We start from the raw sequence: 72,089 nt of genomic DNA on the forward strand, positions 1-72,089 counted from the left end.
AAGAGCTAAATCTTAAATTCTAAGAAAAACAACAATCCGCTGCATTAAGAACTACAGTACTGAATAAATCCTTCCTTGATAATTTTAGTATTGTATGCAGAAACATCACTATACTCTGTAAAGAGAATATTAGATTAAGCAAAAGAAAAAGAGGAGAAAATATAGTGCATCTCCAAGAGTACTCTCTTCCACATATAGCATCTGCAAGACAGGCCTTTTCTCCACAGAGTATCTTTTTAACATAGAGAGACTCGCTAGGTGTAAACATTATTATGATGGGAAACCCCGTGTATGTCAAACAGTAATCAATATTACGTTACATATGGATATCAATAACACAATAAGAACATGTCTATACTCAAACCACAGAATCATACTTTAGCCCAGGGAGATGAGACATGTAAACTTGCACGCTCATCTTCTACAGGTTTACTGGACTGTTGTGCAATGCAATTAAATAAACTCAATTCTCAATGCATGCCTAAGAACATCTCATTTCAGTGAACGAACATAAAGACTTGAATTAATTAATCTACTTGTAAATTGGAATACTATGGCTCGGAATCCCTAAGAAATAACAAAGGAGTGACCAAATGTAGCTATAAAAGCTTGTGGGTGATCCATGATGTCAAATAGACAAATAAAGAAATCACGCCAGTAATAGATCTGAAAGATCTGTAATCAGTAATAGTAATAGGCTATCTTGTATACATATATTTAAGTATCTTATTGGTTTGTAAATATTTGCCAGTAAGCCTAGTTGCACAACATATTATACATATATATATATAACCCTTTTAGTTCTATGACCATGGCAACATCAAAGTAAAAAGGCCTCACCACTGTAAATAAAATCACGAAAAAGATATCCATAGCAAATCTTATATTTGGAAAGGAATATCAAGGACCACCTCATTTCATTGCAAAACCCACGAAGGAAAAGACAAACTATCCTGTAATGCAGTACGAAGCTGAACGACTGGTTATGCTACTAATATATGGTTCTTAAAGAAGCAAAGCCAACTGCAAGATGTCTCAACCACTCTCATTTTGAAAATCTGCCAATTCGGCCCATGAACATGCATTGCCATTGGTGTCTTCATCATCTTCCTGTCACTATCTTCTTCTCTCTTACTCTCAACAGAATCTGTGACATGGCGGGATTACAAAGACCTTCTGCCTGGCTAAAACTTAAAGTCTCCCAAGTTATTCTGCTGTTTTTTGTTCCACAATACATGGAAAACTTAATAGTATGTACTGATTTTGAAACTTTAGTTTGAACATATGTATCTCGAACCAAGAAGTATCTACAAAAGCAACATATAATGCTACTATTAGATTAGATTATTCACATAATACAGTAGTGAAACAACATTTTATATTAACAACAGTAACTGATTGAGCGCAAATCTGCATTTAATGTTATCTTTCAAATCAGGGTTGAACAATTTATATTGATATTTATCTGTAAAACTACTTGGTATGGTACTCTGTTTGATGAACTCAGTAAAATAACTAAGTTCTAACTCATAATTCAGAACTGTCCGCATTCGCAGCTATTTGGAACAATTTGTAGCTAATCAGATTATAAACTCAAGGCACTTTATGAGCTTCCTTGGTAGACTATCTTTGCTATTGGAATCCATTGATTATAAAATTAACGAAAGAGGTCGTCGTGAAGTTTTGTGTCCAATCTTTTCAATAAACATGTGTTGTATAGTACGAAACCATACTAATTACCTGCCTAGTCCGTAGAGGAAGCATTATACAGGTTTGAAAGCAACACGAACCTTGGACTTGCAAAACTATAGCTTGTCCAAATTGTCAGCTCAAGTTAAAAGGCAATCCACTAAATCCCATCACACGTATATATCTAGCTATTAGTTATAGCATTCACATAAAATAAATCTTAATTCAATAATGAATTACAAAGATTTCAAAAGAAAAAAATGATATTATTGCTTCAGATTTGATTGGCTGGTACATAAAAATTGAGCACCACAATGTAAATTTAGTCCAATTTAAATCTACAAAACCATTTAACCATAAGTTGCTATTTGATCCATTAACATTCCGTAGATTGTGGACTTACAGAACTTGATTTTAATAAGGTCCAGCCTTTAGTTAGAGCACGCCAGCCTTCTTCGTTAGCTTTTCCACAATGGGTACTCCTATTTATATTTATATACATGAACAAAAATTAAGTATTCAGTTGAAATCAGAAGACAAATATCAACATTAAACACCAGATCATACCATGAATGCTAAGATTATACGGGAAGATTATATGGATACACCAATTTAGAAAAAATGCACATGGAGTTTAAGGTGGGATCTAGCAATTCAACACCAAACCTGAGTCTAATAAATCTGCCAACACCAAATTAAAACCCAATCTAAATTTTTTCGGGGTTTTCACATGTTTACCTTGTTCTTCCGCTGCATCGCCACCCTCTGCATCCTAAATCAATGTTATAATTCCTACATCAAACACAAATCAGCATATATCAATATATAAATCAGATTCAAAATTTCTAGGGTTACCTTCTGCCTCTCATCTACATAAATCGCAGAATCGGATTAGTAAACCAATCGTGTATATAAAGTAGTAAAAACAAATAAATACAGATTTAAAATTTCTAGGGTTTCAACATGTGTATCTTCTTATTCATTACCTCTGCGTCGTCCTTTCGATTAAGAAAACCTTTCCTTTTAGTTTTTTTACGATACAATAGATCAACTGACCTCGGAAACAAAAACAGATTCTCAAAATTCTAAATTTCTTCGCGAGATAATAGAAGAACCGTAGCAGCAGAAAGGGATGAAAGGGTTTTATGTGAAACAACCAAGCATCACCCCACCCTATTTTTGTTGACCTACATACCCACCACGTAAGGTTAATGAAATTTCCTTGCCGTCCAAGCAAAAACCTAATCCGCACCTTCCCGACCATCTAATGACTCAAATAACTCTAGGAGTCGAACACCACCTTTTTTTATAACTACAGCATGATGGAAGCAGTAATTTTTTTTTGTTATGGTTTGATTTTGAAATAAGGGGTTTTGATCAATTTTTTTTATCATTAGATTTAGGGAATGGTGTATATTATTGACATGAAGAGTTTTCTAATTTCTTAATTGATGTTATCATGGATATTATGGAAAAAAAGTTAAGAATAAAGATGAATTTTTATATATTGAAATCTAAATACCATGGGTATAAAGTAACAGTGATTGAAGCCAAACAAGATGGCTTAATCTGAGAACGGGACATTGACTTTGGCCGGGCAATTTTGACCAACAATCAAGGGAATTAGGGTTTCGATTTCTACTGGTTTTTCTGGTTCTCCATCGTCATGGATAATGATGACGGATCTATGAAGGCTTCAGTTTCTACACCTCTATCTTCTTCCTCTCAGGGGATAGAGGGACCTGTTGCGGGAGGTTCTCAGGTTAAAAGTTTAGAGTTTGTTTCTTTTTGGTCAAATTTTTATGGGAAGAAGAAGGAAGCATCTTTAGAGTTTTCTCCACCTGGTTTAATTGGTGGTAAGAACATAGCTGACATTATTGAAGATGATGTGGTGGAAGATTTAAAGGATTGTGAGAAATTAGTTATCGGTAATGAAAATGCGGGGGTCTAACAACCCCACCCAATATTTCGATTAGCAATATGTATGAACTAACTCTAATATACTTTTAAGAGAATCAACTAAACAGTCAGACTCAATCTTAATAAAGAGTATATCAAGGAGTTAATATCTCGATCTCTTGATTTAATCTATACTCAAGTAAATAGAAATCTGCGAGTCTTTATTAAATACAAGAGATATAAACTTGGATGGTACCAAAGAACAATATCCAAGGATCAATCAATTTCCAATCAACAACCAAAGGTTGGATTTCACAATTGATCGATACAACGCACAACCTGTGATATTTCAATTATATAACAAAATATAATACGGAATAGAAATAACACAGACACCAAAAGTTTTGTTAACGAGGAAACCGCAAATGCAGAAAAACCCTGGGACCTAGTCCAGATTGAACACCACACTGTATTAAGCCGCTACAAACACTAGCCTACTACAAACTAGCTTCGGTCTGGACTGTAGTTGAACCCTAATCAATCTCACACTGATTCAAGGTACAGTTGCGCTCCTTACGTCTCTAATCCCAGAAGGATGCTGCGGACTTGATTCCCTTAGATAATCTCACCCACAACCAAGAGTTGCTACGACCCAAAGTCGAAGACTTGAATAAACAAATCTGTATCACACAGAAAAGTCTACGGTAATAGATAAATCTGTCTCCCACAGATAAACCTACAAGTTTCGTTCCGTCTTTTGATAAAATCAAGGTGATCATGAACTAATCGATAACCCGGAATTATATTCCCGAAGAACATCCTAGAATTATCAATCACCTCACAATAATCTTAATCGTATGATAGGGAAACAAGATATTGCGGAATCACAAACGATGAGACGAAGATGTTTGTGATTTCTATTTATCTTTCCCTATCGGAGATATAATCTCAAGTGAATTCTTTTAGTTGAACTTGTACGATAGAAAATGGCAAGATCAGATCACTCAACTACAAGAGAAGTAGTTTCGTATGCCTTCACAATCCCAATGAAGTCTTTAAGTCGTTAACCTACAGGGTCTCGAGAAGAAACCTAAGGTTAAAGGAGAATCGACTCTAGCTAAACCAACTAGTATCACACACGAGGTGTGGGGATTAGTTTTTCCAGTTGTTGGAGTTCTCTTTTATATAGTTTTCAAATCAGGGTATGCAATCAATGTTAGCTTAGTAACAAAGCATTCAATATTCACCGTTAGATGAAAACCTGATTAGATACAAGCTAATATCTTTCAACCGTTGGATTGAAACTTAGCTTGTCATACACAAATGAAATGTATTTCATTTAGGTTTGAGTAACCGTACCTAAACGTGTACACTTAGTTGGTTCACAAATAGTTAACCAATGGTTAGCCATATGAACACTTTCATATTGACTGTATTCATCTTCTTCATAACTAGTTCAAATGACTTCAAAAGAACTAGTTGAAGAGTTGTTCAATTGTTTAGGTCTTTATACATAGAGACAATTGAAACAAAATCGGTTTGATTCATTCGAATCAATTCATGAATAATATAGTCACGGTTTGCAAAGATTGTATTCCTTATAAATTATTGTTTAAGTTCATGAACTACCGATTTGATAAAATAACCAGCTTGGGTACACGTACGGGTATGCGTACCTTAGCAACCGGATTGAGTTGGTTTTGGTTTCCAAACTCAGCAGAAGTTTTCGGGTAGAAAAGTTCTGCCAGTACGCGTACCCAACCTGTCTCCTTTACCAATTCCGTATGCACACACTTGGTTTCCGGTACATGTATTTATGCACTAATGTGCGAACACACTATATATGCTTATATCCATAAATGGTTACATAATCTCAACTCTACATTTCAATCATTTAAACATTCTTCTATAATGTTATAATAGTCGTTATTCACAACTATCGTCATCAAAGCAATTTTCAAGAGATTGAAACGTCATCATGACTTTCGTCACGGGTAAAGATGAAAATGGTTAAAGCGAAAACTTACCAACACATATTTCGAGAAATAGATAGGCGAGAGAAACTCGGCTCGAAATAGCAAATGTGTATGTATGAAAACTATCATACTTATACGACTTTTGTCTCAAGAGTAGGAGATAGAGTAGATAGACTTTTGAGTGATAGATAAGTTCAAGTCTCCACATACCTTTTAGTAGGATGAAGTTCCACTGGTTCCTTGAGTAGTTCTTCGTCTTCGTAAGATGATCGCCAAGGAGTCTGGAGCTCAACTACACTTAACTATCCTAGTCCGAGACTTGGCTATAAGTAGACTAGAAATCAAGACATATACTTTTGACAACTAAATTTGACAAACAAACTTGAGATAGCGATGCTTGCGAGTTCGACCGAACAATGCTATAACAATCTCCCCCTTTGTGAATTTTAGTGATATAACTATCAATACATATGGATTACAAAATAAATAAAAACGTTGTAGCTTCTCGTCCACATGCTTGATCTCCTTGGTGCCTCAACATTACTTGAAAACTTCGTCTTTTCCAAGTACTCCCATGATTCCATATATGTTCAGTTCAGCATCATAGTTGTTAAAGATCCGTAGCCATAAAAATGAGAAAACAAAAGCTCTCGATCATTGTTATACAGTGTCATAGTATTATTACACAGTATCAAAGTTCAATTGTATCACAACTTTGACAACAATAATATTGTGATATGTATCATTCCCCCTTAGTCAATACTTTCATCTCAACATGAAAACCACTCCCCCTTACATAATGATCCGAAAACCATATGTATTTGTAGTGTCAACTACATATTAGTTCTCCTCCTTTTTATCAATAAAATTGGCAAAGGTACGAAAACGGGATCCTAATGAAATTTCCACGGAGATGCTTCAAGACCAAAGAAAAGTACATATCAACTTTGTTTAGATGCAATCATATAGCCGAAGCACAATGCATTCATCAAGGAGTTTATAAAGATACAAGATAACTCCTAAAATTTTCCACAGCCGCACTCCCCACAAAGATATGGAAATTAAGCGCAAGTTCAAAAGAACTCTCCCCCATTAAATGTCATTCCCGAAAGAACAACAAGAGCGACCTTACTTTTTACGAGAAAAGAAGGATTTCTTTGGACATCAAAAACCACAAAGGAAATGATTTTGTATCCAAAATTCTCAATTAAATTAATCACAAGAGAACCCGTGATTAATTTAATCGGAATACTCAACCAAGTCAACCACAAACGAATTCATGATTAGTTTAGTTGGAAATGATCACATAAGAAGATTTATGGAGCCGCACAGTATATACATAAAATATGGATCAGGGAAGATCAATATTGTGGAATGGATAAATATTCATTCTATTTTCATCACTATTTGCGTAACGACATATAATAGACATAATTTTTGTAGATAAAAATTCATCATATCTTCCATCAATTATTTGCATGATGACATAATAGGTTCAATTTTTGTTTGTCAAAAATTCATTCAATCTTTTATCAATACTTGCATGTCAACATATGAAAGAGATAACTTTTGACCACATATTGGACAATCATAGTTCACGGACGCAAACACACATATCCCATAACAAATTGCAATATATAAAACCAATAAAGATTAATACTGCAAAAACAATCTTTGCCCTTTGAAGGTAGAATCAATTTTTTTCGCACTGATTTACACCAAGAGTGGTTACCAAAGGTGTATAAAAAGATTTTCTTAACAAAGAAGAACATACAAAGTCATTAAAGACCATGCATCATAGTTCACATAAGATGATTGTGAACATTCAAGAATCCCATAGCAATGCGTACTACTGCCTAATCTTGAACTTCCTTCTTTGTGATTCACCAACATCATTCTTGTAAAAGCTACAAATGAGCTTATAAGATAATTACTCCGAGAATCCAAGTGCCCAAGTCCAACAGAAGTAGAACAAGTGCGACGAAACAGAGCAAATTACTCAAAAACAAGATACGTGACAAATACCAACCTCAACTCATTCAAATTTAGGATTTCTCATCACCATTTTGAAGAAAATTCAACGAGGAAGAGAATGCAAAAGAATGAGGTCATTCCGAGTTCGGACGAAGAAGTTACAGCCAAATTTTTTTTACCGAATATCGACGTCAAGTATGCATACGGGTTTGCGAACGAGTTTTCGTATCCTGGAGCAGTATGCAAACGGGTATGCATACTTAAACCCCAGGATTTTGATTTTGAATGATGTTATGCATACCTGGTATGTGTACCATGTAGTCCAAACATCCCGAACTATTATTTTCAAACCTAAACATTTAAGAACCTTAAACACATATCAAGTTAGGTAGAAATGAACGATAAGAAAGGTACGTGGATCATTATAAGTTCTCTAAGCAAATAAAAACACAAATCTTTCTCAAGTTTATAGACATACCTTTTTAGAAGAATCCAGTTGAATTCTACAGCCTTACCGAACATAATCTGTGCGTCCCAATTTTCGTGCTTCCCTCACCGTATACATAACAGGGCATTCCTTGGTGAGGATGCACTTACAACACACTCAAGTTGTGTTGAGGTGAACAATGTCTTGCTCACCACAAGTGACTTTTGGATTATCATGAAAGAGATAGCTTTTAGAACCTTTCACATCCAAATACATCTTTCTAAAGAACTTTTTAAGTTCCAACATCATGGATACTGCCTTCTCCATGGTCATGGAATTTTCTAGGAGATCGTTCCTTTTCACACTCAAAGCGTCATTGACTTTCTTTGGAACCCACTTATGAGTGCGTTTAGAAACAACCAGAACCTTCTTCCCGTTACTCTCTTCGAGATTTCTCGAAAGAGAATTGGATTGACTATTCTTTTGCAAGTTAATCTTTCTCCAATTGGGAACATCGGATCTTGTCTTTGTCTTTACGAAGTTATCCTTTTGATAACCATTACGATTGTGAAAGGGCTTCGTATGACGTTTATAGGCAAATCTAGGTTTATCACAGCAATGATTCCTTTGCCTAAAGGTTGGACACTTACAACCTGTAACGTTAAGAGGATTAGTCTTAACGTATGATCTTGGTTTCACAACTTCTTGTGATGCCCAAACAAGAACATCATGAAGTTTCTCATTCCTTATACGGAAACGACATCTCCTTTCCAGGTGACCTTTGTTTCCGCAATAGTGGCAAACATAAGGAATGTTCTTACCTCGATCTGTGTGTGCTGACTTTGGAGGTTGATATACATTGCTCTTTCGAACTTTAACTGCCAGTGAAGGTATTTCACTTTTGCCAGCAGTGGAAACTTTTTTTTGAGAAAAATCACTAGCCTTGACAAATTTTACCTCTTTGTTTATACTTGGAGCATCTATTCCCTTATAGCCTAATCCCCGTGTATCGTGATGATTTTTACTTGCTCCTAGCATAGTGGTTAATTTGCTTGAACTAGTATTGAACTTTTTCAAGTCATCTTACAGCATCTTGATTTTATCAAGAGCAACAGCTAAATCAGCCTCAAGGCGCTTTTCTCGAGCGAGATAAGCACTTTCTCTGTCATCAAAACTTGTTTGTTGAGAGTTAATCCTTACTTTAGATTCTGCAAGTTTCTCTTCCAACAAATAATACTTTTGATAAAGATTATCACATTCAAGTGACTGCATATGTAGGTTTTCCTCAGAATCCTTGAGGATCGATTTGTTTGAACGATTCGAAACAAAAACACCTGCGTAACATCTTCTCAATTTCTTGTTTATAAAACAGAGATTAGTCAGAAAAGGTGTGACATGAGAATTTGTCATCTTCTTCTTTTCCAACTAATTCAAAAGGTTAACATACTCTGAGACTTCCTCATCAACATCTCTATCAATATTTGAGTCACCATCTTCAGAAAGTTCATCCAACTGTTCTTCTAGGAGTGTTTCCCAGTTTTCACATGTTTAGATATTAACTTAGATGTGATAGTTCTCTCATGAGAATCCAAGTTTTTCAAATCATCTGGTAATTTCTGAACTAGTACGCTATCAGAGATGGACTCTGAAAAAGCGAGGGTCTAACAACACCACCCAATATTTCGATTAGCAATCTGTATGGACTAACTCCGAAATACTTTGCTATAGAATCAACTAGACAGTCAGACTCAATCTAGATAAAAAGTATCTCAAAGAGTTATTATCTCAATCTCTCGATTTGATCTTTACTCAAGCAAATAGAAATCTGCGAGTCTTTATCAAAGAGAGATAACTTGGATGGTACCAAAGACCAATGTCCAAGGATCAATCAACTACAATCAACAACCAAAGGTTGGATTATAGAAGTTGATGATCTTAACGCATAACCTGTAGGATTTCAATTATATAAAATATAATGCGAAAAAGAAATAACACAGACACCAGAAGTTTTGTTAACGAGGAAACCGCAAATGCAGAAAAACCCCGGGACCTAGTCCAGATTAAATACACACCGTATTAAGCCGCTACAGACACTAGCCTACTGAAAACTAACTTCGGACTGGACTATAGTTGAACCCCAATCAGTCTCCCACCGATCCAAGGTACAGTTATACTCCTACGCCTCTGATCCCAGCAGGATACTGCGCACTTGATTCCCTTAGCTGATCTCACCCACAACCAAGAGTTGCTGCAACCCAAAATCACAGACTTGATAATAAACAGACCCGTCTCACACAGAAAAGTCTATCAAAGGATAAATCTGTCTCCCACAGATAAACCCTAGGTTTTGTTCCGTCTTTTGATAAAAAAAAATCAAGGTGAATAGGAACCAATTGATAATCCGGTCTTATATTCCCATAGAACAGCCTAAATTAATCAATCACATCTCTACAATCCTTTCTGACTACACAAGCGGATTGTCGAGGAATCACAAACAGTGAGACGAAGATGTTTGTGACTTCTTTATCTTAACTATCATAGAACTCTCACGATCTCAAGCCAATCAATCGATTGTACTCGTACGATAGAAGATACAAGATCAGATCACACAACTACGATAAAGTAGTATCGGTCTGGCTTCAAAATCCCAATGAAGTCTTTAAGTCGTTAACCTGATTTTAGAGAAGAAAATCAAAGGTTAACGGAGATCAACTCTAGCGGGCGCACTAGTAGCACACAGACGTGTGGGGATTAGTTTTGCACAATGCTAGATGTCTCCTTTATATAACCTTCAAATCAGGGTTTTGCCTTAGGTACAAAGCAATCCTTATTCACCGTTAGATGAAAACATGATTTAGATTCAAGCTAATATTTCTCAACCGTTAGATCGAAAACTTAGCTTGTCACACACACTTGGGTAGACGTTTACTGGGTTCGTGAAAACCATGCCCAAACGTGTACGTGTATGTTGGTTCAACATAGTAACCCAAAAGGTTAACCATATGAGCATTTCATATTAACATTGTTCTTCTTCACCATAACTAGTTCAATTGACTCAAATGAACTAGTTAAAGAGTTGTTCAATTGCTATGAGATCTTATGTAACTACACAAGACACAATTGAAACAAAGAGTATTCGATTCAATTGAATCGACTCATGAACATTATAGCCACGGTTTGCATAAAGCATTCCTTAGTAATTTAATGTTCATGTTCAGAGCACATCTTTAGATCATAACCTCTTAAGTTCACAAACAAGTTCGCGGACCTAAGTTAATCGGTTGAGTTTTCCAAACTCAGCAGAAATTCTCGGAAAGAGAACTTCTGCCAGTTCGCGGACTTAGTACACAAACGAGTTTTGGAAAATCCAGCAGAAATTCTCAGTCGAGAACTTCCGACAGTTCGCGGACTGAGTCTGCGGACTGGGTTCGCGGACTTGGCAAGCCAATTCCACAATCCTCCCGATTTCTCTTGATCAACAAAGTTCGAAAACTTTGGTTCAAGGAATACATGGTTATGTAATCTAAACTCTCATTCAATCATTGATACATTCTTAGAGGATGCTATGTAGCCGTTATTCACAGACCGATTCACGTCAGTGCAATTCTCAAAGTGATTGAAACTTTTCATGACTTTCGTCACTAGGTGAAGATAAACTTGATTAAAGCGAAACGCTTTACCAACACACGATTTCGAGATAAAAGATAAGCAATGAATGCTCAACTCGAAATATCAAATGTGTATGATCTAGTCTATATAGCATACGACTTTTGTCTCATAAGAAGTAGGAGATAGAAGAGATAGACTTTTGAGTGATAGATAAGTTCAAGTCTCCACATACCTTTTTGTTGATGAAGTTCCACGGTTCCTTGTATAGATCTTCGTCGATGTATGATGAATCGCCATGAAGTTAGCTCAACTACACTTTTCTATCCTAATCCGAGACTTAGCTATGTAGGCTAGAAATCAAGACTTATAGTTTTGATCACTAACATTGACAAACATGCTTGAGATATCAACTCATGCGAGGTTTACCGAGCCATGCTCTAACAGACTCGTCCATATAGTCAGATTACTACAAACACATACTTATAAGGTCTTTTAACGTGTTTGCCTGCTCTGATACCAATTGAAAATGCGGGGGTATAACAACCTCACCCAATATTTCGATTATCAATTTGTATGGACTAACTATTATATACTTTTAAGAGAATCAACTAGACAGTCAGACTCAATCTTAATAAAAAGTGTATCAAGGAGTTAATATCTTGATCTCTTGATTTAATCTATACTCAAGCAAATAGAAATCTGCGAATCTTTATTAAATACAAGAGATATAAACTTGGATGATACCAAAGACCAATATGCAAAGATCAATCAATTTACAATCAACAACCAAAGATTGGATTTTACAATTGATCGATACAACGCACAACCTGTGATATTTCAATTATATAACAAAATATAATGTGGAATAGAAATAACACAGACACCAGAAGTTTTGTTAACGAGGAAACCGCAAATGTAGAAAACCCCCGGGACCTAGTCCATATTGAACACCACGCTTTATTAAGCCGCTACAGACACTAGCCTACTACAAACTAACTTCGGTCTGGACTGTAGTTGAACCCCAATCAATCTCACACTGATGCAAGGTACAGTTGCGCTCTTTACGTCTCAGATCCCAGCAGGATGCTACACACTTGATTCCCTTAGATGATCTCACCCACAACCAAGAGTTGCTACGACCTAAAGTCAAATACTTGAATAAACAAATCTGTATCACACAGAAAAGTCTAGGTAATAGATAAATCTGTCTCCCACAGATAAACCTACAAGTTTTGTTCCGTCTTTTGATAAAATCGAGGTGAACATGAACTAATCAATAACCCGGACTTATATTCCCGAAGAACAACCTAGAATTATCAATCACCTCACAATAATCTTAATCGTATGGTACCGAAACAAGATATTGCGGAATCACAAACGATGAGACGAAGATGTTTGTGATTTCTATTTATCTTGCCCAATCGGAGATATAATCTCAAGTCAATTCTTTCAGTTGAATTCGTACGATAGAAAACTGCAAGATCAGATCGCTCAATTACAAGAGAAGTAGTTTCGTATGCCTTCACAATCCCAATGAAGTCTTTAAGTCGTTAACCTACAGGGTCTCGAGAAGAAACCTAAGGTTAAAGGAGAATCGACTCTAGCTAAACCAACTAGTATCACACAGGAGGTGTGGGGATTAGTTTTTCCAGTTGCTAGAGTTCTCCTTTATATAGTTTTCAAATCAGGGTTTGCAATCAATGTTAGCTTAGTAACAAAGCATTCAATATTCACCGTTAGATGAAAACCTGATTAGATACAAGCTAATATCTTTCAACCGTTGGATCGAAACATAGCTTGTCATACACAAATGAAATGTATTTCATTTACGTTTGAGTAACCGTACCTAAACGTGTACACTTAGTTGGTTCACAAATAGTTAACCAATGGTTAGCCATATGAGCACTTTCATATTAACCGTATTCATATTCTTCATAACTAGTTCAAATGACTTCAAAAGAACTAGTTGAAGAGTTGTGCAATTGCTTAGGTCTTTATACATAGATACAATTGAAACAAAATCGGTTTAATTCATTTGAGTCAATTTATGAACAATATAGCCATGGTTTGCAAAGATTGCATTCCTTATAATTTATTGTTTAAGTTCATGAACTACCGATTTGAGAAAATAACCAGCTTGGGTACGCGTACCTTAGCAACCGGATTGAGTTGGTTTTGGTTTCCAAACTCAGCAGAATTTTTCGGGTAGAAAAGTTCCACCAGTACGCGTACCCAACCTGTCTCCTTTACCAATTTCGTATGCACACATATGCACACACTTGGTTTCCGGTACATGGATTTATACACTAATGCGCGAACACACTATATATGCTTATATCCATAGATGGTTACATAATCTCAACTCTACATTTCAATCATTGAAACATTCTTCTACAATGTTATAATAGTCGTTATTCATAACTATCGTCATCAAAGCAATATTCAAGAGACTGAAACGTCATCATGACTTTCGTCACGGGTAAAGATGAAAATGGTTAAAGCGAAAGATTACCAACACATATTTCGAGAAAAAGATACGCGAGATAAACTCGGCTCGAAATAGCAAATGTGTATGTATGAAAACTATCATACTTATACGACTTTTGTCTCAAGAGTAGGAGATAGAGTAGGTAGACTTTTGAGTGATAGATAAGTTCAAATCTCCACATACCTTTTAGTCGGATGAAGTTCCACTGGTTCCTTGAGTAGTTCTTCGTCTTCGTAAGATGATCGTCGTGGAGTCTGGAGCTCAACTACACTTAACTATCCTAGTCCGAGACTTAGTTATTAGTAGACTTGAAATCAAGACATATAGTTTTGACAATTAAATTTGACAAACAAGATTGAGATAGCAACGCTTGCGAGTTCGACCGAGAAATGATCTAACAATCTCCCCCTTTGTCAATTTTAGTGACAAGACACTCAATACATATGGATTACAAAATAAATAAAAACTTTGTAGCTTCTCGTCCACATGCTTGATCTCCTTGGTGCTTCAACATTACTTGAAAACTTCGTCTTTTCCAACTACTCCCATGATTCCATAGATGTTCAGTTCAGCATCATAGTTGTTGAAGATCCGTAGCCATAAAAATGAGAAAACAAAAGCTTTCGATCATTGTTATACAGTGTCATAGTATTATTACACAGTATCAAAGTTCAATTGTATCACAACTTTGACAACAATACTATGGTGATATGTATCACTCCCCCTTAGTCAATACTTTCGAATTAACATGAAATCCACTCCCCCTTACATAATTATCCGAAAACCATATGTATTTGTAGTGTCAACTACACATTATCTCCCCTTTTTTGTCAATAAAATTGGCAAAGGTACTAAAACGGGATCCTAATGATATTTCCACGGAGATGCTTCAAGACCAAAGAAAAGTACATATCAACATTGTTTATATGCAATCATATATCCGAAGATAAATGCATTCATCAAGGAGTTTATAAAGATACAACATAACTCCTAAAATATTCCACAACCGCACTCCCCACAAAGATATGGAAATTAAGCGCAAGTTCAAAAGAACTCTCCCCATTAAATGTCATTCCCGAAAAAACAACAAGAGCATCCTTACTTTTTACGAGAAAAGATGGATTTCTTTGGACATCAAAAACCACAAAGGAAATGATTTTGTATCCAAAATTCTCAATTAAATTAATCACGAGAGAACCCATGATTAATTTAATCGGAATACTCAACCAAGTCAACCACAAACGAATTCATGATTAGTTTAGTTGGAAATGCTCACATAAGAAGACTTATGGAGCCGCATAGTATATACATAAAATATGGATCAGGGAAGATCAATATTGTGGAATGGACAAAGATTCATTCTATTTTCATCACTATTTGCATAACGACATATAATAGACATAATCTTTGTAGACAAAAATTCATCCTATCTTCCATCAATTATTTGCATAATGACATAATAGGTTCAATTTTTGTTTGTCAAAAGTTCATTCAATCTTTTATCAATACTTGCATTTGACATATGAAAGAGATAACTTTTGACCACGTATGGGACAATCATAGTTCACGGACGCAAACACACATATCCCATAACAAATTGCAATATATAAAACCAATAAAGATTAATACTGCAAAACCAATCTTTGCCCTTTGAAGGTAGAATCAATCTTTTTCGCACTGATTTACACCAAGAGTGGTTACCAAAGGCGTATAAAAATATTTTCTTAACAAAGAAGAACATACAAAGTCATTAAAGACCATGCATCATAGTTCACATAAGATGATTGTGAACATTCAAGAATCCCATAGCAATGCGTACTACTTCCTATTCTTGAACTTCCTTATTTGTGATTCACCAACATCATTCTTGTAAAAGCTATAAATGAGCTTATAAGAGAATTACTCCAAGAATCCAAGTGCCCACGTCCAACAGAAGTAGAACAAGTGCGACGAAACGGAGCAAATTACTCAAAAACAGGATAAGGAACAAATACCAACCTCAACTCATTCAAATTTAGTATTTATCATCACCATTTTTAAGATAATTCAAAGAGGAAGAGAATGCAAAAATAATGAGGTCATTCCGAGTTCGGACGAAGAAGTTACAGCCAAAACAAATTTACCGAATATCGACGTCAAGTATGCATACGGGTTTGCAAACGAATTTTCGTATCATGGAGCAGTATGCAAACGGGTATGCGTGCTTAAACCCCTGGATTTTGATTTTGAATGATGTTATGCATACCTGGTATGTGTACCATGTAGTCCAAACATCCCGAACTATTATTTTCAAACCTAAACATTTAATAACCTTAAACACAGATCAAGTTAGGTAGAAATGAACGATAAAAAAGGTACGTGGATCATTATAAGTTCTCTAAGCAAATAAAAACACAAATCTTGCTCAAGTTTATTGACATACATTTTCAGAAGAATCCAGTTGAATTCTACAGCCTTACTGAACATAATCTGTGCGCCCCAATTTTCGTGCTTCCCTCACTGTATACATAACAGGGCATTCCTTGGTGAGGATGCACTTACAACACACTCAAGTTGTGTTGAGGTGAACAATGTCTTGCTCACCACAAGTGACTTTTGGATTATCATGAAAGAGATATCTTTTAGAACCTTTCACATCCAAATCCATCTTTCCAAAGAACTCTTTAAGTTCCAACATCATGGATACTGCCTTCTCCATAGTCATGGAATTTTCTAGGAAATCATTCCTTTTCACACTCAAAGCTTCATTGACTTTCTTTGGAACCCACTTATGAGTATGTTTAGAAACAACCGGAACCTTCTTCCCGTTACTCTCTTCGAAATTTCTCGAAAGGGAATTGGATTGACTATTCTTTTGCAAGTTAGTCTTTATCCAATTGGGAGCATCTGATCTTGTTTTCGTATTTACGAAGTTATCCTTTTGATTAACATTACGATTGTGAAAGGGCTTCGAGAAATAGATAGGCGAGATAAACTCGGCTCGAAATAGCAAATGTGTATGTATGAAAAATATCATACTTATACGACTTTTGTCTCAAGAGTAGGAGATAGAGTAGATAGACTTTTGACTGATAGATAAGTTCAAGTTTCCACATACCTTTTAGTCGGATGAAGTTCCACTGGTTCCTTGAGTAGTTCTTCGTCTTCGTAAGATGATCGTCGTGGAGTCTGTAGCTCAACTACACTTAACTATCCTAGTCCGAGACTTAGCTATAAGTAGACTAGAAATCAAGACATATAGTTTTGACAACTAAATTTGACAAACAAGCTTGAGATAGCAACACTTGCGAGTTCGACAGAGCAATGCTCTAACAGGTAATTTTGTTGGTAAGAAATGTAAAGACCCTCAAGCTCGTCAACGTTATTAGACTAGTCAAGAGACATCTTAGCCGCTAATATCTCGACTAGTTTAACACGAACATTAATTCATAGAAATTAATCTAACAACGATTTAGATACGAAACTAGTACCCTTGGATATATCGCGAAAAGTTACACGGAATGGACTACTTAAACTAGTAAATCAGATATCGGATGTAGAAGATATTATCAGTTTTGTATGAAGGACAAATAAGTCATTTTGCTTTGAACCGCCTGGCTTCCCTTATCGTTTGGACGGGTGCCTTTAGTAGTTTTGGTCGGCCTTATCCTCTACCCAGGTCGAAGAAAAACCATTATTTTCTATTCTTCTCCACTCTTCTTTCTTATTCTCTTTCATTCTCTTCCTGTTCTTTTTCTTCTGCGAGTTTTAGAGAATCAAATGGAAGTTCTGTGATCAGCAGAAGGTGGAGAAGATCATGCAGTAGTCGGCGATGATGGTGATGGTGTCTATGGTGGATTCAGACTCGAAGGAGGAAGATATTTAGAAGCTAGGGTTTCTACGAAAAGCTCAGAGAAGAATTAAGAGATGGAATTAGTGTTTTAAGAGGAAAATTGAAGAATGGGTTTGCATTAATTCTAAGAGGAGAGTAGAAGCTCATGCAACCGTAATTGGAATTAAGGTTTCATATTGATTCTGAATTCAATTGGAAATAGAAGGTTTACTGGCTTGTTAAGAGATGAAGAACGAAAGGGTTGTGTTTAATTAACATTGGGGAGATGTTTTAGTAGTGAATCGATGAATTAAGGTTTGTTTCTATTTTAATGGAGGTCTGGGAATTGAATTAGAATTTGATTGATGATGATGATGAAGACTTAGGGTTTTTATTTGAGATTGGGAATAGAAGACTAATATCACAGAATAATTGATGATGGTGGTGTTGCTTCAAAGGCTGCTTTAAACTCATGGGAGATGAGAATTAGGGTTTCAGCATCAATGGGTGGTGGAACATCAATTCAGGGAAGATTATTGTTGGGTAAGTCTCTTTGTTGCTTAATTTCACTGTTTGAAGTTGAATAATCTAGTTTGTATGTGATTGAATAAATTCAGTTGGTTGAATGGTTTATACAAATAAAGACGAAAGCTAAAGTTTTGATTATGACGAAGTATGGAACTGGGAATGAATGTGTTGTTTGAATTGAAGTTTATGTGTTTCAGAATTGAAGTTGTTATGTTCTGGAATTAAAGATTGAGAAGATGAACAGAAAAGTAGTGATGGAAGAAGAGTTAATATTGTTACAAGCTAGTGTTGGTGATATTCTTGTGAATCAGAGCATAATGGGGACTAGTGGTGTTAGTGGTTGAACTAGATTGAGATGGAGATGTGTGGTTGTAAAGAAGATGTTGTTTGAATGGGAATAGTGATGTTTTGTTGGTGAATGTTAAAGTAAGTTGTCGTTGATATTGAGTGGGGAGCTGTAATGTTGGTAGTGGTTGTGTAAATTACAGGATATGGAAGAAGTTACGGATTTGATAAAGATGATGATTTATGGTATTGAAAGAAGATGTGGTTAGGCTGGGTTGTTGTTGATCTGAGTTGCAGAGGTAGTGTTGGGTTGGTATTGTTATTTTGAAGTGGATTTTCTAGTAGTTGTGAGGTTGTAGTCGATAGTTCAGTAAAAGCTCGCGATTACTATTTCACGTAAGCTGAAGTTACAATTGTAATAAGTTATGATGTTTTTATGAAGTAAAGGTGTTCATTAATGTCAGTGAGAGATGAATTTGAGTTGCAACTGAAGCAACATAGGAATTAGTTATAACTCTTAGATTTTGTATGTGCTGATAGGATGTGCAAGCTGAAATAGATTGTAATGTTGTCATTGCAGTGATCTTAGTGAAAGGCTGCAAATGCAGATCAAGGTAATCTTAAATTACAGATGTATTGGAATTCTGTTTAAGTGAAGTATTTGTGTAATGTTGTAATGAATAGAATCAGGTTAATTGTGTTCTTGTAACTGCAATAGGATTAGGATGATTAGTCATCCCAGTCAGTTTAGCTGACTCAATCTGTTTAACTGACTTACTATATCTGACTGAGTTAACCCATTAACTAGACTTAACCAGACATGACTCAGTGAATCTTGACCGAGTCGGATCAGACTTTGACTTAGTTGACCAGACCTTGACCAGTTGACTTAGACTATGGACTTTGACTGACGTTTACCGTTAGTTGACTCAGCTGACCGCTAGTTGACTCAGGTGGACTAGACCTTAGTTAGTGGGCCTGTTTAGAGGACTTGGGATTAGGGTTAGTATTACTGGTTTGATGATTTGGACCTCTTGTGGTCCGAATTAGCCTTTGGTTTATTCTATGAAGTTGTGGATATTCATAAGACTTAGTTACAGACTACAGAATCAACCTAATTGGAATAATAAACTCTTAGTTATGTTAAAGATAGAGAATGAAATACCATACTGGGTTTAGAACCATTAGATAGAATTGTATGATTCTGTGTGAGCCATTTTGGCTAGATTCTTAGAGTTCTTGTATGATTAACAGTTAGTCTATATTAACAACGATCGATTCAAAGGATGAACCGGTGGATCGTGGATCTCGAGGTAGGCGTGGCTTGTCATCAAAAGAGGTAGGAATTTACATTTAGGTCTTTTGTGATTATTGTTGTTTTCTTTTACAAAAGTTTATGTTTAACAATTCATGCATTGTCTGTTTGTGTATTCCATGCATTGTTTTATTTAAGATTCCGAAAGTACTGTTGTTTCTTTTAATCTTTCCATTTCTTGGAAAGGAATTGTAATGCTTGTTTTTCTTTATGAATTGTTTGGGAAATAAGAATTTCCATTTGTATGTTTGGAAATGAGAATTCCATCTGTGGTATATAGGATACTACTCCTTCTTTTATATCTACATGAATTCAGCTGTTATGCACATGGATAGGGAGATACACCGCAATACTATTATTGAGTGTGGTTAGCACAAATATTATACATTGTTTGATGAAGGAGTTAGTTCCATATACATGATTTTTTATTTTTGTGAATCAATTGTCAGGATTAAATAACTGTGGAAAATTATTAGTGCTTATCTACGGTTAAGTTTTGCAAAATTAACTAATAGAAAATTAGAATTATATATTTTGCGTTTAAACTAATGATAAATCTTAGGAGTTAGACGTAAAAGGTGAAGATATAATGTATAAAATTAAAAGACTTGACTTGTTAGTAAACTTGTACCGAAATTATCTTTAGTCTAACAAATGATCTAGTAACTCTTAGAATGAAACAAATATACATGGAGTAGTAATAATAATACTCGGATGCTTAGTGTAATATTAGAATTAAAAGAAGATAAATTTGTATACTAAAAGGATACCTTACATTAATAGAAAAATCTAAAGACTATTAAGACATGTTAAAATTTTATGCAGACTCAAAATTAAATCATATTAAATTACCAACGCCAATCTTTAACAAGATATAGTATACGGATTAGATATGAACAAATAAAATTTTGTTATATCAATCCTTACGTGAATGTAGAATTGTATTTAGAAGATTAAGACTTAGTGCACCAACTGGAGTAGCAACTTAAGAATAATGAGAATAATACCACAGTTGATAATACTATTTGAGTAATTATGCTAGTAGCAAATCTATAGTAAATAGTATTTGGAAAATTTAATTTATATATGGTATTACACTAAAATTAAAATATCAGATATTATAAATTGATGTGAAATCGAATTTGGATTACTTGTATTGATAAAACAAATAAATAATAATAATAATAAAAAAATTTAAAGAGAATAAATTTTGAATATTAAATTGTTTAAAATAATGTAAACTATTTATATATTTTACGAAATAAATTTATCAGACTTACACCAGTTACGATAAAAGTTTAGAGACTAATTAATCTTAATAAATTAATACTTAGTTAATCCCCGGTGCTGAATAGTGAGGTTGGTAATTCTTGTATGTTCATGTGATACTTGTTACGTAGGTAGGCATTCTCAGGCGTCGCGAACCTAGACAAGGCAACTGCATTCTTGTATCACTAGGCATAGAAGGAGACTTGCTTCTATTAGTGGACTGATAGATCCCGAATTTTACTTAGAAACTTTGCTATAGAAAATCTTTTCTCGTAATTATAACCACTAACTTATTGAAATAAAAACTAGTCTTTTGAACCTAGAGCTACGAATTTTAAATCTTAGTTGTAGAAAGCCATATAGGTTTGTGCTTTGTTTTATTTTATGATGTCTGCGCTTAGACAAAAGATATGATTATTCTATAAAGTGGGGAGTTTTGAAGACTAGAAGGATGGTCTGATTTTCGAGGACAAAAATGTATAAGGTGGGGAGAATGTAAAGACCCTCAAGCTCGTCAACGCTATTAGACTAGTCAAGATACGTCTTAGCCGCTAATAACTCGCTAGTTTAACACGAACGTTAATTAATAGAAATTAATCTAACGACGATTTAGATACGAAACTAGTACTGTTGGATAGATCTCGAAAAGTTACGCGGAATGGACTACTCAAACGTGTCAATCAGATATCGGATGAAGAAGATATTATCAGTTTTGTATGAAGGACAAATAAGTCATTTTTGCTTTGAACCTCCTGGCTGCCCTTATCGTTTGGACGGGTGCCTTTAGCAGTTTTGGTCGGCCTTATCCTCTAGCCAGGTCGAAGAAAAACCATTATTTTCTATTCTTCTTCACTCTCCTTTCTTCTTCGCTTTCATTCTCTTCATGTTCCTTTTCTTCTGCGAGTTTTAGAGAATCAAATGGAAGTTCTGTGATCAGCAGAAGGTGGAGAAAATCATGCAGTAGTCGGCGGTGATGGTGATGGTGTCTGTGGTGGATTCAGACTTGAAAAATGAAGAGATTTAGAAGCTAGAGTTTCTACGAAAAGCTCAGAGAAGAATTAAGAGATGAAATTAGTGTTCTAAGAGGAGAATGAAGGATGGGTGTGCATTAATTGAAGACTTGGATTGAGATTTTGATCTCAGGTGAAGTAGAAGCTCATGCAACCGTAATTGGAATTAGGGTTTCATATTGATTCTGAATTCAATTGGAAATTGAAGGTTTACTGGGTTGTTAAGAGATGAAGAACGAAAGGGTTGTGTTTAATTAATATTGGGGAGATGTTTGGTAGTGAATCGATGAATTAAGGTTTGTTTCTATTTTAATGGAGGTCTGGAATTGAATTAGAATTTGATTGATGGTGATGATGAAGACTTAGGGTTTTTATTTGAGATTGAGAATAGAAGACTAATATCACAGAATAATTGATGATGGTGGTGTTGCTTCAAAGGCTGCTTCAAACTCATGGGAGATGAGAATTAGGGTTTCAACATCAGTTGGTGGTGGAACGTCAATTCAGGGAAGACTATTGTTGGGTAAGTCTCTTTGTTGCTTAATTTCACTGTTTGAAGTTGAATTGTTTAGTTTGTATGTGATTGAATAGATTCAGTTGGTTGAATGGTTTATACAAATAAGGATGAAAGCTAAAGTTTTGATTATGATGAAGTAATGAAACTGGGAATGAATGTGTTGTTTGAATTGAAGTTTATGTGTTTCAGAATTGGAGTTGTTATATTCTGGAATTACAGATTGAGAAGATGAGATGAAGACTAGTGACGGAAAAAGAGTTAATATTGTTACAAGCCGGTGTTGGTGATATTCTTGTGAATCAGAGCATAATGGGCACTGGTGGTGTTAGTGGTTGAACTAGATTGAGATGGAGATGTGTGGTTGTAAAGAAGATGTTGTTTGAATGGGAATGGTGATGTTTTGTTGATGACTGTTAAAGTAAGTTGCCGTTGATATTGAGTGGGAAGCTGTAATGTTGGTAGTGGTTGTGTAAATTACAGGATATGGAAGAAGTTACGGATTTGATAAAGATGATGACTTATGGTATTGGAAGAAGATGTGGTTGGACTGGGTTGTTGTTGATCTGAGTTGCATAGGTAGTGTTGGGTTGGTATGGTTATTTTGAAGTGGATTTTCTAGTAGTCGTGAGGCTGTAGTCGATAGTTCCGTAAAAGCTCGCAACTACTATTTCAGATAAGCTGAAGTTACAATTGTAATTATGATGTTTTCATGAAGTAAAGGTGTTCATTAATGTCAGTGAGAGCTGAATTTGAGTTGCAACTGAAGCAACATAGGAATTAGTTATAACTCTTAGATTTTGTATGTGCTGATAGGATGTGCAAGCTGAAGTAGATTGTAATGTTGTCATGGCAGTGATCTTAGTGAAAGGCTGCAAATGCAGATCAAGGTAATCTTAAATTACAGATGTATTGGAATTCTGTTTAAGTGAAGTATTTGTGTAATGTTGTAATGAATAGAATCAGGTTAATTGTATTCTTGTAACTGCAATAGGATTAGGCTGATTAGTCATCCCAGTCAGTCTAGCTGACTCAATCTGTTTAACTGACTTACTATATCTGACTGAGTTAACCCATTAACTAGACTTAACCAGACATGACTCAGTTAATCCTGACCGAGTTGGATCAGACTTTGACTTAGTTGACCAGACCTTGACCAGTTAACTTAGACTATGGACTTTGACTGATGTTTACCGTTAGTTGACTCAGGTGGACTAGACCTTAGTTAATGGGCTTGTTTAGAGGACTTGGGCTTAGGACTAGTATTACTGGTTTGATGATTTGGACCTCGTGTGGTCCGAATTAGCCTTTGGCTTATTCTACAAAGTTGTAGATATTCATAAGACTTAGGTACGGACTATAGAATCAACCTAATTGGAATAGTAAACTCTTAGTTATGTTAAAGATAGAGCATGAGATACCATAATGGACTTAGAACCATTAGATAGAATTGTATGATTCTTGTGTGAGTCATTTTGGCTAGATTCTTAGAGTCCTTGTATGATTAACAGTTAGTCTATATTAACAACGATCGATTCAAAGGATGAACCGGTGGATCGTGGATCTTGAGGTAGGCGTGGCTTGTCATCAAAAGAGGTGGGAATTTACATTTAGCTCTTTTGTGATTATTGTTGTTTTATTTTATAAAAGTTTATGTTTAACAATTCATGCATTGTCTGTTTGTGTATTCCATGTATCGTTTTATTTAAGATTCCGAAAGTACTATTGTTTCTTTTAATCTTTCCATTTCTTGGAAAGGAATTGTAATGCTTGTTTGTCTTTATGAATTGTTTGGGAAATAAGAATTTCCATTTGTATGTATGGAAATGAGAATTTCCATCTGTGGTATATAGGATATTGCTCAGTCTTTTATATCTACATGAATTCAGCTTTTATGCACATGGCTAGGGCGATACGCCGCAATATTATTATTGAGTGTGGTTAGAAGAAATATTATACATTGTTTGATGAAGGAGTTAGTTCCATATACATGATTGTTTATTTCTGTGAATTGATTGTCTTTTAATTTTTAGGAAAAACATGTGCTGTTTTCTAGATCATTCCAATGATTACTTGAAAGTTAAATGTTATTTCCACTGGGCACCCCTTTTAGGGATGATGTGCTCACCCTTTCCCACTTTCAGTTTCAGAGACAGATCAGAGTTGCGCAACGAAAGCTTCAAGGGTTGAGTTCGTTAATTAGTGGTTAACTTCTGTTATGTTTATTATGTTGTATATTATATTTGTAAACCAAATGACTATTGTATATGTATCATTTGAGAAAAGTTCTTGTATATACATAGTTTTGAGTTGGGTTAATTTTAGGTTAAGTTTTGTAGCAGATTTCTTAATTGAATGTTTGAGTAAATGATTTAGATTCTTAGTGACTCTTTATTTAGTTAATCTATTGGATTAGTCAGCTGCTAGCTTTGGGGGCGTTACAAGAAATTTCCGTACATGTTAGTGAAGAACTCTGACCAAAGATCATGGAGGATTAAGGGTCCGATGCAATTAACAATCCATGGTGAGTCCAATTTTGTTTTTGAATTTGAAAACGAAGAGGATTGTATTTCTGCTCTTGAATTTGGTCTTGTGTTTATTTCGAATCAAGTATTCTTTGTTCGTCCTTGGCATCCTTTAATTGAGCAAGATATTGTTGAAATGAAATCAGTTCCAACTTGGGTTAATCTTAGGAAGATTCCTCTTCATATGTGGAATGCAAAAACTCTTTCGAAGATTACTAGTTTAATTGGTAAACCAATTATGATGGATAAATTAACTCTTAGCAGAGCTAGAATGAGTTTTGCTAGGGTTTTAGTCGAGATTGATATGGATTGTGAATATCCGGCTACTATTGCGGTCTATTATAAAGGTAAATTTGTTGTGGATGTGGAGGTAGAGTACTCTTGGAAACCCACAAAGTGCATTGAATATATTTCTTTTGGCCATGTAGCAGCAAAGTGTCCTTTTGCTAAGCCTAAAGTTTCCCATATTTCGAAGAGTACAAAATAAATTGTTAAAGGTAATCTGCAGGAATGGGTAATAAAGGGTTCTAGAAAATATAAATCAAAACCTCGGGTTGAGCTGAATAATAAGAGTAATCTCGTAATGAACCAAGATGTGATGTAGGAGGGTGTTATTTCTCCATGTGGTAACAAGGAAAATGAGCCTATGGTTACTGAGTTATTGGTTATACTTACTACCAATATGTTTGATGTTCTTGTTAATCATGAAAAGGATGCAATGGTTTCTGATGTGGTTGGACCTGTCCAAGTAATGGTTCATAAGATTAATTCTGATATGCAACAACAACCTCTGGCTTCAAATTTAGCAGGCATTAGAGGTAAATTTCTATCAAAAAGTAGTAATTCTTCTTCTACTAATGTTTATGCTCCTAAGAGTTTGGAGCTTAAGAAACCTAGGCCTAAGCGGTCTTTCTCAATTAGTAATGATGTTTAAAATAGGTTGCTGGAATATTAGGGGGCTTATTGACCCTCTAAAGCAACGAAAAGCATGTAGATTTATAAATTCCAATAAATTATCCATGTTTGGTGTAGTGGAGACACATGTTCAGGAAATCAATAAGGATGCTATTAGGTTATCTATTAATAAGAACTGGAAGTTCATTGAAAATTATATTCATAATAACTCTGGTAGGATTTGGATAGGCTGGAATCCTCTAGAGGTTAATTTTTCTGTGATTCATTCTTTTTCCCGAGCTATATTTCTAGAAGTTACTACTAGTAGAGATTTGAAGTTTGCAGTTACTTTTGTTTATGGGGAAAATGATAGTATAAATAGATTGGCCCTTTGGCATGATTTGGTTGCCTTTTCCTCTAGATATGATCTATCTTGGTTGGTGTTGGGGGATTTTAATGAGATTCTGAATTCTAATAAAAAACTTGGTGGTAGTGGAGGGCATGGTTCTTTTATGAATGATTTTATCCATTGCACTAATGAAACTCATTTCTTTGATTTACCTTTTTCTGGGGATTTTATACTTGGTCTAATAAGTAAGTGGGTTCTGGAAGAATTGTTTCAAATATTGATATGACTTTGTTATTGAATGGGTTTTTTATTTCACTTCTTCAAAAGCTGATTTTCTCCCACCTGGTGTGTCAGATCATTCTTCAGTTGTGGTTTCTGTTCTTGAGCAAAGACAGCATGGTCCCCCCCTCCCCCTTTCCGTTTTATAACTATTTAATTGATGAACCAAATTTTCTATATATTGTTAGGAATGCTTGGAAGGAAAAGATTAAAGGAAATCGTATGTTTATTCTTGTTTCAAAGCTTAAGAAAGTGAAGCATAAACTTGTGGAGATGAGAAGAGCTAGATTTTCGAATTTATCTGAGTCTATTATGGAAGCTAAAACCGTTATGCATAATGCTCTAGCTGCTGTTCAGTTGCATCCTCTTAATGGTGCTTATGCTTCTTTAGAAAAGAAAGTTGTTTGTGACTATGCTAGAGTTACTAGACATGAGGAGTCTATGCTAAACCAATAATCCAGAGTTCAATGGATGGAGTTAGCAGATTCTAATTATAGTTTTTTTTCATGGTTCTATGAAGGAGATAAGGTGCCGAAACAATATTCTCACTTTAAGGGATTCAAATGATAATATTCTTGATGAGTATAAAGAGATTGTTTTAGAGTGTACTCAATTTTCTCTTCTTTGTTCAATGGTTCTTTTCAGCCTAATCTGGATAATGTGGATTCTTCTTTTGTGAATTTTACAAATTTGGTGAGTGATACTGATGCTTCTTCTCTTATTATGCATGTTACGAGAGATGAAATTGTTTATTCTTTATCTTGTATTGGTTCAAATAAAGCTCCAGGGCCTGATGGCTTTTCTAGCCACTTTTTCAAGTCTTGTTAGACTATCATTGAAGATGATTTTGTGAAGGCTATTCAAAATTTCTTCACCAAGTGTAAGCTGTTGGGGGAGGTAAATAACACTTGTCTCACTTTAGTGCCTAAGATTGAGAATCCCTCCAAAATTTCTGACTTTAGACCTATTTCATGTTGCAATTTTATTTATAAACGTATAACCAAGATTATTGCTATTAAGATGAAACATGTGTTGAAAGGTCTTATTATCTCGAACCAATCTGCTTTCATCTCTGGGAAATCTATTCAGGATAACATAATGCTAGCCCATGAGATTGTTAGAAACTATCATAGGACTAATGGGACTCCTGGTTGTTCGTTTAAGATTGATCTTAGGAAAGCCTATGATATTGTTAGTTGGGAAGCTATTGTGTTGTGTTTAAGGAAAATCGGGTTTCCGGCTCAATTTATATCTTGGATTTTCCTTTGCATTTCCTCAGCAAAATTCTCTGTTTTAGTTAATGGTTCTCCATATGGATATTTTTCTTCCAGTAGGGGTCTAAGGCAGGGTTTCCCTTTATCTCCCTACTTATTTGTCATGGTTATGGATATTTTGAGTGCTTCTCTCAAGAATCAGGTTGCTAAAGGTGATTATGGGTTTCACCCTAGATGCAGATTAACTCAGCTAACACACTTGTGTTTTGCTGATGATGTTCTTATCTTCTTTAAAGGTAGTGTTTCAGCTGCAAATTCTCTCAAATTGGCTATTTCGGATTTTAACAAGATCTCTGGTTTGGAAATGAACCCTCATAAAGCTGTTTTTTTTTCTTCAGTGGATGATGACGTGCTTAATCGGATAATACTTTGCCTGGAGTGTAGCACTGGAGAGCTTCCGGTCATGTACCTTGGTTTACCTATTTTATCTACTAAACTTTCTTATAAGGATTGTCTACCCTTAATTTCTAGAGTGTCTAAGAGAGTTAGGTCTTGGAAATCAAAAAGGCTCACTTATGCTGGCAGAATGGTGATGATAAAATTTGTTTTTACTGGAATGATTTTTTTCTGGTTGTCTTGTTTTGTTCTTCCTAAAAGAGCTATAAATGAACTGAACTCTATTTTTAAAAGATTCCTTTGGGATGGTGCTGAAATGGGTAGGAAGCATCATCCTATCAGTTGGGATATTGTTTGTAGGCCTTACTCAGAATGTGGTCTTGGAGTTAAAAATATTGAAGTCACTAACTCAGCTGCAAACTTTAGTCACATTTGGGATTTAGTTAGTAACAAGAGCAATATCTGGACTGATTGGATTCATAAAACCTGATTAAGAACAAATATTTTTGGACTTTAAATGTTCCATAAGACTCCTCTTGGTGCTGGAGAAGAATTCTGGAGCAGAGAGATACTGCTAGAAACTTATTTTGTCATATATTGGTGATGGAGAAAACACAAAGTTCCTTTATAATTGTTGGTATCCAAATGGTAAACTCACTGATTGGATTAATAGTGATATTCTAGAAGATCTTTGTGCTAATATTGATTGTAAAGTGGCTGAATTTATTGAGGATAATGATTGGCTTTATCCTGATGTTATGGATGACTCCATGATGCAAATTGTCAACAAGCTGAAGTAGGTGGAGTGTGATAGTAGTATTTCAGATATCACTATTTGGAAACCTAGCTCTTTTGGTGATTTTACTATGAAGGACACTTATAATTGTTTAGCGGGTGAAAGGAATACAATTCCTTGGTAGAGATTGGTGTGGTTTAAATCTCATGTTCCTCGCCACTCTTTTACTACCTGGCTTGGCCTCCACGGAAGGTTAAAAACAAAAGACAAGATGGTTAAATGGGGCTTAATCCCCGTGGCTGGTTGTTCCCTATGTGATGGGAGTATTGAATATGAAGATCACCTTTTTCTGACCTGTCCTTTTTTCTGCTTGCATCTGGAAGGGAATTTTACTTAAAATGGGTTATACTAGGGAAGCTTGTAGCAGTTGGATGGGCGAGATCATGTGGTGTGTTAGGGCTTTTGCTGGTCAGGGTTTCATTGCTAGAGTCAATAAACTCATCTTGAATTGTTTTGTTTACCATATTTAAAGGGAGAGGAATAGTAGAGTGTTCACTATTAAGTTTACTTCTGCTGACCATGTGGGTTTTATGATTGTTGAAGATGTCGGAATTAAAGTGCTATCTCTTATGGGGAAGGTGGATGATAATTGCTTGGCCAGGGGTTTCGTGGAGAGACTAAACCTTAATTGTATCTTTACTAGTCCTTTTTTTTTTATTCTGTACTTGGCTTGCTCCAGGCCCTAATGAGATAATGGTAAACACTGATGGTTCAAGAAGGGATTTATCTGGTGGTTGGGGTACTATTCTGCGAGACCAGTATGGAGATGTTATTGCAGATGCAAAGGGTGGGGGTCCTCCCATTTCTATTAATGCCCATGAATTGCAGGGAGTTGAGCTGGGTTTAAACCTTGCTTTAGTTAGAGGCCACAGACGCATTCACCTGGCTATTGACTCTGTGACCATTTACTTATTACTTATTTATAAAGATGGCAAACCCCCCTGGAATATGCTGCAGATTTGGAGGAGGGTAGTGAAATTAAGAGAGGTCTTTGAAGTTTTCAAAGTTTCTCATGTTTATAGAGAATAACATAGCGGCGGATCTATTAGACAGCTACCATCCTCCCAGAAAATGGATGGATGTGAGTATTGAAGAATTCGCTCCTGAATTGCTTAATATTGTGAAGGAAGACAAGGAGGGCAAGATGTATAGGCATAATTGTTAGTTTTTTCTTTTGTAGTTGTTAGTTGTTAGTTTTATATTCTTTACTTTGTTTTTTTTTTTGGTTTTTCCTTTGTTCAGGGGGGGTCCCTTTAACCCCAGCTGTCTGATAAAAAAAAAAGAAAAAAGGCTTAATCTGAACAAATCAACCAATCGGTCGATGATGATTATAATGACTATTGATTTATGTGATTGACTTTTGGTATTGTTTGGTACACATCTGTTGATGGTGGTTTTTAGTTTAGGGAGAAAATTGTAAAAGTTTGTCTACCTGACTCGGCATCAGAAGTAGTAGACCTTGATATGTCTGTATTCCGCAATGAATTTGAAGAATATATCAAAATATGATGAGTACCTATGCCTCTCTTCATATTGTATTGAAACTCAAGATCCTATATGAATGGAGTATTTAAAGTTTCTAGCTGCATTATTCACTAATGCATGACCTGCTGAGTATTTTCCTATGCTATGTTCCCCAGTTGAACTCTTAATACTGAAATGACATGACAATTAATGTTCGCTCGCAGGGAAGTAGCGTGAATTTCCCGAAGGGTCAGGATTAAGATGTGCATGGAGGTATTCAATCAGATGCACACAAGTTGCGCTGCCCTTTGAGATAAAAAATTAGTGATTATGTGTCAGCGCGCCAAAATTCACTAGAAATTGATTAATTTTGTGCCAGCACGCAAAATTCAATTTTTCTAACCTAATTTTATCAATTTGCAAAAATTAGGTTTTCGCGGCCTGCGCAATATCTCGAACCCTATTGGTCGAAACCAAACCTAGGAAAACTAGGAAATTGATCCACCCTGGAACTAGTAGGAGAAAATCCTACCAAAAACGGGAAATAGGAAGAAAAGAGGAAACCGCGACCGACTGGCCAATTTGCTCTAACTCGAGCTTCCTTTGGCCGGTGCTCCTTCTTCTATTTTGTTGGCTGTCGGCCCCCTTTTCCCATCGACCAATCAAATCGCTCTAAAGATGCAGCCTACACTTTTAATCAAAACCAGATTCAAGATACAACTTGCAAGTAGGTGCTGCCTTTGCGGGAATGATGAAGAAACGTTGGTTCATGTGTTGTATGATTGCAGCTTTGCAGCAAGAGCCTGGAATTGGCTTTCTGATATTTTTAACTTGCAACCTAATTTTAAATCTTGTTGTTTCTTACAAAGCAGCCAAGGGAAGGATTCCAATGATCCATGATCTGTGGCTTGTTGCCAATCTTGTGCTAAAGTCTGAACTGTGGCAGGTGTGGAACAAAGGTGTTTTTGAGCATAAGAAGCCTAACTGGAGCATATTTTTTAAGCGAGTTCTGAAGTTGATTCAAGACTATTCAGTTCGTCTAAAGGGTCATATGAAGAACTGTGCTGATGATATTATTCTTTTGAACTATTTCCGTGTTCAACACAGGAGTGTCAATTGGCAGCAACCAGTGGAGTGTTTTTGGATTCCTCCAGATAGTAATGAACTTCAATTATGTTGTGATGGCGCGGCGAGAGGAAACCCAGGTACGACTGGTGCAGGTGTAGTAGCGAGAGATTCTTCTTGCAATGTGATTGGCGCTTTGTCTATTGGCTTGGGTAATTACAACAAATTATTTTGCTGAATTATATGGAATCATTTTCTGAATGGAATGGGCTGTAAGATGGGGAGTGAGGCGAATCTACATTCGCTCGGACTCTTCTAGTGTTGTGGAGGCGCTTAAAAATTCTAATTTACCTTGGTTCTCTAGACAGCGGTGGTTAGGGGTTTTTAAAAATTATGATTCAATAAGGTTTATTCATACCTATAGGGAGGGCAATTTTTCTGGGATTCCATGGCTAAGAGAGGGTGTCTTCTAGATAATGAAGTGGGAATTTACTATGATGGAAGACCTCAGTTTTTAATTTCTGTGGAACAACCTAATGTTGCTTATTATATATTCAAGTAGTTTGCAAGTTTTTGGGGTTGTTGAGACCTCTTATCTTGTAAACACTTCTTTGTAATTTTTTTTATATATTAATACATTTTTTGACTTATAAAAAAACAAACTACACTTTTAATTAAAGGTGGCCGGCAGCCCGTCTTTGGCTTTGACCAATCATATCTCTCCAACTTGGTCGGACGATATCCAAAAGGTTACCAAAGATTGGACGAACATCTGAGAGAATTTGGTAAATAACTAGAGTATGATCTACATGCCAAAAGTTTCTTATGGATGTCTAGTAAAACATAATAAAAAATCACATCAATCGGATCAACGAGATAAAAGATACAGCTTAAAAGACGAGCTAGGTCATGGCTGAAAACTGACAGAATTCCTCCTGAATTCTTCCTGAGTTTTTACTGTCGAGCTGTTTTCACCTCCTAAACGAGCTCAAAACCTAAATATTCCCGCGTAAGAAGATAAAAAATTCTTTTCTGATAAGGTGGAGGGCGGATCATCAAAATCCGAGTTTGAATGAGAATTCTACAACAGTTTTAGTGAGGGTCTCACATCTGAATTTTATGATTACGAAATTTCATGAATTGACACAAACTTCTGGAAATCATCTCAGCCATCCAACATGGCTAGCCAATTTAACCGGTTTAGATTTAATTTGGGCCAACCTCCTGAATTCTTCCTGAGTTTTTACTGTCGGGATGTTTTCACCTCCTAAACGAGCTCAAAACCTAAATATCTACGCATAGAAAGATAGGAAATTCTTTTCTGATAAGAATGGAGGGCGGATCATCAAAATCCGAGTTTGTATGAGAATTTTACAGCAGTTTTAGTGAGGGTCTCACATCTGAATTTTCTGATTACGAAATTTCATGAATTAACACAAACTTCTGCAAATCATCTCAGCCATCCAACTTGGCTAGCCAATTTAACCAGTTTAGATTTAATTTGGGCCAACCAATAGGATGTCAAAATGGCTACCATCCATCATTCTCCTATAGGGACCGACCACCACATCTTCAATGTATATGGATAGCTCCTGGCAGCTGCTCAAATATGACCGCCCGCCGCCTAGCTTGCGCGTGATTGATCAAAATAATTAGGTCTTGCAAGCAAGACCCACTCAGCAACTTGCTACATATTTTCCATGAAAATACTCAAGACATCAAACATTCACAAACTGGGGGATGTTCATCAGGGTATTGGTCTGACGGTTTACAGCATACGGCGTGTAACGCGCCCATTATGAGAAAGTGTCAGGATAGGCGGACGGTTGATAGCAGTAAAGCAGTAGTGGGTGTAAAACTTACCGATCTTCCCTTCATGACAAGGACATGGTTTTCACCACTCTTGCACAATCCCACTTCTCCACTACTTAACTACCTCTACTTCCTACGAGATCAGTGTGATCAACTATGACTTGTATAAATAGGTTTTCAATCTATTTTTAACCGTCAACAAGTGTTATCAACACAAGTATCCAAAAAACACCAAGAACTTATAGATTATATTCCATAAGAAAGTTCCAAATTCTGATACGAGTCATAAACAACCATACCTTCAGAGTTAACCATTATGATCTCAACACCTTCTTCGCTTCCCTCCCTAAGATCAACCATTCTCCTTCATTTTGTGACCGAAGCAAGACTGGAACGACCATTTCTTGGTTTAGGCCAGAATTGTACAGATTGATCTCTCGAATCTAAAGTACTCCCGTGCAGTGCATTTGTTTAGGGTTTAGATTCGTTTCTCGGCGGCACACCCAAATTTACCATTTCCAGCAGAATCAGTTTTTATCCCAAAACAACATCTCAAAAAATCCAAGAAGAAAATTCAAAAATAAATTAATATACAAGATTAGCAACAATTGTGCTAATTTTTTTTCTTAAATTTCTTGGTATTGTGATTAACTAAATGTTACTCCCTCTGTTTCAAAAAGATTGTCCTCTATTCCATTTTCGTCGGTTTCAAATTGTATCCAGCTTCCGGTTGTAGTTATATTTTCCCAATAAACTCTCTAATATATCCTTAAATTTTTACATTTATAAATTCATTTTCAATGAGACCCAATTTAATACATTAAAGAAATTTATATAATTAACGAAACAAATATATTCTCCATTCCTTTTACAAGAAAATATATTTGACTCCACAATTTAAATTTCTTAAATAGTCATGATTTATAAGGCCTGATACCAGCTCTACTAGGGGCTGATCCTGACCATTGGATGGATGGACTGGTATCACCCCATAGTAAAACTGGTATCATCCCTTATAAATCATGTAAATAATTTATACTCCATAAGTATATATAATCTTTTATATCTTTATAATCTTTTAGGTAGTTTTGATTATTAACATGTTTTGATTATTAACATTTTTATTAAAATAAAATAGATAAGTAACTAAGGATGGTAAGTAAAATGCTAAGGTCTCCTTGATATTTTTTGATAAAGTCAACGCAGACAAGTTGAGTGAACCCGGTTAACCAGTTGACCCTGACCCAGTAATTTTGTTGGGTCAACGCCCGGGCTGGGTTTCAAAACATTGATTAGCACTCAGAGAGATGAAGACAATCACTCGAATTGTTCAAATTGATTCTTTTACTTCACTAAGCGATTAAAAGCAAGAAGAATATACTGTAATTTATCTTCTTCTAGCTCAGGATTACAGCGAAATACAGCACCTACTATTATTACTATTATTGTTACGGTATAATTATTCTGTATCAACTAGCCCCCTGTAAGTACGAACTTCAAAGAAATTGGAACACAACACTACTTGATACCTAATACACGAACACAGCACAGCACTACACAACACGCTGTAAGGTAAGCGGGAAGACGGAGAAAGGTAGTCACCCTGACATTCACCCTCTCCGTTAATTATTTTCCCTACAAGTACATTTAGTTTAACTGAGGCGTGCTCCTATTGCAGACATGATTTTAGCATCCCCCTTTCCTACTGAAATATATAAAGAGAGAAAAGGTCTATATGGTGACATCTAACAGCCTAGTGGATGTAAATATATGTCCCTTTCACTCTAGTGCATTAGAGCAACAGCAACTTCCTGCACCAAGGGTTGAGTGACGTGAACAAAATGTTCGGCCTCCCTTTCAACCTGTTCTAAACATCGATTTGCATCTTTCCCTTCCTTCATCTTCTTCACGAATGACACAAACTTTCTCCAATTATCTGGTTGGAACAAATCCGGGTTCATCCTCAAATATGTAAAAGCACACATTTCACTCTCGTTTTCTGAGTCATCAAACTTCAACGAGGCAGCATTCAATATTTGATCGTGGGCAGTCTCATCATAACGTGGCAATGCATTCTCACCTGCAAGAGGAACCCCAAATTCTCTTGTTGCCAAAGCAACTTGTTTTACGAGCTTTTCTGGAGCACATTGTGCATCTTGCGGCTGTTCATGATCACGCATTTCTATGCAAGTGAAATTGAAGACCGCCCCATGACGTGCCAACATCTGTCCAATCGGTCGGTACCCATCGTGAAAGCGCGTGTTGTAATATCCTGCCGTGAGCTCTGGGGCATGCGACCTGGTGCCATAATGCCAGTGGATCCCTGCGACCTTCACAGAGATCTTAACTCCTGTAGTTTCAAAGATAGATTTTGCAGATGATACTATGCGCTCACCATGATCTAAGAGCATTTGGGAGTACCAGGTGAGGAAAAATTCACCATACTGACTATCCCAACCACCACCTTCACGACGGAAAAATGGGGTATCTTCTGGCCAGTTGTTGTATTCACCTGCATCTCTAGGGCCAGTGCTTCCCCATTCAGATTTCCCAGCAGCATTGGCCGCAGCTTGCAAGCTACTGATCATGTACTGTACAAATTAACCGCATAGGTAGGAAAAACAAAACTTAAGACGCGGAACATGCTCTGCATAACAATACCTTATTGTTTAAGGAAACAATTGGTGAACATAAAACTGTACTTACCTTGTCGTAGCATTGGAAAGCTCCAATTCCAGGAAACCTCCATGTACCATTTTGCTCTGGGTAAGACGGATATCTAAGCTCTCCAGCAGGACCCATTCCTACTTGGATTTCCTGGATGAATCACAACGAATATTATTTAGCAAGTGAACTAAAAAATAGATATACAAAACAGCCATGTTGATTTCATTTCAAGCATAAGTATTTACCACAATGGTGTCACCAAGAAGATGTTTAAATTGATCTCTGAAAGCACGCATGAAGTCACCATAACACTGAATTGGAGTTCTTCCTTTTAGTACTGGAAGGGTGTCACAACCAAGGGATATATACTCATAATTCCTCCTTCCCCACTGATCTGTATATGCCAAGTCGGGATCCTGATCCACTTCTTCTGTCACCCACCTTGGCAGAGGTATACTATATGCCAAAAAATCATTAAAATACTATCAGAAAAACAAGAGTAGACTAGATGGCAAAGCAGAGCAAGTATAACAATAGCTCACAACAACAATTAGCCTAAAGAGTATATGATGTGACCCAAATTAAAAGAGAAAACCGTCCGGTATCCAACCAAACACCAGAATTTGTTTTAAGCCGAATGTCAACATTAATCCAAATTGTCGTTTAAAGACATTGTATACTAAATCTTTTTCTTGTTGTTTTCCCCATAAAAACTGTATATCAAATCCCACATAAGGCAGGAAGCATTCATGTTATACATACTATATATATATATATATATAGAGAGAGAGAGAATTTTCTGGCATAACTAACTTTGTTTCTTAATGGGTTTCATGTAAAAAATAAATGTAGCAGAGAAGTCAAGGAAAAGTGGATCACAATAACCACAAGCAAGAGGCAAAAATAAATGTAAAACAAAAAATGCACGTAACAAAAAGGAAAAAGGCAAGCAAAATTTGAAAAATAAGGAAGAAGGTGACATTTTAATGCAAAACAACAAAACTTAGAAGGTCCCGGAGGAAAAAAAAGAAAAAGAAAAAAGAGAGTAAAAAGTAAAAACGTAATCTTGTACTTTAAGCAAACAAGCTCACTTGCGTGCTCCCTATTAGCCACATAATTGATCTAAATTCCTAAACAGCAGGGAACTAACTTGTGATAAATTTTCCGAATCAATGGTCCTATTCTACGATCTTTACAAATAAAAACGAATTTTCCAACCAATTATCATAAACTTCGAACGAAAGAAAAAAAGGGCGTAAGATGATGAAAGGGAGAGAGGCTAGAATACGCACGTGCAAGAATCACCAACATTGCCACCACATTGATGAAAAGACATAACAGCTTGAACTTTCAAACCATGCTTTTTAGCCATTTCCATGAGTTCGATGTATCCACCCCAATTGTAAACACCAGGACCATCTCTTTCAACTAATCCCCACCATACATCCATCATAATTCCTTCAACCCCAGCACTTTTAAGGGCTGATAAACTAGCATTCATAGCTTTTTTCCTATTTACACCATTATTCATATTAACACTATCTAATGGCATCATGACATAAACCGGCACCCCTTTCTCCTTATCCTGCGCACCCCCCTCTTTAAATTTCCTCGTTTTCATCATTTCTTCTTCTATCTGAGGCATCATCATTTCCATTTCTCTGTCTATTGTTGTAAATGCTTGACAAGCAACCGTTAGATCAGCTCTGATTCCGTTTAATCCGGGGGATCTACAAGGACTTACCGGTGGTGATAATGCCTCGATCTCTGTACCTCCTCCTTGAATTCTACACCGTAGATTTGTTTGAGGTGATTTCCAAACTGCTGCTGCGTTTACCACTGCCGATGATGTTGATGCATCTAATCCGGAATCTGATGATGATTGAATTGGGCTTCCGGCTAATGATCCGAGTTGATGTGTTATACTCAACCCCGCCATCAAATTATAGAGATTGGAAAAGAGCTGATGATGAGTACGAGGATAATTGAAATTAAGAAATTAGGGTTTCGGTGTTGTTGCAGAGATTATCGCTGTGTTCGTCTTCCTTTTACTTTTTTCTTGTGTGTTTCTGTGGAGCTTTTGATGCGAAGGATTTAGCGATGTAGAACTATTCTATTTATAATCTGTTTTTCTTTTTTCTGGATTAGTTTATTTATCCAGATTAATTAATGCATTTGATTTCGGACGCTGACACGTATCCTTTCTAACACGTGGTATTGCGTCAACGGTTGAGTTTTGTTGGAAGTGGAATTATTTTCCTCGTTAATCAAAACTGAATATTTACGTGTTTCTTGGAGTTTGATTCGAACATTGGTGGATAAGCGTAGCGGAGATTGACACGTGTATGACTGAGGTTTTGTTAGATGGTTGGGTGGATTACGTGTATGGAGAGTTGGCTCTTTCGGTTGATGAACTTTTTGTCGTTATCCATCAGGTATGGAGGACATTTGTTTAGGTGTGACCTGAAGATATTATGATCCCGTAAAACTTATCTAGTCCGCACGATGAGTGTAAATCACGAGTGGTTACTTTTTACATGTGGAGCAGGAAGAAACAAGAGTGAGAAGCATATACGCACGATGTGTGTAAATCACGAGTGGTTACTTTTTACATGTGGAGCATGTACACTTGCAACGTGTAGTAAGGAACCGACAATATATCCGGAAATGATTTATGGATCTTGTTAATTTGTATACCCGTATACATATTAAGGTTCACTAAAACAACAATTTCTTGTATTAGAAACAAGATTTGTTTGTTTTATTGCATCGAAAACAACAATTCTTTGCATTGGGAACAAAATTTGTTGTTTGTAGTGCAAAAAAACCAATTTCTAATAGAATAAGATAAAAAAATACAATTTCCAAAAAAATTAAATAATTCTTTATTAAACCTTAACACGTATACGGGTATACAAGTTAACAAAAACCATGATGTATATCTTGAGGGTTTAACCCTGAGAGTTATACGAGTGAGTGGGTTGGGACCCACATTAAACCCACCGAAAGCAAATGATGCATTGCCAATCATGTACTATTCATTTGGGTTAATGGCGCGGGAAAGGAGTTAAGAGAAGAAAAAAAAGAGTTGAAAGCAAAAAGAAAACAAAAAACTGTAGACGATGGGTGGTTTGTACCCACGTAAAAATAGTCTAAAAAACATTTTAATTTTAGAAGAAGGTTGTATTTAACATATGTGTGTTGTATTTAGTCACTACCTTATCTAATTAGACTATTAATACTAACTAAATGAGGATTGTTTAGGCAATTTGAAAATATTTTAGATAAAGGGTTTTTAAAAGAGTCCAAATTTGCACACTCCTTTAAAGAGTGTGCATGTAACAAACCAATCACATTGTTCCTTTTTAACCAATGGTTATCCCATTTAATTAAATTATTTTTTTAATTTTATTAAAACCTAAAAAAGGCAATTATATTTAATCCTAACCTAAATTATAATGTTTACAAATAAGGAAATACTTCCTCCGTCCCTAATTAGATGACCTATACCATAAATAAGTGTAGTGATAGATTAGTATTATTATAAGAAATATGTAAAATTTGATAGCCATATTTATATTCATTGGATAAGTGTTTTAAAATGCTTTCCGATGATACAAAGTTTACGAATATTCCTTGTATAGTTTGAGAGATAAATCATTTCTAAATTTACTAGTAAATTTTAACTAGGTAATCTAATTAGGGACGGAGGTAGTATCATTTATCTTTGAGAACGAGCTGTGCAACATCATATTGTTTGGGTTGGTTTTCATAACTAACATCCTAGTTGGTCTTTAGTTAAAATTGAATGGGTTTCTTCCAATTCCTCCAAATCTTTTTTTTTTTTTTGAATGTTTGGGTATAAGTTTATCTTGGGTTATTGTTGATCTCTAATCTTAGAAGTCTTGGTACAATATTGTTCGAGTGCGACAAGTTAAATACCGGATTTAATTGATCGGAAGCATAGTTTGGAAGATAACAAAAAGGCATCATGAGATCAGCTTGATGCCTAGATCAATGATTTTGAATCATTAATCGTTTCTAACTGATTTTTCTTAGACGTTCTTGGAGCAATTCACGATTATGATGTAGAAAATGTAAGAAAAGTAACTAAAATATATAATACCTGTGATATGAGATTTCTTACTTATTGCCTGATTGAATAGCTAATTCATCGAGTACGATTTAGATTGCTTTAATATCAATCAGCTTTGTCAATAATGCATTAAAAATAGATTTTTGTTATAAGCAAAGCTGATTTGTTTAGGGAGAAAATCTAAAATTATTTGACTTCAGTAAATCTCTTCTGACTTTGGGTTATTAAAGGGGAGGAGTAAAAAATTATCTTTCCCCCTAACAAAATAATAAAGTTTGTCATTACGTCCTCAAATTAATCTAATCCTATATTTGTGTGTAACCCTAACCCTAAATCGTTTCCCTGATCAAATCCAATTGTTCTTTTCTCCATAGAGTTTTAACAACTAACATGAACAATGAATATACTGATTGGAACGATTAAACATCAATCACAGAAGAAGAAAATCCGTGTGTTGTTGTCAAATACAGACTATATAAACGAAAAGAATAATACTGGAATGGAACTTTTTTGATGTCACACAAAAAAACCGAGGATCAATCACAATTTGATAGGTATCCAAATAGGAAACGTACAAATATATACTACCTCCGTTTCAAAATAATGACAGGTTTGTGTGTTATTTGAAACGGAGGGAGTAACATTAAACAAAAGTATGATTTGATAAAGAACTTACCAGTAACATTCAATTAATGTCTTAGTGAACTGAATCAATGTAAAATAAATAACACGCATGTTAACTTGAATGCAATAATCTATTACCAAAACTAATTACCACACTGTTCTTTTCCTATTCAACATCATAGACATTAAACATCCAACCGTTTCTCCCTTATGCATTTCTTAACATTTATATTTTCCTCACATTCCCTTAAAAGCTGCAGCAATAGAACCCAAAATAGGACGATCTAGCAAGAATTGTATCGAATCGATTTTAAAACATTCTCAAGAAAAATTCTCTAGGTAACTGGTTAATGATAATGAAGATTCCATTAAGGTGTTATTGGATGCGACGTTAGCTAGAGGATAATTTGGTTATATAAAAAAAATTGTAAAACTAAAATTTCAGTAAATAGTTCCCCTCATACATCCCTCTAAAATATTAGCTTTTTCCTTATATTTCTTTCCCCCTAAACAAATCAGCTTTCCCTATAACAAAAATCTAAAAATACTACTATTAGTTAGCAAATAACTGCACACTATAATTTAGGAGAATATTAGATGTGATTGCCTTTTTTAGATTTTGATTAAATTAAAAAATAATTTAATTAAATGGGATAACCATTGGTTAAGATGGAGCAATGTAATTGGTTTGTTACGTGCACACTCTTTAAAGGAGTGTGCACAAATTTGGACTCTTTTAAAAACCCTTTATCTAAAATGTTTTCAAAATGTCTAAACAATCCTCATTTAGTTAGTATTAATAGTCTAATTAGATAAGGTAGTGACTAAATACAACACACACATATGTTAAAAACAACCTTCCTCTAAAATTAAAATATTTTTTAGACTATTTTTACGTGGGTACAAACCACCCATCTTCTTCCATATTCTTCATCTACAGTTTTTCGTTTTCTTTTTGCTCTCAACTTCTTTCCTGCGCCATTAACCCAAATGAATACATGATTGGCAATGCATCATTGCTTTCGACTTGTTTTCTGTACATCCATTAAACATAAATTAACAATTATTCCTATTTGATTCATCTTTCTCTAAATTCCGCATATTTGATTCTTAACCTCTTTCTCTCTGTTTATTTTGATGGAGTCAGTTTTAATTTCACTATTTTCTTCACAAACTACCGACTTCCTTCTCATACAGAACATTAATAAGTTCTCTATTATATTAAATCGTCTTCTTCGATGGGATTCTGGATTGTATGATTTTGCTTAAAAAGTTTATGACTATACGAAGTTTATATCGAATCTAAAAAAAAGTAAAGAACCCGAACAAAAGAAAAAAAAATCAGCGAAGAAAAAAACAAGGAAGATGACGGTGGGTTTTTTCTACCCATGTAAATAAAATTCTCTTTTAAGCTTTATCCTTCTAAATTTAAAACTGATGCGTGTCGTTTACACAACAAATTAATTACTTCTTTCCACATAATGAACTAGTAATATAATGGCAAAGAGTTTGTTCCCATGAAGAGCAAAGAGATTTTAGTTGTTATAAAGTAACCAAGAGGAGATTTTTTTCAATTATAAATCAAAGAGTAGATGGTGGATTTTCGACAAAGGCTAAAATCGTAAACTCATAATTATACGAAGCTCTGATTCAGCAATCAGGCGTGAGTATTGAAACACGGGTCTCTCATCGAATTCTCAACGGAGAGTACTTTCTCTTAGAGTACATGTAGATATGTATTCTCACGACTGGACAACGGCATATCTCATGAATACTGAATACTTTCGGTGATTATTTCTATATAGTATCACGAGATGGACGGCTCTTAGAAAGCTTGCTCTGCTAGTATAGAGCTATAACGTCTTCAGGAACAAACAACAAGTTTACCCTGACTATATAAAGGATATGACTTACCGACAAGCTCATATCGGGATAATTATGCTCCTAGACAGCTTGCTCTGCTAGTATAGAGCCACAAAGTTAATTATTCCTAATTAAGATTAATTCTGCCGTGACATTCACTACTGAATTCCCAGAATAATCTATTATTGCTCTTATTCCATGATCGAATCCACGACTGGTCCAATGGAATCGCAATAGCAATTGCTCCTATTCCATGGTTGAATCCACGACTGGTCCCATGGAATGGCAATAAACAATTGTTCTGATTCTATGATCGAATCCACAACTTGATCTCGTAGAATATCAATAAATGTATTATCTCATTACTCCAATTTCATGATCGAATCCACAACTGGTCTCATAAATGGTAATAGATAAATCTTAATTACTCTGATTCTACGGTCGAATCTATGATCCCATGGAATGGTAATGCTCACTTTATTATTCTGAATTCGTAGTCGAATCCTCAGATGATCTTATGAATTAATAATAAACATCTTATTGCTCAGTTTTGTGGATTATTCTCCACCGAATTCCACAATTAGTAATAAATAATCAACAACCGGGCGTCTGAGCTACCTCTAAGTAAGCCCCGATTCAAATGGTGAAGGTGTATTCAACGACGATACACTAACAGTCACCGCACGAACGAGTATTTCAAAAAATACAACGAAACGATGAACCTATGCAAAATAGAGAAGAAAATAATAAAAACTTAAAAATATTGACCAGGGTGCTGGGAGCACGAACACACGACCGACCGATCGTGGTCAATCCCACACCAGTTTTATATTTTTAATGCATTTTTATTATTTTTCATGATTTGATGAAAATTATCTCATTTTATCAAATCTTCTTCGTCTCGAGGAAACTCCTCGGTTTCATGGTACTTCCATAAATCCATAAAAAATATTATAAAATTAAGGAAAGGAGTGTGGGGCGTGACCATTGGCCAACCGGCCATGCCTTGGTCCCAACCGGCCCCACACCCCACGGTTCCTTATTATTATTATTATTATTTTATTATTATTATTATTATTTCTCTAATTTCATGAAAAACTCCTTGATTTCATGGTATTTTGCACAAATCATCATATAATAATAAATAAAATAAAATTATGAAAAACTTGTGGGACCGGGCCACTAGCCGGTCGACCATGCCCTAGCCGGTCCCACACGCCCTTTGCTTTATTATTTTATTATTATTTATCCTATTTTCCCTTGAATTCGTCAAATTCCTTGATTTTATGGTATTTCTCTCAAATAAGGAAAAATTTCCTCAAATCATCAAAAATACCTAAAAATATTAAAAAATTAGGGAAACTCGTGGGACCGGGCCCTAGCCGGCCGGACGGACGCGCCTCCACGGTCCCACACGCCCTTGTTTTTATTATTTTAATATTTTTTGCTTTCCTGAACTCATGAAAACTCCTTCAATTCATGGAAACTCCCTAAATTCATCAAATTTCTCAAAATTCATGAATTTTTCATAAAATCATCAAAATATTATAAAATTAAGAAAAAGGCACCACGGGACCGTTCCGGCCGACCATGCCTTAACCATGGCAGTCCCACGCCTCCTCATTACTTATTTTATAATTATTTTTCATCATCTCATGGTGTTTTCCTCAGTTTCGTCGAAACCCTAATTTTGGCATATTTTCTCGAATGGATGCTCAATTGCACGCCTGAAAATATCAAAATTCTCAGGACTGAGACGCGGACGCCTTGGGGACACGAGCACGGTATCTTGACCGATCAAGATTGGCTCTTTGGCTCACGGAATCCGGTCCCATCAATTTTCACAGTTTTGACCTAATTTGCACAATTGCTCGTATTAGGTCCAAAACTCTTCCAAACACTTTGAATTTTCATGAAGTGATCGTCAGGAGGTCACGTCACAACCCAGGGTCGGTTTCATGACTCCATGGTCGGTCCCTCGCCTCGTCATAATTAATTAGGTTTTCTCGCCTAAGGCTCAGACGAGCATTTTGAATAAATGATTAAGCCAGCATTTAATCATTCTTCCACCAACAAATCATCAAATCTTCAGGAGTTATTCGTATTTTCTCACGTGATCTCATGGACACTACATGGTTGATCCACGGTCCCATGTAGTCGCTCCCTCTTTCATCCCATGGTTGAAATTCTGACGAACCATGAATTGATCATCAATTGATCAAATTAGGGTTTCTGAATCCAAGGATCATCATTCCAGATTCCAACCTTAATAATTTTACGACGACCTCATGGTAATTAATTTTATTAATTATGCTCGGTTCAACGACCAGTATTCTAATTAATATTTTTGGTACGCTACCAATAATCCATCAGATGAGCAACACATGCTCAGAGGATCAAATATTCAACAATTCATCACATGAGCAACACTTGGTCGAACGCAATAGAATCCTCTCCTAGTCAGAACCTTTACACTCTCTGAAGGAGTACACAAGAATCCTCTCCTAGTCAGAACCTTTACACTCTCTGAAAAACCTATCAAAACGGCAGTTTAATCCTTGGTCGAACGTGAATTGCGTTATCTGTCGAAGGCACAAAGGAGAGACATGCTCACAGTACTGAACCACATCGTGTCAAGAAGTCCATTCCGAAAATACTTCTTGAGCCTCCAGCCACGGACCAAGAGATGTACGACTGAGGACTGCTTACCACAGTTAATCTCATAAGAAACGTATTTGGAAGAACGTTGATCGATGCTTACACCGCCATCAATAACATTCCACCGAAAACCATCGGATCCACATGCGTCGCTCGACAAGAAGATACTCATGCTCCATCTCAATCAGAGACCCTGAAGGAGCGCTCAGAAATACTTATGGCTACATCATTCTAAAAGTGAACATAAGTTCAACCTGGACAGAAACCAAGTTTCACATAATCAGGAAGATCCAGGATATGACATGTCCTTCAGACGAGCGTGGATCCACGCTGAAAAGATGGGTACTTAAAAAGCGCCTTTGGTTACACATCTCTCCAACGAAGAAAGATCTGATCCAGAAGATTTGACGGACATTCCATCATCAGAGTACTTTGAGGAATTTCGACGAGGTTGAAGCAAGAACCTGCAAAATATGCATAGACATTCATCAAGAGGTTCCGCGCTCAGGAAAGTCTCATTCCATGTCTATGTCATTTATTTACCCACATGCTATCCTAGCATGGGGACTTAATTATGCTAGCAACTCTACAAGACGTTATGAATGGTAGCTTCACCGCATTAGTATTTTACCAAGTGGTTGAATCTGACGTTTCTCCGAATCAAGCACTGAAATATTCATTACTGACGTCCAAACATGGCAAAGAACACTTTAGGCGTTTCTCCTTCTAGTCCATGTGTTCCACAAAATCAGAAAGCTCTTATGTCTGCACAAGTGTCGAATCCCACTACTGCAACGAAAGGGATGCTGAATCAACAGAAGATACTCCAGGGCCGAGACGATCAAACCCCTAAGATATTCGATGCTTAAGGAATATACGCTTCAACACTGAAGCATCTAAAAAAGCTATCAAATTGTACTCCCAATCAAAGAGTACAACTTCAGCACAAATATCTCGATGATGACACATTGATTCAACACCAGCACGATCAAAGTGTAACTAAAAAATAAGTCTTCATTATCCCATGATAAGACTTCCGAAGCATATGCAACATCATTCATACATGGATGGCACTAACTCTTTCGATATATACTGGGCAACCTGAGGTGATTCCGTGAAACTTCATCAACGGGTTTTCTCTACATCACAAGCCCCTGCATGATTGAGGAACTTTCTCTCTTCACCAATCACATCCAGTATGAAAACTGCTGATGCTATCTACCGCAACAATGTTGACTCACTGACAAAGCCAAATAGTGGTAAAGTTATGCTTTCAGGAGCATTCAGGTTGAACTCTCAGTACACCTTCATCTTACGGACGCTCAACTCATCAACTAGTTCATGAATGTAAAAGGCTCACTGGATGAAGGAGCAAAGTTTGTATCTATAATCATGGTTCTAGCCTTTTCGGTCTTTGGAGCAACTTCAACCATGGTATCAGCATCAACAATAATCTCTAGAGGAACACCATCCATGATCTCAGCATCGACAAGGATCTTTGGAGCGTAATCATTCATGGTTTCAGCACCAACAACGGTCTCAGGAGCAACATCCTCATGGCTTCATCAACTAATCATTCTCTGAAGTGTTACACATGAAGCGGACTTCTCTAAGACCAATGATTCATATCAAGATGTGCAGACCTGATAACATGCTCACATGAAAGTATTCCCAAAGCTGGCACGACTGGTGGGCATAATCCAATGTCTTCTACAAGATGTTCTCATCACCTCTACAAATGAGATACAACACACTTCAGGCCATGAGTTTGCAAAAACGTACCAATGGGTGAGGAATGGGACAATATTTCCTCAACAAAAGATGTTCTTCTATGTCTCTTCTACAACATACCAAAAGGGTGCATCAATCGGACATACGAGATGAAAGATATGGCCTTTACCGTCAGGTCTACGAAATCTAAAAAATTTGTACGGGATTACAAATTACAAATGTGCGCGCTTCGCTGGATGACCTCTACAACTCCAAATTGAGTTATTCTTGTCTCATTAGACAACTCAGTCTCTTAGCTTCAAAATTTGGGGTCAAGCATCAAATTCCGACGTCGTATGAGGTTCCTACAGCTTCCAGAGCGTACAACATGCATGCAGAAATTCTTAGACGGGATTCATAACTTCCACAGTCGATCGATATCCACCAGTTCCTTCCGCTAAATCCTTCATCAAGGTACCTCCAACTTCAACCACCTAGGTCTTTACATCAATTTTTCTACCTGGGTCCTCTATCTAGGTCTCACCAGAAGAAGGGAAAACGAAAGGGAGAGACTTAACAAAATACTGGGGACTGACGGTCCACTTGTCAAGACGATCGATTTCACAATCCAAAACCGATCAAGAAATCAAGACCAGAATAAAACCTCACATCTCTCAGAAGTCCAAGGTTCAAGATATCACGGAAAGAAAACTAAAGAAAGTCAGCAAAATAAGATTTCTGCTTTTCTTCATCCATCTTCTTCAACACGGCATCACTGGTGGTGAAAGAAGTGTCACCTTCCACTGCTTTCCTTATAGCATCAATTTTTTGACGAAGCCACTTCAGATTGAAGCCAAGTTCTTCAGCTTTCTTCAATTTGTACTCCCAATCAAAGAGTACATCCCGGGTGACAGTATTTCTAGTTGTGATGCGGATATCATTTATAATACGCAATATGGCTTCCACTTGCCTCGTCAAGAAATAACTATGCTCTGGATCCTTGGTAACGATGATGTGCCCATACATCTTCCATGGTTTCTCGTACAAGCCTGCATATCCAATGGGAACGCTGAATCCGCCAACTAGTTCATGATACGGGAGTGAACCATCGAACGGAGTATCAAAATCAACTCATGGACTTGGATATTCATGCACCACTATACGGTTCTCAATTACTGGAGCAGCCTCCAGGGCAACAGTTTCTTCAGTATTCTCTACTGGTGTTTTGGTTTCTTCTATCACTGAAGTAGCAACAATCTGAGTTTCCAAGACTTCAATGACAACCTTCTCATGTCCTTGAAGTGCAGAGATGGTTGTCTCTTCATCAATAACTCCAGGGCAGTTTGAGTTATCCTCATTGGTTTCAATATCCTCAACTTCGGTATTTGGCACCTAATACGAAGATTACATGAGGTTAGAGTCATTTAAGCTTGAAACCAAATGAGATCATAAAATACATCATAAAATAAATCCAAAATTATCAAGATTAATCATTATACACTCAAGGCACGAGCAAATAACATGAAAGTCATGAAAATACGTTTTACGGTAACCTCGTCTGAAGAAACTGTACTCTGCCCTGTACTAAAAGACGAACTGGGAGCAATCTACGAGGAACCTGAATATGGGTTATATACCATTCTCTTTGTATGGATGTCCTCTACAACGTTTCAAAATTTCATGACAATCCGATGAACGAGAAAAGAGATGTGGCTAAAACATGAAGCAACATGCCATCTGAAAAAGTTCTGAAGGTCTCCTGGACGTTCACTATTTCGCCTTTTTCAGGCCCTAAACATGCTCAAACTTCAAAGATCTTCTTTAATAAAGCTTGGAAATTTCCTGGCCTATACATATGCAAACCTCTAAAATCCGACTTCGGACGAAGATTCTACATCGTTTCTAGTAAAATCTGAAGTCTGAAATTTTCAGGTGACGTATTTCGGAAAAGTTATCCATAAATTCACATGGATTTTCATTCATTCATTCACGAATCAGCGATATCATACTTCTTTGAAGAAATTACAGGAGATATGCTTACTAAGGGAGTCTCTAAATCATTTGAAGGCTCGACGATGCCAGAATCTCCGTTGACAACACCGCTATCTCCATTCGGTTCGGGATTTCGGGAATTCTCCATATTCCCATCTCCCAAAGAAGAGTGCGCTTCATCAACATGATTCTTATCTATAATGATTTCTTCCTGGATTCATCAACAAAAATTATTATTATTTCATTCAAGGAGATGCCGCGATCACCTGCACGAAAGAGATATTTACATCGACTTCTTCATCAGTACTGGATTCCTGAAGTGTTCGCCTGGGAACAAGTTGAAGACCGTCAATCGATGGAGAAAATATCTGAAAAGAAATAACAAAACCTTGGTCTCGTGATCCTAATTGCACGGGCAGGAAAAATTCATGACACAAGGAGCGCTAACAACTCACCAAAGAAACGGCTGGGGACTGCACGTCATTTGCTAACATCCTGTAATCCTTACTTCTGGGTTCTCCGCCCCGAAGACTTTCTTCCATGGTATAATCATCCTATGGTATAGTTGATGAAATAACCAGAAGTACAACTTAGTATGAAGGATCTCTCACCATCACTCAGAGGTCCCAAAAGTACCATTTCTTGAAGTTACACCCGCGGAGATGTCATCCCTGGAAACATCGTCTTTGAAAGTGTCATCATGGGAGTCAGTCGTTCTTGCAAAGTGGCTGTGACAGATGCATAACATTCAACGCATCATTTATACAAAGCGCAGGATTCAGCAAAACAACGAATCATGGAATAAAGATGCTCGCATCAGCGTCTGCAAAAATGAACGAACGAGCGTCTGCGCTAAAACGGATTCCTTTCTTGGGCCCGGCCCGCGAATCCTAAACGACCAAGGTCCCATCGTCCAAACCAGCGGTTCAACACCAATTTATGCTCATCAAACGACGTTACAATCATGACATTGAAGCCTTTATCAAGTCGTGGTTTTCTCATGCTCTATAAATCCGGTAACGTCTCAACTTACGACTAAGTTCAATTACTGGTATTATTATTTATGGCCGGAAAATCACCATTTAATGCTGACTGAGGAACACAGCTTTCCTCAGTAAGCAGGGGACTTAATGTAGATGGTGGATTTTCGACAAAGGCTAAAATCATAAACTCATAATTATACGAAGCTCTGATTGTCTCTCATCGAATTCTCAACGGAGAGTACTTTCTCTCAGAGTACATGTAGATATGTAGTCTCACGACTGGACAACGGCATACCTCATGAATACTGAATACTTTCGGTGATTATTTCTATATAGTATCACGAGATGGACGGCTCTTAGAAAGCTTGCTCTGCTAGTATAGAGCGATAACGTCTTCAGGAACAAACAACAAGTTTACCCTGACTATATAAAGGATATGACTTACCGACAAGCTCATATCGGGATAAATATGCTCCTAGACAGCTTGCTCTTCTAGTATAGAGCCACAAAGTTAATTATTCCTAATTAAGATTAATTCTGCCGTGACATTCACTACTGAATTCCCAGAATAATCTATTATTGCTCCTATTCCATGGTCGAATCCACGACTGGTCCCATGGAATGGCAATAACAATTGCTCCTATTCCATGGTCGAATCCACGACTGGTCCCATGGAATGGCAATAAACAATTGTTCCGATTCTATGATCGAATCCACAACTTGATCTCATAGAATAGCAATAACTATATTATCTCATTACTCCGATTTCATGATCGAATCCACAACTGGTCTCATAAATGGTAATAGATAAATCTTAATTACTCCGATTCTACGGTCGAATCTACGATCCCATGGAATGGTAATGCTCACTTTATTATTCTGAATTCGTAGTCGAATCCCCAGCTGATCTTATGAATTAATAATAAACATCTTATTGCTCAGTTTTATTCTCCACAATTCGTAATAAATAATCAACAACCGGGCGTCTGAGCTACCTCTAAGTAAGCCCCGATTCAAATGGTGAAGGTGTATTCAACAACGATACACTAACAATCACCGCATGAACGAGTATTTTAAAAAATACAACGAAACGATGAACCTATGAAAAATAGAGAAGAAAATAATAAAAATTTTAAAATATTGACCAGGGTGCTGAGAGCACGGACACACGACCGACCGACCGTGTCGTGGTCAATCCCACGCCAGTTTTATATTTTTAATGCATTTTTATTATTTTCCATGATTTGATGAAAATTCTCCCATTTTATCAAATCTCCTTCGTCTCGAGGAAACTCCTCGGTTTCATGGTACTTCCATAAATCCATAAAAAATAATATAAAATTAAGGAAAGGAGTCTGTGGCGTGACCATTCGCCAGCCGGCCATGCCTTGGTCCCAACCGGCCCCACACCCCACGGTTCCTTATTATTTTATTATTATTATTATTATTATTTCTCTAATTTCATGAAAAACTCCTTGATTTCATGGTATTTTGCACAAATCATCATATAATAATAAATAAAATAAAATTATGAAAAACTTGTGGGACCGGGCCACTAGCCGGTCCCACACTCCCTTTGCTTTATTATTTTATTATTATTTATTCTATTTTTCCTTGAATTCATCAAATTCCTTGATTTTATGGTATTTCTCTCAAATTAGGAAAAATTCCTTCAAATCATCAAAAATACCTAAAAATATTAAAAAAATAGGGAAACTCGTGGGATCGGGCCCTAGCCGGCCGTCCGCGCCTCCACGGTCTCACACGCCCTTGTTTTTATTATTTTCATATTTTTTGCTTCCCTGAACTCATGAAAACTCCTTCAATTCATGGAAACTCCCTAAATTCATCAAATTTCTCAAAATTAATGAATTTTTCATAAAATAATCAAAATATTACAAAATTAAGGAAAAGGCACCACAGGACCGTGGTCACGACCGGCCGACCATGCCTTGACCACGACGGTCCCACGCCTCCTCATTCCTTATTTTATAGTTATTTTTCATCATCTCATGGTGTTTTCCTCAGTTTCGTCGAAACCCTAATTTTGGCATATTTTCTCGAATGGATGCTCAATTGCACGCCAGAAAATATCAAAATTCTTAGGACTGAGACGCGGACGCCTTGGGGACAACGAGCACGCTATCTTGACCGATCAAGATTGGCTCTTTGGCTCACGGAAGCCGGTCCCATCAATTTTCACAGTTTTGACCTAATTTGCACAATTGCTCGTATTAGGTCCAAAACTCTTCCAAACACTTTGGATTTTCATGAAGTGATCGTCAGGCGGTCACGTGACAACCCAGGTCCTGTTTGATGACTCCATGGTTGGTCCCTCGCCTCGTCATAACTAATTAGGTTTTCTCGCCTAAGGCTCAGACGAGCATTTTGAATAAATGATTAAGCCAGCATTTAATCATTCTTCCACCAACAAATCGTCAACTCTTCAGGAGTTCTTCGTATTTGCTCACATGAGCATATGGACACTACATGGTTGATCCACGGTCCCATGTAGTCGCTCCCTCCTTCGTCCCATGGTTGAAATTCTGACGAACCATGAATTGATCATCAATTGATCAAATTAGGGTTTCTGAATCCAAGGATCATCATTCCAGATTCCAACCTTAATAATTTTACGACGACCTCATGGTCATTAATTTTATTAATTATGCTCGGTTCAACGACCATTATTCTAATTAATATTTTTGGTACGCTGCCAATAATCCATCAGATGAGCAACACATGCTCAGAGGATCAAATATTCAACAATTCATCACATGAGCAACACTTGCTCAGATGATAAATATTTGCTCAAACCAAGGAATATTGGTTCAAAAATCAATACTCAACGATCCATCGAATGAGAAATACTCACTCACTTCATCGTAAGAACTATACCTCTGGCTCATGACATGTTCAATTCATGAGTTTCAGAACATCATGTTCAACTCAGCAACCACATGGACTCATCGTCCCATCAAACCACGAAGTCATCAATTGACTAACAAACCACGAGACGTCAATCGTGTCACTTTGGGGGATATCACTTAGGGTTTTGGTCTGGCGGTCTATGGCACGTGTGTTCAAACACACGATAGAATGTGAGAAAGTCGTGCAATCATTTGAAGGAATTCACGAGGTAGTGGGTGGAAAATCGACCAAGTCTCCACACGATTGAGCAATTGGTTTCGAACACGATCTCCACTTCTCTACTCCTTGATTCCATCAACTGTCACACTTCATGGGATCATGGTGTCTAAAATTCCAGCAATAAAAATAAGTCTCTGAATCATGATTGAATCATCGGCATCATCAGTATCGTCAATCTCACGTCAAACTGACAACACGAGATCATCAACTCATCAATTGAGCAACTACTCTCAATTGAGCAATTCAATCATTCAGAGCTCATCATATTCATAATTCGCACACCCACAATCTTTGATTACCATTGATTCCACACATTTCTCAGCTTCCCTCCTACAGATCAACCCATCCTCTCTTGTGACCGAATTTACTCTGGAACGGTCATTGTCTTGATTTAGGCCGGAGTACTAAAAATTGATCTCTCGAATCTAAAGCACCCCCTTTGCAGCGGTGCATCTGTGTAAGGTTTAACATTTCGCTCGGTTCGAGGAGTCTCCTCCGTACGGTCGTCTCCTCAATTCCTTATAAACCAGCAAATCGTTTTTCCCCATCTACACAAAGTAATCAATAAAAGAAAATAATAAGACTTTGTTATAAACAATAAGAATAAATATGACTAGGAAATACTTTGTCGTAACTGAACCATAACTTAATTAAATGCAAGTTTATGTCTTGTTGAATATATATTGTTACTAATTGTAGAATAGCAATAAGCTCTGCTTTCCCCGGAATTCTTGTTGCCACTGGATACAGAAACGCTCGACTACCAGATTCTATCCAACTAACCCACCAAGAATAAGCTCTCGAGGTGTAAATTAGTCCAATGTTTTACACTCTGTGGATCAGGTTGATCCTAGCATCAGACGCTTAGGCTTGTGATAGACACATTTTTGTGTCTAATTTGTCTCGATTCTATATATTGATAGTTCTCATTTTTGTACTTATTATGGTGTTTTATGTGTGTAGGTATTTTTGGCCAATAAATATTTTTGGAAAAATCGGCTCGAAAAGTTGTCTAAAAGCGCCCGGAGGACACTTGTTATTCGAACTCTCAGCATGGATAAGGGGCACCCTCAGGACACCCCAAGGCAGCTTCTAAAGGCACCCCTACTCTGGATAGGTGGCGCCTCTTCTTCTTCACAATTCTAATCGGAATTCGGCGGGAAAAACGGCAGCAGTCGTGAAGGTTTGGAATTGGATTTCGCAAGGGATTCGACCAGATTCGATTGCATATATTTGTTGGGCTGGACTTTCTGGATCACAACAGGGCTGGTAGATTGATTGGACTCAACCAAGTGAGGCTGGATAAGCCGCGAGAAGAAAACAGAGGAGGAAGAAGTTTTCGGGGTCTGTTGAGATTATATTTGGCAGTTACGGGTGATTTGAGGGAAGATAACCCTTCCTGAGATTCGTATCAATCTAATAGAGGAACTGGAATGACCTGTACAACTCAGAAACGCGTAGAGAAGAGTTTGGAAAGTGGAGAAGTCCGAGACTTTCTGCCGAAGAAAAGAGAGAATTAAATCGAGTATTAGGGTTCATGTTGGCTATAAAAAGGTTGCTTCAAGTCACAGAGAGGATCGGGAGTTCGGGGGTGAAGCAGAGGAGACGTCGGAGCTGCAGGAGAAGTTGCAGAGTATCTTCTCTGCTGGTGAAGAGGAAGACGAGCTGAAGAACATAGGACCCATTTGGACAGTCGCAGAAACCGTGACCTATACTTTCAAACTCAATAGCTTTGTAACAATTTTTTCAACAATTATTCTGAGTTCGCAACAGTTTTGTTAGGGTTCTCTGTAACATTGGGTTCTGTAATAATTATAACTGTTACAAACACACTGCTTTATACCTCTTCTTCACTAAAACACCTTTTTGAGCTATGGATTATTATTTTGAGCGTGTTTTCACCACGAAGAGCTAAAACCCAACACTGGGGTGACGGAGGAAGCCATTCTCTACGCGTGTGGTAAATCTATTTAATTTCTTTATGACTTTTGCACTATTTTAAATTGATTCATGATTTTTATTAATTGATTGTGATTTTGTTTGATGGCGTATGCTTGGTCTTAGTATTTTTGATACGTCATGCTTGTGATTTACAGTCAATCTTTTATAAAATCTACCTTGGCAAAGAATAAAGGGTCAATATTTATTATGTTATGAGCTATAATTGTCTGAAATTGATAGTTGAACCACATGAATATGAGAATCGGTGGAATCTTGAGTCTCAGTACCTCTCGATATCGTGACAGTATTTTGTATATATTTTCAAGTATTAAGTCTAAAATCAATCTCTACAAGTCTTTGAACGAACTTTATTTACCACTTGAAAAACTACATCAGCTTGGCCTGGTTACTAGTGTTATTTCTATACACAATTGCTTAACAGAACCCTTCTGTCAGCTCTTGCGATTTACTACTTGTGTAAAGAGTTGATGTGACAATTACACGTATCACATAACTCAAAACTAGTATAAGAAATAATGATTGGTTGATTTAATTGATCACTTAAATAACCCTACAATATTCTTAGACAATAAAAATAATAAAGATAATCAACTATAAAAATAAAACTGAAATAAACTTTATTTAAGAAATTAATGCTTCATTATTTAGGATTTTGAAACTAAATCAATAAAACTGAAATAAAACTAAACTTTATTTAAGAAATAAAACTGAAATAAACTTAATCAATAAAAAAATTTAGCTACTCATAGGTGTGAAATTATTAATAACAAATAAAGAAGAAAAAATTTAAATATAAATAAAATAAAAAGCTCACAATAAAAGCTAGGAATAAAAGTTTTATTTCTCTCTGTTTCTATCTTCTAGCTACAAAGGAAACAATAAAAGAAGAAGTGAATCAATAACCTAAACACCCAACCACATCTCTCACACCACGTCGAGAGTTGCGCTTACCTCCCTTCATATTGTCCGGTGAACGAAATCCTCGCTCCTGATTGGCCGAAATCTAAGTTACCCCCTTACATTTCGTGACCGTCAATTTCTAATTAAATTGATTCGATCTAAGGATCTACGTTAAACAATAATGTTCACCCTCTTTTATATTGGTAGGTCAACGAAACCCCTGATCCTGATTGGTTGAAATTTTAGCAAAATTCTTACGCCGCGTTTACATCTTTTTAATAAAATCAAAACCGTCGGATTTGTAATATGTAAACTGCTAAAAAAAAAGATTTATTAATTAAAATTGAGATTTGTAGACAAAATTTGCAACAAGTTTATATGGGAATTTTTCAATATTCTTCTAAAGTTAATAAATATTTTTTAAAGATATTTCCGCTAACAAATCTAAGAACTACTAAAAATAATAGTAGTTCGATGATAATAGCTTGATATACCGAAATTTGATATGGGAATGTTCCGCTAACACAAGTTATTCCATTATATTGGCAACAATAGTTTGATATACTTTCGGAAACAAATCTAGGAGATGATACACAACATCCTACGCCAAATTTAACGAAAGAATGTGCGTATTCAAATTTCAGAATGTGCCAAAATTTAGCGAAAGAATGTGCCAAAATTTAACGAAAGAATGTGCTTATTCAATATTACAGAGAGATTTCGTGGTCACCAAGTTCTAAAGATACATGTCACTTACCGATCCTGTTGAATCTGCTTTCGGAAAGAAATATACGACTCCTAAGCAATGCTAATGCCACTACTTACCATTCCTGATTCTGTATGTAATAAATAAAAGTATTTTTTTATTATTCATTCCACACCTCTTTGTTTCTCTCACATCTCATCTCAGAACCTTAATTGTTTGCTAGAGTACTGCTCTTCCCTTAATTTGGTTCGTGCTTGATAGAGTTGTATTGCTCTTTTCTTTATTTTGATTATGTTTGATTGGTTTATTTGATAATGAATTATTTTTATTTTTATTTTTTAGGTAAAGAGAGGCTAATTCGAAGAATGGGTGTTTCTTATATATGATTCTTGGTAAGCTCTGCATTGCTAACATGTTATTGTTTTTTGAGATTTCTTCGTCTATCATCTCTATCTCTATTTTTTTCTTTCTTTTTTTAATTTTCCATTCTTTTTTTACTGATTTCATTAGGTATTCCTATTATTTTTTTCTCGATGTTTTTATGAGCAGAGCAGGTAAAACCACATGTAAATACATCATCTCTCATGTTCTTATTTCTCTTTTTGCTTTTAACTGAAGTGTTTCTCCATTTTGTACCACTCATTAATATTTGTTTCGTTTGTGGCTGATCTATTTTAGATCAAGTTCCAGTTTTGTTTGTGGCTTAGCTATTGGTCTGTCAAGTACCAAGAAAGATTACAGTTGTTGTGCTTTTGCTGTTAAAACATCATATCTTGCAGGGATATCCAAGTGTTGGGATATATCAGTTGCATATAATTGAACCCTGACAATTCATTCTAGACCTTGGATAGCTTTGCCAGATCGGATATCTTGGAACCTTGGGCCATTGGATGGGTTTGTTAGCATTATTTGGAAATCCATAAGTGTGCGTCGATGTTGTGTCGAGATTGTTCTTTTAATTTGTGGTTCGATTTTTGTTTTGTTCTTATTTTCTGCTGACCTTAGTGTACTACTATTGAAGGTATTGGGTTGAATTCCTGGCAATCGGTCGGTATCTTATACGAACCATCTTCATTTTCAAATGGATTGAATTTTTTATGGATGAGGAGGGGATGAGTATATGAGTTTAATCGGTGATTGCATGGGTATCCGATGCCTTTTCAAGGGAACTGGTACAACAGCTTGATAGGATCTAAGAAGAATGTGGAAGGTTCTTGGCAAAACCATGTTAGTAGTTTCGTTTTGGAGGATGCAGCCTCAGCTATTTGGAGAGGCTGTACAAGATTGAACAGTCATTGACCTAACTTTTACGGTAAAACTCATCCATGCTAATATATTAGTTTAGGCCCCTTTGACTTGATACATGTTTTATTTATCTATTTAGGGATATGAAGAACACGGGTTATTTTTCTGTTCATGGTATTTTGATTTTTCCCGTGTTCTAGGATACGTGATTCCATTATAAAGATATTGGATGTCTTTTACTGTGACGGACACTATGCACGTTTACTGTCCTTCAGATTATATCACGAGTTTTTATTTTGCTGTGTTTGGCATTTCTGAAACCCTTGGATAATATTGTCCGATGGCTTTTTTGAAACATTAAACTTGCATTTATAGCTTCCTTTGTCACACTGGTAGTCTGTCTACAAACTTATCATGGACAAGCTTAAAAAAAAGCATATTCCTTCGAGTAAATGATGGACCAGAAAAACCTTACATTGAACAATTAAATGCAGTTAACATACAGTTAACATAGAAATCCTCCTTGAGAGGACTGGTGTGATTGAATATGCATGGGTGGTGGCTGAGCATTTTTCAGCGGAGGAAGTGGATGTTATAGAAGACGGCTGAGCATTTCTCAATGGAGGAAGTGGCTGGTATGGAAGACATATTTGATATGACGGAGATTATAGCAAATTGAAAGCTAGCCTTGGGGAGATGAAAGATGGTTTGAACAAGACCGGTCATCATATTAACGATCAAGATACTCGGATACTAATGCAAGCTAACTCTGCATACAGTAAACATAAATTTGGGAGGAAAAGTTAACGTGTTTCTGTTTATAGCTTTTTTATTGTTGTTTTCCTATAGTAATTTGTTTGAGGTATGAAAATTTCATCTTTTCTTCTTCTGAATCCTGAGCAACTAATACTTTGAAAGAAAAAAAAAATAATATGCCTAATTCCAAATTTATGCTTATTGTAGGTTGAGTTAAAAATATTGCGGGAGGCTGCACAGCGGAGAAGATTTTTTTTTTTTTTTTTTTGATAAGAAGAGAAGATATATTAAAGATAGAGGAATGTACAGAAGTTCTACCAGAGGTAGATTAAAAAGAAAGGAAAAAATACAGAGATTTCATACAAACAAAGCATCCCAAGAATTAAGAACTGTGCTTGCATAGTTTAGATGAATCCTTCTGCCTGCTGCAACCGCCCATGCTAAAATTGAGCTTCTTACTTCCATACCTAACTCAGTTTCCGTCTTGAAAGAGTAATTCGATTATTTCTCTGTCCATATTGTGTAGACTACGACAACTGGAATAAGACTCCAAATGAAATTTCCAGTAGCTGAAAAGTGTTTATGCTGCCAACCACCAGCAAGCATCTTCATGCTTCTTGGTATCACCCAAGACCAATAGCGGAGAAGATTGCAATTTGCAAGTTTAGTTGTTTTTTTCTGATGTGTAGGGATCATGTCTAATTAGGATTTAAATCATGTCTTAATAAAAGCACAAGCAGTTGAAACGGTTAACTGTGGTTTAATCTGGAATGCGAACAATATGTGATGCAATATGAAATTCATTGACAACAAACTAAGAAAATTTCTTTTAAACACAGGTGTATCTTCGGCGGGTAATGATGAGCTTCTAGAGAGATGACTGTTCTTTCTCCTTTAAGGAAAGTAATGGCTTCGTCCTTCATTTATTTTGGAACCATCCTATCTAACAACTTGTTTGTTTGCAGCTGACTCGGCGTCTGAATCTGAGTCAATCCCTGACTCGGACCGAGTCAGCAGTCAGACCGTTTGTTTTCCATTTTGAGTCAGATCTGATTCGACCTCTGACTCAGACATAACCCCTGACTCGGACTCATTTGAGTCAGGTAACAAAATACCCCTGACTCATGGGACCAAACCACTGACTCACTTATTTCCGAGTCAGATGAGTCAGATCTGACTCAAAACAAACATATCGACTCAGATCCAGATGAGTCAGGTGATTTCACTCAGATCCAGATGATTCAGATCCAGACGACTCAGATGAGTCAGGAGTAAACAAACATGGTGTAACTTTATCCTTTGCTAACTCAAATTAATACTCTTATTTTCTTCTTCTTTTTTTCTCAATCAAGCACCTACAAGTGCAATATGGAATCAAAAACATCTTTTCCTATGCGCGCACAAGCATACGGAACCATCCTATCTAACTTTGTCTTAATTTCTTTTGTTCATGCTAGTTGCTTCCAAGTTACTAGAAAAAGGTTATGGCAACAACTTTCTTTGATAGATGATACTACACCTTGGTTAGTTATGGGAGATTTTAATTGCATCTTGCGCAACGATGAAAAAAGGGGGGCCGTGGACCTATAACTTCAGTCATTACGGAGTTTAGTGATTGGATGGATGATAATAATCTTTTTGAAGCAGATTCGTTGGGTTCTAAATTCACCTGGGCTAATGGTCAATCTGGTGTGCATAGAATTCTTTGTAAACTTGATCGTGATATTATTAATGAGGCTTGGTTGACAAAGTTTGAGAATTGGAGGTGTAAAGCTCTTCCTAGGGAAGTTTCCGACTATTCCACTATTGTTGGCTACCATTTTGCTAATACAAGGCCTAAGCGAGCTCCTTTTAGAATTCAGAAAATATGGTTCACTCATACTGATTTTTTGCGCATGGTTATGGACAGTTGGAATGAGCCGATGGAGGGTTCTCCTGCTTATATTTTCCCTTATAAACTAAAGCGTCTTAAAGCTTCTATTAAAGCCTGGAATTTATCAACTTTTGGTAATGTGTATGCTCGTTTAAAACAAGCTAAGTTACGAATGGAAGCTGCGCTCAACCTCTCTGATGAACATCCTGATGATGAGTCCAAGTTAAATGCAATGAAAGAAGCTTCAGTTTTCCTAGATGAGGTGCGTATGCAGCATGCTATTATGTTGAAGCAGAAATCGAGAAACAAATGGTTGGTTGATGGTGCAAGTAATACTGCCTTTTTCCATGCTAATATTCGTACCCGAAGGAGTAGTAATACTATCTCGGAGCTTGTGGATGAGAATAGGAATACTATTTCTTATTTTGATCAGATGAGAGACTATACCGTTCAATTTTTTGAATCAAAATTCAATGGTGCTGAGCAACCTATTGATGAGAGTCTTTTTCTTTATGAACATGAAAGTATCTATGAGGAAGAAAGCATTATGATGGATGATATTCCTTCGGTGGAAGAGATTAAGAAGGCAGTTTATGATTTGGGTGCTGATAGTGCTCCAGAGCCGGATGGTTTCTCAGGGTGTTTTTATATACATTATTGGGATATCATTCACAATGATCTCATTAATGCAATTACTTATTGCTGGCAGCATAATATAATCCCTCAAGGTTCGAATTCTATCCTTTTAATTCTTTTGGCCAAGGTGGGAGGTGCTAACACTCTTCGTAACTTTCGTCCTATTGGTCTTAATAATTTTTTCTTTAAAATTTTTACTAAGATTTTGGCTACAAGACTTGGTGGAGTTCTTGATAAAATTGTTTCAGAAGAGCAAGTTGCGTTCATGAAAGGAAGGAATATTCATGAGAACATTATTGTGGCTTCGGAGATGGTGAATGAGCTAAAAATCAAATGTAAGGATGGAAGTGTGGGGATCAAACTTGATATTTCACAAGCTTTTGACACTGTGAGGTGGTCATTTATCTTGGAAGTTTTTAGAAGGTATGTTTTTTCGGAATCATGGTGTTCTTGGATTCTTACTATTCTCAGTTCAGCCCATATTTCTGTTCTTCTCAATAGTAGTCCGGAGGGTTTCTTCAAAATTAATAGAGGATTGAGACAGGGAGATCCTTTATATCCTCTTATTTTTGTGTTGATCGAAGATGTTCTTAGAAGAAATCTCACAAAACTCTTCCTTAACAAGGAGATGTATCCAATGTTGTCTAAAAAGGTATTTCTCCTACCCGTCTTTTCTTTACTGATGACATTATGATCTTTTGCAAGGGAAACATGAAGAGTCTTCATAATCTTCTTAATTTATTGGGTAAATATCAAGCTGCTTCTGGGCAAACTGTTTGTCGTCAAAAGAGCAAGGTGTATTATGGTGGTAACTCTTTAAGCAGGTGTAGGACTATCATGGATTTGTTGGGAATGGAGGTTTCAACTTTCCCTGATCGTTATTTGGGTGTGCAAATCATTCCTGGTGCAGTTAAATATCATCATATTTGCAATGTGATTGATAAAATTAAAAAGCATCTTTCGGTTTGGAAGGGGAGATTACTTTCTTTTCAAGACAGGGTGGTGCTTATTAATTCAGTGATTGCTAGCTATGCGATTCATAACATGGATGTTTATAAATGGCCTCGGAAGTTTATTGATCAGTGTAAGAGAGTTATTCGTAATTTCTTTGGTCAGGTGATTGTGAAGTAAGCCGTAAATTCGTTGTTGCTTATGACAAAGTTTTTTGTCCGGTGAAGGAGGGAGGATTAGGCATAACAAGGTTGGTTGTTACCAACAAGGCGCTTATCATGAAATTGTGGTGGAATATACGGTATTCTAAGAAGAAATGGGCTCGTTTTCTTTTCGCCAAGTACACCACAAGGGAGGGAAGAATCAAGAAGTATGGTGTGAAATCTTCAATCCTTCCAGGGATTAAACAAGTTTATAATGTGGTGGAACAGAATACTAAAGTTTTGCTAGGTGATGGGTGTTCTACATCCTTATACTTTGATATTTGGTATGGTTATTCTAGCATTGCTGAATTATAGGTGAAGAGGGGCTGGACAGTTCAGTGATGGTCAGCGCTTTAATTCAAAATAACGAGTGGGTTATTCCAGATTTGCATCGGCATAACTTACTAAACGTTGGGATCAATTTGGATGAATTGCCACAACTGCTGGGAGGTGATGATCGTCGAGTTTGGATGCCAGACTTGAAGGGGATCTTTTCAGTTAGTTCAGCAAAAAGCCTGATTCGAAAGAAATTTGCTAAGGAAGATACATTTGCTATATTATGGCGAAAGTGTGTGCACCCAAATCTGGCAGCACAAAACTGGAAACTGGAGCGTGGGGCTCTTGCGACACTTGACAAAGTGCAAAGCAGATTCAAAATCAGTCTAGTGAATCGTTGCTACTTGTGCAAGGCATAGGAAGAATCATTGGAACATATATTGTGGCATTGTGATTTTGCAGTTCAGGTTTGGAAGTGGATCACTTCCATCTTTAATTTAAATCCTCATTTGAATCTTATTACTTGTTATAAAGCTACCAAAGGGAAAAGTCGAATAATCAAGGACATTTGGTTAACAACAATTCTGATTGTGCGGGCGGAGTTGTGGCTTACTCGCAACAGAATTGTTTATGACAAGAAATATGCGAATCTGGAGTTTTTCAAGAAGCGTGTTTTTCAGTTGGTGCATGATCATTCAGTTCGGTTAAAGAGTTACATGCATAACTCTGTATATGATTTGAACATCCTTAATTTCTTTAGAGTGCGACACAAATTGGTTAAACATATTCAGCATGTTGAATGTTTTTGGACACCTCCACCAAGTAACGCTTTACTCTTGTGCTGCGATGAAGCTAGTAGGGGTAATCCAGGGCGTGCGGGGGCTGGTGTGGTGGCTAGAGATGCAGATTGTAATGTGGTTGGTGCTATGAGTATTGGCCTTGGAGTAGCTAATAATTATATGGCAGAATTATTTGACATTATTGTGGGGCTCGAATGGGCTGTTCAATGGGGTATGAGGCATATTATTGTGCGTTCATATTCGATAAGTGGAATCACTGATTTTTCTAATTCTAGTGTTCCTTGGATGATCAAGCTACGTTGGGTGATTATTCGAGCTTCATATGATTCAATCTCTTTCGAGCATACTTATAGAGAAGCGAATTTTGCAGCGGATGTTATGGCCAAAAGAGGATGCTTATTAAGAAATGGTCAAGGTCTGAATCATGTTGGAAGACCATACTTTCTCAAGTCTATTGAATTTCCTTATGTGTCTTATTTCAGATTCAAGTAGTTTATGAGTTTTTTGAGGTCTCTTGACCTCTTTTTCTTATAATCTCTTTTGTACATATTGATATTTATTAATACAATTTGGATTTATCAAAAAAAAGGCGCACAAGCATACGTACAGTACGTTATGTGCCATTTTCCGAAAGATATGCGTGACCAGACCGTCTACTCCAAATGACATTCACAAAATTGGTTAAAAAGACCAAAATCAATAATTCCTTGGTGAAAAAGACTTGTACATTTTGATACTGTTTAAATGGACAAAAATTAAAAAGATACTGTTCAAATGGACAAAAATATAAAAATAGCCAGGATGTAACCAGTTTCATCCTACCCATTTTCAAATACTTTTTCTTATTTTTAATTTATATGAGGATGCATCCAGTTTCATCCTTGCTATTCTTTAAGTTTAAGCCAGAATGAATCCAGTTTCATCCTTGCTAATATTTTTTTGTCCATTTCACCCATACTAATTTTTTACTCGTCCATTTGAACTATGTTTTAAATTTTTTTGGACAAATGACCCATTTTCCGAATGGCATTACTGACTGGTCATGGGCCCTATACTCAAGAAAAATTCTGTTGTCAAGGTTTTCAATGTAGGAGTAGGTCATTTTTAGGGCTCAACTTTGCGGAAACTATTATTTCATTTTCTAAAAGACAGGCTATACTATTACTTTTTTTTACTAAAAACACATATTGAGGGAATATGGGCCTCAAGATGGGCAATTATTGAGATTAGTTCCTGAGTTGGTCGTTTGGTTTTGTTCATTCCAGGAAGAGTAAGTAAGGATAATCTTATTGCATATGGATAGGATACAAAATAAATGAAAACATTTATAAACATTTGATAGCGTACGCTTTATTATTGTTATCCAATTAGTTACGAATTACTGACTAACTGAGTATAATTATTTGTTTGTGTGGTTGGTGTAAGCTAGAATTCTTGACTTCCTAGGACCACGAGCTGGAGTTAAGCTTGATCCAACTGGATAATGAATTTATATAGCATTTAGATAGAGTGGTTGCTTGATGTTTGGGTACGATCTACTTGGTATATTGAACTTGGGTATGGTATTGGTGGGTTGCAGATTTAGGCGAGAGGTACATGGTATATGTTGCTGTCTTGATAAGGAATAGGAGGCCTAGAAGTGTATGGTGGTTCAGTGCCACGTGGTTGCAAAACCATGAAACTATAGGGCGTACCATGAAGTGTTTGCTGTTGTAACTGATGTGTACTTAATCGTATCAGTAATTTAGGGGTGTAAATTTTGCCCGGCAGCCCGAGGCCCAGTACCGTCCGTCCTGTCCCATGACATTCCATGGTGACCGTGGCCCTTTACGGGCTGGTCCGACCTAGCCCATTTAAATAAGAGGGCGGGCACATGTCATAATTCAAATTTTCTTGCCCGGCCAATACCCTTCCTATTATCCCGTCAATGCTACCCGTCATGTTAGCCCGCTAGTGTTATCCATTTACCTAGCCTAAGTGATTGTTCTCATTTGTCTTATCCTAGAATATACTTGGTACATATACTTAATACAATCAACCCTCATAGTTTTCATATGTATTTCTTAACTTTTATTCCATTGGAGTCTAATTTTGTTAACCATATAGAGAAAATATTGAGCAAAATCTAAGACAGTTTCCTTTTCCGATGATTCAATTCAGGAAAAATTATAGGAAGTTTGGTTTATCTTATTCCCATCTCAATTCTCGTATTTGATTATTAATTTTAAGTAAAACTTGTGTATTATTACTACTTTCTTTTTATTTTTAACAATATATATGTATAATATATATATTTGTTTGTAATATTCAAGGCTCTCCCGACCCTACCCGCCCTAACCCAAATTACAAAACAGGCTTGGGTAGGCCATGAGTACTAACTGTAGATAAATAATCCTGCCCGCCCGGCCCTTTTAATTTCATGGATAAGAGATGTTCCGGCCCGCCCTATACCGTCCCATTTAATAAATAGGTCGGGCTGCCCGGCCCGGCCCAATTTACACCCCTAAGTAATTACATGGTGGTTTGGGTAATTGAAGTGTTTTGATAGCGTTACACTGATTACAGACAGATAGTATTTGTATATGGTAATTCTATATTTTACTTTCTGATAGTGATGCTTGAAGATAAGATTAAAATTACTACAGTACTATTTTAGGACTTACGTATTTATTTTTCAGGACTATGTTTTGAGTTCATTGTCGTAGTTCAGTAATAATCTTTGATGGGTAATGCGGTAAAGTTTATGAAAATTATATGGGTTGGTCTTACAATGAAAAAAATCCACTACATGAGGTATTGAATGTCGAACTACTGAAAGTTCGTCTAAGCAACAATTTATGATATATCCAATCCAATGCGTCTTTTTTTTTCAGGCTTTCTTCGGAGCATTTGATGGAGTACAATCCATACGAAAACATGGTGACTGTATTTGATTCAACTGAGATGCTGCAGTACGAGAGTAACAAGGTATGTATACCCAATTCACATTCCAGCATTAAGTCCATTTGGATTCATATAATAAGTTTGACCTTATGGGAGGGCAGTGAACTTTGGATCTGGAAAGAAGATATGGATATACTGGTTCTCTCTAGATAGATGAAAAACTTTTGTTGTATTTGGTAAGAAGAGAAAGTAAACTCTTATGGCGTCCATGTCTTCTCCTCCTCCTCTGTACATGTTCAATTTTCATGCGAACAATATATATATATATATACACACGTATTTAATTATAGAAGTGTGCGTCTTAGATCTGCTTTGATTTGATGACAATGTGGTTAATTGGAATTTGAGTTATGGTAGAGGTATTGCCAATTCATGAATATTTAGGTTGTTGATTTCAGCTATAAAGTGTAACTGAGTTTTGACCAGTAAGGTAATTGGTGATAACGCTTAAAAATATAATTAGGATAAGACGTGTTACTGTGAAGCTATCGTTGTTGGATTGGAAGATGGTAAATATTAGTAGTAGGTTTGGAAAATCCGGTATCAGCGGGTAAATTATGTACATGACCAGGGTTCTTGCAGCAAGTGGGTATTGAGTACCTAAGAGGTCGGTATTGAATTACCGTTGCACTAGATGTTAACTATGCAATGCTCTTTTTTCTCGGAAACCACAAATTGTTGGTGCCAAATAAAGGTCGCTGCTTTACAATAATATCTCGGGTATACCATTTTCTACTTATCAGACTGGTCACCCCACATGATATTACCTGCTGAAGGATCAACGGGAAATGTAAAGGTGACAGATATTCAAAGAATAATAACCTGTGGCATGTATGTGATTTGAAAATTGTCACGATTTCCTTATGCTTCGAGGATGTTCCCCATATTGTGCTTATGGTAATGGTTTAGAAGACGGAATTTGTGATTTGACTGCGGGTGCAGGATATAAAGAAGGGATGGACAAAAGTGCACGACACTGGATTTGCATAACGGGAGTACGAGGTACATGAGTATACGAAGTTGGCTTAACAGCGGTAGTGAGAGCGATAAGAGAATGCGATGGGTGGCTTAGCAACGATACTAGGAAGTACAAGAGTGTGCGATGATAGCTTGGATAGGGTATGGGTGATACACGAGCATATGATATTATGATGGCTTAGTGGGACTTGGTTTTATAAGCGTGTACTGTGGTGGTTTTTCATTTGGGATATGTTGAGTTAACTTTTTTTTTTAGTCTTTAACTTATGTTGTAAAATGGTATATCCCTTTAGCTAATATTCAATTTCTAGATCCTTCTTTATAATTTTTTGATCCTATTTGTGTATCGTTATTGATCTTTACTGAGTTACTGATAGTGTACCGATATCTCTACGATTTCATGTCACGCCAGGCGTTTCAGATTTCATTTAAAATCACTCTCTATGAAACCAATATACCATGAACAACATAGAACTGTCATGTCTGCTTATATGCAGCTCATCTGGAATCATTTTCTATGCCCTGTACGTATTGGTAAGCTCAATGTGGAAATATGTTATTCCACTTCTAAGTTTGAATTGAAAGGTGTATGGAGATTGAAGTAGCCTATGTATAATTAATGAATTCACTCTATTGTGCTTTTTGTTGTCCTAAGGCCAGATGCAAATCAAGATATAATTATAAGTTTCTTTGAAAGTGTAACAAATATTAAGTTTCAGTTCGAGACTATATGACAATCATACCCCAGGGAAAGGTGGAATGGTCATTCAGGGTACAAACAAGTGAAGATATCAGTGCATATGCAATTATTTTTTGGTTTCCAAAGATATACTTGAATCTTCACGCATTGTTTTTCTCTTAAAAATCATCAACCATCATATGTGCCTGCTCTTTAGATGGGATCTAACATCAATTGTAATTTTGTATTATTATTATTATTATTAGAATATGTCTTCCCTGATACAAGATGCGCCAGATATATAGACACTTCATACTTTGAAAATTTATTACGGTGCACGGTCATGCGATGGTTTTGAATCTTTAGCGTCTGTCTCGATACAGTTATCTACTAGGGTACTTGCGTCTCATCGTTCTTTTATTTCTTAAAGTATGACTTTTTCTTATCTATATTTCTTATTAAAAAATCTTTTTATTGTATATTCCATGATTTTTGCCTGCAGCCACTGTAGGCACTTAATGGTGGCGACAGATTGCGTAATGTTTTCATTCTTCAAGTTAAGGCAGAAGAACTAATCAAGAGAGCTTCAGATGAGGTTTTTTTTTAATAAATATTTGGTAAGGTGATGAATTTAATAAATATTTTCATTCTTCAGATGAGCTTCAGATGAGGTTTTTTTTAATAAATATATAAACCGAACCTGCTATTAGTAAAATGTTGTTGAGTATCAGATTTAATATCGTTTTGCTATACCCTCATGTTATTAAATCACAAACAAATAAAGTGTAGTTGTTATCTTAGCTCAAATGGTAGAGCACATAGTATTTACAATGCAGTTGTGAGTTCGACTCCTATAGATAGCATAGTAATTTCAATAGTACCACTATACAGGTGTACATGGCCAAAAGATGTATTAGATTCAAGGCGCTCAAAAAGCTCTCTTTTTTAATAATTCTAGACTCAAAGTTACTATTCACTGAGACAAATTTGGGATCTGATGATGCCTTCAAGTTTGCGTGCTCTCTTCTGTTAATAAGCTTATTAAACTTTTGTGGTATGATTGTATGATAGACTGCTTAAAAGGATATTCAATTAACTCCTTCCAGAAACTTACCTTTCCAGGTCATGAGATGCCCAACACTGAATAGCTATGCTTGAAGGTTAAATTATAAAATATCATTTATTGCCTTTTTTGGTTAGTGTCAAATATTAAATGTTGCACGGTATATGCCTAAAAATGCATCAAGGTAATTTTTGGCTTCTATTTACTAACATTCAGTGATCAACACCTTTGATATTGCAAATTCTTTTTGGTAGCTTGCCCGGCTGGTGCACCCAGTTGGATATTAAAAAAGAAATGGTGACTATTAAAAGATAAGACAGCTCATAGATTAAGGTTTGGTCTCCTGTTCACATTAACATTAGCAGTTATGCGGAACTTAATCACTTCTGAAAGCAAGTAAACCATATTTGTTTGTAATGTTTTCCCTAAAAGTTTTATTCGTGGGAAGTGGGAACATAAATCTACTATGTATGGTAGGAAGGTTTTTGGCCAGAAATACTATCAGTTGATAAAATCATTTTAAGCAAGTAATGGGGCTCTGTCTAATGTGTGTTCCAAGATCTGAGAAGTGTCTAATAGAACCTTTTTCTGCGTTAGAGGAGTATACATGTAATTGTTCAATTTTATTAATGTACATGTTCTTCTTTAGATTTTTATCTGGACTGAGGATGTAGATATTTTCAGAATACCATCTATAATTCCAAAACTTCAGGATGTAGATGATAAAGTCCAAAACTTCATATAGACGAACAGATTTGTTTCTTTTGACTGATTATGGTAGTCTTCAGAATACCATCTTTAAGTATAAAGTCCAAAACTTCTATTGATGGTGAATTTTCAACAAAGGTCAAAACCATAAAATCATGATGCATGTTTTTGACACGGCTTTCAGGCATGCAACGATTCATATTTTTCGAAGCCATGATGAATATGTCTTTCGAAAAGCCTCCACTAGCTGAGCGTTCGATCCCCGACATTTCATCGTGCCCTCTATGTAGAATAACATAATTGGGCGGTTCTCCGTAGATTGAGAGCTTAACGCCTTCAGGACGTCGGTGCTACTCACTGTTCCCTGACTACATGAGAGAGACCCCCCTCTACATGGAAGAACGATTGGGCGGTTCTCCGTAAGATTGAGAGCAATAACGCCTTCAGGACGTCGGTGACACTCATTGTTACCTGACTATGTAAAGAGACGGTGTATAGATCCAGGCGGTTCTCCGTAAGATTGAGAGCAATAACGCCTTCAGGTCGTAAGCGAACACCCGTGAGTCTCTGACTATGCACCATTCAGAATGGATGTGACGCTAATATCCTTTCTGCAATAGATTAATTCTGCCGTGACATTCACCACTAAATTCCCAGAATGATCTATTTTTGCTCCTATTCCACGGTCGAATCCACGGCTTGATCTCATGGGATGACAATAAACAACTACATTATATTATCTCGTTACTCTGATTTCATGATCGAATCCACGGCTGATCTCATGGAATGGTAATAGGTAATTTTATTATTCCGAATTCATGGTTGAATCCACGAGTGATCCTATGGATTGATAATAAAAAACTATTCACTTTTATTACTCAGATTCATGAATCATTCTCCATTGAATTTCATAAATTAGTAATAAATACTCAATAATCGGGCATCTGGACTACCACTGAGTAAGCCCCATAAAATGGTGCAAGTGTACTCAACAATGATGCACGAACGAACACACAAATGCACGAATGAGCATGCGAAAACATGGAAAAATGAGGAATCCTGCATAAAATAGGAGAGAGAAAATAATAACATTAAAATAACGGAGAAGCGCCCATGGGCCAGGCCCATCGGTCGGCCGACCGTGCCTTAGCCGTGGCCGGTCCCATGCTTCCTCCATTATTTTTTCTTATTTTTGTTGCTTTCATGAACTCATGAAGACTCCTCCATTCTAACAACTTTCCTTGTTTGAGCAAAACTCATGGTTTTTCCACATTTTCATGGTTTCTCCATATTTTCGTGGTTTCATGAAAAATAATAATATAAAATAGAGAAAGGTGTTGCGAGATCGCGCAACTTAGTCGGCCGGCCATACCCTAGACGTGGCCGGTCCCACACCTTGCAATCCATAATCTTTCATAAATTGTTATTTTTCTCATCTTGTGAAACTTCCCTGTTTCAGCAAAAATCATGGTTTCTCCATATTTTCTCAAATATTGTGCAAACCATGAAAAAGCCAAAAGTCAACATGGTCACATGACCGACTAGGTCACTCACGAAAATATATTAAAATATTATTATTTTAATATTCACAAAATATTGATCAAACGAGTATACTTGCTCATTCGAGCAAAATCGAGGATTTCAGTCAAAGATCGAACTCTTCTGAAAACCCAAAATATTGCTCGAACGCACATCGGAAAATACTGAAACTCTCAGTACGGAAAACAGACATCATGGTAACACGTGCATGCCTTCTTGACCGACCAAGGTCATCCCTAGGGCTTGCACAAAGCTGGCCCACACGTTTTCACACTTTTGACCAAATTTGCGCAATCGCTCATATTGGGTCCAAACTCTTCACAACTAACTCAGAGTTTGTGCAAACGCCCATCAGCGGTCCCACAACCACCAAGGTCCGGTCTCATGCCACCTTGGTCGGTCCCTCACTTTTCTATAATTAGGTTTTATCACATAATGCTCAATCCAGCACTATTTCAATAAATGATGAAACCGGCATTTAATCGTCATTCCTTCACCAACTGGCCAACTCAGGACCCTGGTGTACGCTCACTCGAGCAA

The 72,089-nt window shown here is 36.4% G+C and overlaps 1 protein-coding gene across 1 annotated transcript; it reads right to left on the reverse strand.

The window, feature by feature from the left end:
- Positions 1-34,905: 34,905 nt before the first annotated feature.
- On the reverse strand, positions 34,906-38,362 carry LOC113319053 (beta-amylase 1, chloroplastic). Its single transcript, XM_026567349.1, has 4 exons — positions 37,548-38,362; positions 36,501-36,711; positions 36,295-36,405; positions 34,906-36,179 (listed from the first exon to the last, which is right to left on the reverse strand). Exons 1-4 carry the CDS (start codon positions 38,192-38,194, stop codon positions 35,373-35,375), a joined length of 1,776 nt encoding a protein of 591 aa, XP_026423134.1. The 5' UTR covers positions 38,195-38,362; the 3' UTR covers positions 34,906-35,372.
- Between the last annotated feature and the right edge of the window lie 33,727 nt (positions 38,363-72,089).

Source organism: Papaver somniferum, chromosome 10, assembly GCF_003573695.1.
Source record: "Papaver somniferum cultivar HN1 chromosome 10, ASM357369v1, whole genome shotgun sequence".
NCBI classification, from domain to species: Eukaryota; Viridiplantae; Streptophyta; class Magnoliopsida; order Ranunculales; family Papaveraceae; genus Papaver; species Papaver somniferum.

What these genes read in the sequence shown, in the direction of transcription:
- LOC113319053 (XM_026567349.1), bottom strand. Translation starts at nt 38,194, where the DNA reads ATGGCGGGGTTGAGTATAACACATCAACTCGGATCATTAGCCGGAAGC. An exon ending in TTCTTGGTGACACCATTGTG is followed by an intron (nt 36,406 to 36,500) that starts GTAAATACTTAT and finishes TGATTCATCCAG; the next exon opens with GAAATCCAAGTAGGAATGGG. An exon ending in CTTTCCAATGCTACGACAAG is followed by an intron (nt 36,180 to 36,294) that starts GTAAGTACAGTT and finishes TAATTTGTACAG; the next exon opens with TACATGATCAGTAGCTTGCA.